Genomic DNA, 72,089 nt, shown 5'->3' with positions numbered 1-72,089 from the left:
TGAGGCCTGACTCATGATATGACTTGGGACTGGAAAGCCTGGAAACTGCTATTCTTTTTTATTTTAGCCTCTCTGGGGACTGTACAGCCTACACTGCTCCACAGCCAAAATGCTTCTGAAATAAATGTAGTCAAACTTTACTAATTCTGGGTCACTGAGAACGAAAATGATGCTTACAATTGTTGATTGGCTCTAGTTTTCAAGATATGCTATTGGGTCAGTATATACGACCCTTGACTTGGGAATGGCGGAGGTTAGGTGAGTTATAAAGGGAAGGGATCTCAATTTAAACCAGAAATGACTAAAAGACATCTTTGACTGGATCTATGAATAAATCTATGACTGGGTTTGGACAGTACTTGCTTTTTAGGCAAAACAATGAATGATGCAATCTGAAGCTGGTATTGCGTCATACATGATAGGAATTGCATCATGTTATTCCTAGAAGTCATGGATGATGCAATCATAACGAAGTTACATCACTCTGCTGAACAAATTGCCCTATATCAGCTCTAGAAATCATACAGTGTCGTGCTCTCTTATTTGTCAGTGTTTGATTTTGCAAAGGGACTCATTTCTGTTTAGCCAAAGTGAGCAGAGATGCCTCGTACTTGTGTGAACAGTACAGATAACTTCTGCTGTTTGTGGTGAAGTGACTTTTGCATCACAAAAGGGCAGTATAACCACTATGGTTAAGAAAGCCTATCACCTTTACTTTGGCTGCAAAATTGGAGATCAGGACAAGAGGTGGGCCCCACACATGCTGCAACACTTGTACAACAAATCTTCACCAGTGGTTGAACAGGAAAAGAAAATCTATGCCTTTTGCAGTGCCAATGGTTTGGAGAGAGCCAACAGATCATACCAGCAATTGTTACTTCTGCATGGTGCCTCCAGTTGGGAAAGGTGTGTCAAAGAAGAAAAAGTGGACTGTGCATTATCCAAACATTCCATCAGCTATACGCCCAGTACCCCACGGAGAAGGACTGCCGGTTCCTGATGCACCAGAATCATTCTCACTTGAGTCAGACGAGGAAGAGGAAGAGGATGAAACTTCTGGTCCTGAACCATCAATGTCACAGGACCCACATTTTCTCCCATCCTCCTCCTCTGAACCACACCTCATAACACAAGGTGAGCTGAATGACCTTGTCAGGGATTTTGAACTACTGAAGAGTAAGGCAGAGCTGTTGGGCTCCAGACTACAGCAGTGGAATCTCCTGGCAGGTGATGTTAGGGTTTCCATGTTCCGTGACCGTCAAAAGGATCTTGTCCCATTCTTCTTCATGGAAGGTGATCTTGTTGCCTGCAACAACATCGATGGTGTGATGGCAGCCCTCAACATCGTTCACGATCCAGATGAGTGGAGACTGTTCATTGATTCATCGAAGATGAGTCTTAAAGCTGTTTTATTGCAGAATGGCAAGTTTTGCCATCAATTCCAGTTGGTCATGCAGTCCATATGAAGGAAACTTATGACCACATGAAACAACTTTTGAGGTGCATAAACTATGACCAACATCAGCGGCAGCTTTGTGGTGATTTGAAGGTTGTTGCTCTCTTGCTTGGTCTGCAGACTGGATACACAAAGTACTGCTGTTTTCTCTGCGAATGGGATAGTCGTGCAAGAGATTCCCACTACATCAAGAAAGATTGGCCACTCCGACAGTCATTGGAGCCTGGGAGGAAAAGTGTTCAGCATCCACCACTTGTTGAATCAAGGACGATTTTGTTACCACCCTTACACATCAAGCGGGGTCTGATGAAGAACTTTGTCAAGGCCATTGACAAAACACAAGCAGCTTTCAAGTACCTCTGTGGAAAATTTCCAAGGTTAAGTGAAGCTAAGATAAAGGAAGGTGTCTTTGTTGGTCCTCAGATTCGTGAACTTCTTCGAGATGATGCATTTGACCATGCACTGCATGGCAAGGAAAAGACGGCATGGAAAGCCTTCCAGTTAGTGGCAATACATTTTCTCAGAAACAACAAGGCAGACAACTACAGGTTGTTGGTGGAAAACCTCCTCAAGGCATACAAAAGCCTTGGTTGCAACATGTCACTAAAGATACATTTTTTGCACTCTCATCTAGATTTTTTTCCACCGAACTGCGGAGCAGTGAGCGACGAGCACGGCGAGCGATTTCACCAGGACATTGCAACAATGGAGAAACGCTATCAGGGCAAATGGAGCCCATCAATGCTTGCAGACTATTGCTGGACAGTGACAAGAGATGCTCCATTTAATGAATACAAGAGACAATCCAAGAAGCGCCGAGTAGACACTGAATAGGACTAAACTATGTACATAATAGTTTTTTGCCTTTTGTTTCATAATAAATTTTATTTATATAACCCTTTTGCTGATTTTTAAAGTGTTACAGGACAGGTGAAATATTATCATGTAAAGCAACCATAAACACATGAAAAGACCTAGGTTTACAATTTATGGTTAAAACTCTACTATCTACACAATATACATAGACATAAAATGTAAAAACTTAAATATCTTAGAAACAGTAGCCAATCAGTTGTTTTAATTGTCATATTTGAATTCAGCACATCAAAATATATAATAAATAGCACATTTTATCTCTGAAGCAAATGACTTCTCAAAAATTGTAGACCAGTGTTATCAAGGGAAGTGTAGCCACTGAGAAATCAGGCTGTTTGAAAAGAAGCACAGACAGTGCTTTTATAATCTGCACCAATCAGTTTGAGATGAATTAGTCTGGGTCTGCTCAGGCTTCTAGAATTAGCTATTCCATAGCGGACGTACTCAGAGGCCAATCACAGCCATAGCCACGCTAGTATTACATCATCTCATTAGCATGGCCACTCCCATATTTGTAACATAATAGCTCTCTTCACAAGGAGGAATGGTGGGGAAAGGGAGACCAGGCAGCCAGGAGAGGGTGGTCAACAGGAAAGTGGTATATTTACTAGCACAAAGGAAAGAAGGCCTGAAATGATATAGTACCCTCAGAACAGCTCCTGTTGGTATGATTTTTTAATATTAAAATATTTTAATCACCTGTAGAACTCTTTGTCAGAGGATGTTGTGAAGGCCAAGACTATAACAGAGTTCAAAAAAGAATTTGATAAATTCATGGAGGATAGATCCATCAATGGCTATTTGTCAAGATGGGCAGGGACGGTGTCCTTAGCCTACGTTTGCCAGAGGCTGGGAGTGGGCAGCAGGGGATTGATCACTTGGTGATTGCTGTTCTGTTCATGTCCTCTGGGGTACCTGGCATCGGCCGCTGTCGGAAGACAGGGTACTAGGCTAGATGGATCTTTGGTCTGACCCAGTATGGACGTTCTTATGTTCTTAGTCTCCCACTGACTGTAATGGGAGCAGAGAATGCCAGCAGTAATTCCCTCTGAAAATCCCATCCCTTAAATCCAGAGTCATTGGATATGTAATTTGTACCATAAAGCCTTATGTGATATATGACACTGTGATCTGGTTGAACCAAAAATACAACCTTCATAGAAATAATCATAAAAAGTCAGGTAAATTTAGCTCGGAGTAAAGTAGAAACTCTCTTTTAGAACAAACTTTGCAGGTTAATGTAATATGGATCATGGTTGGTTAACAAATAGTTTTATTCTCAAATGTAAAACTAATTAACCCTGATTTGTATGTGTTTTTCTTTTTCAAGTAGTAAGTAAGCTCATCTATTATAAATTACTAGGAAGAGTTCCTGAAGGTCAGAGGAATTTAATCCTAGCCTCTCTTAAATATTTAGCTTACCGTCTCTTTGTATTTAAAGTTTCAGAAGCTAAAACTTTAATGGTGTTATGAAATAGTACACAGATGATTTCACCTGATATGCTGGATGAGTGTTGGATAACATACATTTTGATTCATGTAAGACCAGTAATTTGCTGGCTGCTCTTTTAGAACATATCACTATGAATAAAATAGGAGTTGCTAATGAGCATTAATTTATCCCTTTTGTATTGTGTTTTACAGGTGGGTTGTTACATTGCCCCAAGAAATGGCTGTAGAGTGGAGCCTTGACTTCTGATTAGACCTCAAAAGGTATCTTAGTCCAGCCTGTCAAATTAGATTGCAGAAAGAATCACACCAATGATTCTTGTCTAGAGACAGGGTATATTGTATTTTATTAGTATTTACCCAATCTATGAATTTATTATAACATTGTCATATGGCATGCAATTAGGGATGTGACCACACCTTTCTATAGACTTGAGGTGAGTGTATCCCCTTCATATGTTCGTGTTATTAAATTGCAAGCCCTCCAGCACAGGGATTTTTTCCTTTCTGTGTTTGCACATGGTCCAGCACAATAGGTTCAGGCCTTGGGTTGCTATCATAATATAAATAATTACTACTGCTAATAATTATACTAAGAGTAAGAAATTTCCCAAACCTCAAACCAAACTCACATGCTTTTCTGTCTGTAAAAGTTAAGGTAAATATATCTCCCTCTCTCACCCTGCATCCCAAACAGGCCTGATATTTTTGCAGAAATCCATTGTAGCGTTTCAGCAGGTCTAGCAGATATTATTGAGCTGCTAGCTTCTCATTTGTCTCAGGAATTCTGGAATTTCCTCATGTTGGGGTTGGCCTACACGCACACACTCATGTATAGAATCAGGCTGAGATAAGCCCAGCTAGCAGGCTATACCAGCCTTTCTCTGCAGGGCAGGTTTACACAATGGGGCACAGTCAACCTAAGTTATGCAACTCCAGCTACCTGAATAACGTAGCTGGAGTCGAGGTAGCTTAGGTTGACCTTTTGGGGTGACTATACCACATTGGGTTGACGGGAGAAACTCTCCCGTCAATTTACCTTATGCTTCTCGTTCCGGTGGAGTACCGGAGTCGATGGGAGAGCGATCAGTGGTCTATTTATCAGGTCTTCACTAGACCTGCTACAGTGGTTCTCAAACTTTTGTATTTGTGACCCCTTTCACAAACCAAGCCTCTGAGTGAGACCTCCCCTTATAAATTAAAAACTCTTTTTTATAAATTTAACACCATTATAAATGCTGGAGGTAAAGCGGGGTTTCTGGTAGAGGTTGACAGCTCGCGACTCCCCATGTAATAACCTCACGACCCCCTGAGGGGTCCCAAGCATCGCCAAGCATCGATCCCTCAGTAAGTGGAGACAAGCCCCTGGTAGCCAGTGGGATCTCTGAGAGACATTGTGTCTCAACAAGTCACAATGTCTCTTAAACTTTGAGGTGTGCAGGAGAAGTGCAGCTGCTATACCACTCTTGGAGAGCGGGCAGCACTGCCTCTTCATCTGGCAAGCTCTGCTGGCCAGTACAGATGAGGGGGGATGCAGCAGGACACTACAGTACTAAAAATAGCCATGTAGACAGGGGAGGCACAGCTTCAGCATGTAGAGAACCAGGTAGGATATATTCCCTAAGGTTCTGGCATGTCTTTACTTACCTAAGCAGTGCCTCACCATCTACACTGCTATTTAAACTTGTGCTGGGGTGGGTGTAGTGTATGTACTCTACACACCACCGTAAGTGTAGACATAGCCCTAATAGGAAATTAATCTTTTTACCTGGTACAGCCAGTTCTTCTCTAACAGGTAAGATTAACCTACTATCAATGAACTAAGTAGTATGAGGGCTTCGCTGGCTAGCATGTGGTTTCTGTTCATCCTTGAGAGTTCAAGGCACTGAACCCATAATCAGTATAAGGACTGAGAATTAGAGGATATTACACATACTTTCAGGCAATTGGGTGACATCCAGTATTACCTAGTTAGGTCAAGTATTTAATTATGCTTCTAGTTCTACATTTGTTTTCAGTTTGATACTAATTTAATTATACCAAATTTGAATTCAGTATAAAATATCAAAATACTATTACTAATATATATATATATATATACACTATATGGACCATGGTCAAATAAGGAAAGCTAATGATGAGCAGAGAACTTAAGTGCAGAACTTGGAAAAAAGCAACTTTTATACCCTAAAGCATATTTTCATTTGTTTTTGAGATTGTTAAAATAATAGGCCAGAATCTCATCTCAGCCACTCTGAAGTACATCTGGAGTTACTCTGTTGGACAAAGTGGCCTCAGTGGAGTTATTCTGGATTTAGAGAAGCAAAACAAAGATGAGAATTTACCCCAAAACTGCTGCTGTCATTTTATTCTGTGAAGTCATATGCATTTATCTCCCCCCAAAACTGTAGCACTATTTTTGTGCATTTCCAAAAGCTTTGTCAGAATGTTTTTCTTATTTTTGACTAATATTACAGAAACTGATGTGCAAGTACAACCAGAATATACAGTATTTTGTATATTCTGGGAAGGGTTTTCCAAGGCACTATTAAAAAATAAAAAAATATTAAAAAATATATATGACTGATCAGAGTACAAAGTAACCAGTGTGTTCTTTTGAGGTGTTTTTATTATAAATTACCTTGGCAGTAATGCACACTCAGAAGCATACCTGACTGTTGGAAAAAGTCATTCCACTAGCACTGAAATGCCAATTCTAACCCCGGGGAAGGAGTCATTAGCTGAGGTAATGAAACCGAAAGAATGATAATAGATTTATTACTTAAATTGTTGATTATGCCAATTGACCTTTCAGTCAGTCTTTAAACCATCATAAAGTTCGCTTGCTCCTTGACAGGAAAAAAATCCTATCCCAGTGCTAGCAATTATCTGAGAACGGTGTTTGCAAAGCAGAAAATAGAGCTAGAGGAGCAAGCTGAGTTCAATGCACTATTACCTCTGAGCTCTGCAGCTCCAGCTGACTCTCTACTCTGGACTGCAGCTTATGCTACCATATATGCACAGAAGGGGAAAATACAGTAACTGCACTTCAGGACCTTTCATATAAATTGCTATAATTATAGCCACTTTAGCCATTGCTTTGGCTCATCACCGGCAGTAACCCACCAGCGTGTGAGACGCGTGCTGCAGAGCAAGAGAACTATGAGGATGGAAGTTTAAATGTATTACCTTTCCGATGCAGTTAGGCTAGCTACATTATAATAACTGTTCATTGTGTAAAACAAGAGTGGAAAAATATGTTTGGTGTCTGTTGAGCAATTCTTATCCAGTTGTAAAATTAACAAACACAAGCAGGTGCATATCTCAGTAATGTAACATTGGTAATTGTAGCTCCTGGGATCTTCTTACAGTTTCTGTTCTAGAGCACCCCTAACGACCTCAGAATGCATCTGCTGTTAATTCTATCTTCCCCCACCCCATGGAAAGGGATTAACTGATGAATTTAAGGAGTCTAAGGTTTATTAATTATGAAGTTGCTGAGTGTAGTGGTATAAGAGGGTGGAAAAAAACTGAGTTTGGTGGACAACCTATCAATACCCATTAGAAGTTCTTCATTAATTATTTCTGATTGAGTTCATTGTGATAAATGAACAGCCTCTGCGATGCAGGGCAAAACTTGTCAGCAGTCTGGTCAATGAGGGTCAAGTGATATAGATTTCATTACTTATGCTTATTATTTCTGTAGTTCCACATTGCTGTGTGCAGCACTTTACAGCCCAGTAGGAAGACCAGGCGCCTGCTCTGAGTGCTTATACTAATGAGAAGTGACAATAGACCAAGGATGGAGGCAGGGCCGGCTCTGGCTTTTTGGCTGCCCCAAGGAAAAAAAAACAACAACAAAAAAAAAACGGGGCGGCCAGAACAGTAAAGCAAAAAAAAAAAAACCTGTGGCGTGGCCAGAGCGCGGGTGCAGGGGGACCGGCTTGGGGGGGGAGCAGGCGGGAGAGAGAGAAAAGGGGGCTGCCAGGGCTACAGCAGGGATGCTGCCGCCTGCCGCGAGGGCTCCGCTCCGGTCTGCGGGGAGGGAAGGAAGAGGACTGCCCTGCAGAGCGCTCTGGTTCTCCGCGCCGCCGCCCCCTACAGGGCAGCTGGAGCGGAACAAACAAACAAACAAAAAGCGGCCGTGCCGCCCTAGGATTGGGCAGAATGCCGCCTCGAACAATCTGCCGCCCCAAGCACCAGCTTGTCAGCTGGTGCCTGGAGCCGGCCCTGGATGGAGGGAAAGAGGAGAAGCATCAGCAAACAAGGAATAAGGGAACACTGCTCTAGAAGGAGGCATTTTTACAATGACCCACATGCTTATGGATGCATAGTTCAGAGAAAGGCTCAAGGAGCCTGCTCAGCAGAAGGCCATAATTGCAGTCCCTGTCCTTCCTGGAGCACAGAGACTGCTTCCTGCAAGCAGCCCTCGGAAGCACACTATAGTAAGATGGGAACTAGTGGGGCCATGATTCTTCTACCCCTTCTGCATTGACCCAAAAGAGCTGGCCCAGTGCAGCAGAGGAGGCTTGTTGCAACCCAGAAGAGTATAGCACCAGGCCTGTGCTACCGCTGTGTTCTGGAGAGCTCTAGGAGGAAGTCTTGAGGCAGAATTGCACTAAGGTTATGCAGCGCCACACCACATCAGTTTGGCACTGTGCTTAAATAGCATGAAAAAGCCTAAATTAATTCAATTTCCATATGCTGATAGGAGCTCTTTGTAGATATATGCAACCATGGGGGAAACTTAAAACGATGTATCCAGATAATTAGTTTATGGGATTTCCAAAAAGCAAGCTTTAAACCTGTTACAAAAACTGACCTTTTAATTATCTTCCTGGGGGGGTGAAAAATCTATGCTCCCATTCTAGGGTTACCATTCGTCCGGATTCTCCCGGACATGTCCGGCTTTTCTGAGTTAAAAATAGCGTCCAGGGGGAATTTGTAAATGTCCGGATTTCCCCCCCATGCAGAGCGCGCGTGGCTGACAGGGCAGCTGGCCGGATCGTGCCACTTGCACGGGGCTCCGGCAGCCAGAGCCCCTCCTCTGCTTCCCCCTCCTCTCCCCTGCTGCTTGAGATCACTCCCCTCCTCTCACTCTCTCTCTCCCCATCCCTGCATTCGCAGATCGCCAGACGTTCACATCAGGCCTCCGGCAGTCTGGAGCTCCTCCAACTGCTCCCCCCCCCGCTGCCTAACGCGCCGCTCAGCAGCACTCTGCGAGGGCGGGGACCGGGCTATGCGCTCCATGGGGAGCGCGGCAGCATGTCGGGCTCCGCGTGGAGCCCGACACGCTGTTCTGAGCGACATGGTAAGGGGGCCAAGGGGTTGGAGAAGGGGCAGGGAGGTTCTGGAGGGGGCAGTCAAGAGACAGGGAGCAGGGCTGGATGGGTCGGGAGTTCTGCGGGGGGGGTCTGTCTGGGGGTGGCGGTGTGGATAAGGTTTTGGGCAGTCAGGGTACAGGTAGGGGGTAGGGTCTCAGGAGGGGGCAGTTAGGGGACGAGGAACAGGGAGCCTTAGGTAGGGGGTGTGGTTCTGGAGGGCAGTTAGGAGCAGGGGTCCCAGGAGGAGGCAGTCAGTGGACAAGGATCGGGGGAGTTGGGGGTTCTGAGGGGGGTTGTCAGGGGGCAGGGGTGGGGAGAGGGATCGGAGCAGTCAGGGGACATGGAGCAGAAGGGTTTAGATGGGTCGGGAGTTCTGGGGGGGCTGTCAGGGGGTGGGGAGTGGTTGGATGGGGCGTGGGAGTTCTGGGGGTCTGTCTGGGGGTGGGGGGGTGGATAAGGGTTGGGGCAGTCAGGGGACAGGTAGGAAGTAGAGTCATAGGGGGACAGTTAGGATGGGGGGGGTCTCAGGAGGGGGCAGTTAGGGGACAAGGAACAGGGAGGCTTAGGTAGGGGGTGGAGTCCTGGGGGGCAGTTAGGGGCAGGGGTCCCAGGAGGGGCAGTCAGGGGACAAGGAGCGGGGGGAGGGTTGCGGGTTGTGCCCGCAAGGGGGGCCGTGATACTGGCGAAAGAATGACACTCAGTGCCTGAGAGTAAAAAGCAAGGCTTTACTGAAGGAAGAACTTACACTCCAAGCGGCGCAGGGAGTCCCTGAGGCACGTGGAGGGGCTGCGGAGGATTCTGACCGTCCGGGAAAGCTGGCCAGGCAGGACTCCACTGAAGGGATTCCGCTGCAATGCTATATCCCCCCGCGCTTATCTCAAGGTTACATGGGGTCAACAGCTGGCTACATTCATTTCAGTCATAAATCGTACTCATTATATAAGCTAACTTGTTTACAGACAAAAACATGCTGAACTATACTAAAGTACATTTTGGCAGGGTCTGCCGAACAAAGTTCATTGCATGGCCTTCAACTGCTTCCGCCTGCATTCAGTCACATACTCGGTCTGCCACTTAGCTCCTCGCCAAGCTTCCGCAACCTGTCCCCTACAGGGGTTCTGAGGGGGGCGGGAAGTGGGAGGGAGTGGAAGGGACAGGGGCGGGGCTAGGGCAGGATGGGGGCGGGGCTAGGGCGGGGCTCCTCCCATCCTCTTTTTTGATTGTTGAAATATGGTAACCCTACCATTCACCAGTTGCTGTTTTATGAAGCAAATGCCAGTTATACTAGTCTAGTAGTTACTCAGAAAGAGCCGGAACCAAAGTCCGCTGAAGTAAATTGAAAGAAATTCTTTGATGTCAATGAGCTTTGAATCAAGCCCAAAATCTGGGTTCGCATTCATGAAAAAAAAATCATTCTGTGGTATCTCACCAACCCCCAGCTGAATCTACCATGTCTGAATTAAATGCAATGAAATTTTGTATTTCAGTTACTTCTTTCTTCCTCCACTCCCTCCTTCCATAACCTCCACTGCCTGTGGTATTGTTTTGAGTAATAAATGTAAATAATTTTTATACGTTTGAAAGCATTGAAAAATGTCAATCCTGGATGCAGTCTATTTTGGCCCGATCTTGTAATAGCTGTAAATTCAACCAGCTTATATCTATTTAAATTATTTTTCAGTCTGATCAGTTTTACTCAGTGTGGTAGATTTTCAAATGGCTCTTATGTATGTGCCTTTGAAAATCTACCTGATTTGACTAGATCTATACCAGCCTTTGAGCTATATCCTGCTGCTCTTGCTCACTCTAAGCTTCCACTGAAGTCAAAGGAACAAAAGGAGCAGGATCTGGCCCTTTGCTATGTCCCAAAATGAGCATGAGATTATACATTCTTCTCACATTAAGTTTACATAATTCAACATGGAGCATCATACACTTTTAAGGCTTCTAAGGCAAAATATATTCAGTGAACTCTGTGTTATGTTTAAATTACTGAGGTTGCTCAGTACATTATGTTCAGGTGTTATTTTTCCTATGGCTTTCACTCAAACATTTGCTGCCTTGGCAACTAAGTGCTGTGGTAAAGCACTATCTCACCCTTTCAACTCTCCTACAATTCAACTGTAGCCTCAATACCCTGAAGCTCTTCATCAGATGCAACTCTTACAAAGACAAGGTATATATTAAAAAAAGACTTTCACTAGCTGACTTCTATTTGATAACCAAGTACCATACACCCCATTTCATAAATGTTTGAGACTAAGTATAACTGAAAGCTCTATGCCATCTTATTGGGGGGAAATAAATATTTAGTCAATAAGGTGCAGGGCCAGCTCCAGGGTTTTGGCCGCCCCAAGCAGCCAAAAAAAAAAAAGCAGATCGTGATCTGCAGCGGCAGTTTGGCAGGAGGTCCTTCGCTTCGAGCAGGAGCGAGGGACTGTCCGCCAAATTGCCGCCGAATAGCTGGACGTGCCACCCCCCTCCGGAGTGGCCGCCCCAAGCACCTGCTTGCCAGGCTGGTGCCTGGAGACGGCCCTGATAAGGTGAATACCTTTTGTGGGCAATGCTGAGCGTTTGCATCTGTTACTTCTACCCAGCCCACTCAAATGTGAGATGCTTTCTTGTTGTAAAGAGAAACCGCTGCAAGAAGTCAAGGCTATTTTTAAATAGCTATGACTAGGTGGGTTCAGGTAGCTTATTCCTAATACCCTGTGAAATACAAAACTGAAGGAGACAACCTTAAGAAACCTTACTCTGGAATGAAATACTGTATGTCCATGAAGTACTTCTTTCCAGGCCCATGCGTAAAGAATTCAAATCAGAACACTTAATAATGGAACATGGAGTGGTTTTACCAAGTTGGCAACCCTAGCCAATGTCCTTGAGAATTTTCATTTTACCAGTTAATACTTTTAAAAGATATTGTTGGCATTAATGAACCTTACACTAATGCTATGTAAAAACCTACCATAGCTGCATGATTGAACTTCTGACAGCAAAGCAAATAGATGCAGTCTGTCAGCACATACAGTTTGTGGTTCCACTACACAATTCTGAAAAAAGTCAATTTTTTTAGTTTGTGACATTTACAATATCATGTAAACATCATGTTATGTAGGCATAATTCATATTGCTGTGTCCTGCCGTCTACTGCAGAATGAAAAGAAAACTGCAGAATCTGCTTCTGGGGATGGCTGTGTTTTTAGGGCTGGAGCTCAGCGAAATAAATGAAAGGATTCCTTTGTATTGCTCATTTGCTACAAATGGAGAGGCTCTTAGGATCATAGAATATCAGGGTTGGAAGGGACCTCAGGAGATCAGTTAGTCCAACTCCCTGCTCAAAGGAGGACCAATCCCCAGATTGATTTTTGCCCCAGATCCCTAACTGGCCCCCTCAAGGATTGAACTCACAACCCTGGGTTTAGCAGGCCAATGCTCAAACCACTTGACCTAGAGTTGACCAAAAAATGTAATTTCCAGCCTGCATGAAATCTGGAAATTTGGTTTTGTCCCAGACTGGGGTGAAAAGTCAAAATCTTGGAATTTTGTACAAAATGAAAACATTCCAAAAATATTTTATTTCAACCTCAAAATGTTTTTTTTTCAGCTTTTATGTTACATAATAATATAATATAATATTCAAAATGATAAAGATGAAACATTTTGATCTTATTGAAATGAAACATTTTGATAATTGCCCATTGAAACTGTCTACCATGCTGCTATTTTCGCATGAAACATTTCAGTTTTGTCATATCAACATTTTCTAGTGGAGAACCTGAACTGGTCTAATGTCATAATTTCTGTTCCACGGGAACTTGTGACATTTCAAAATATCCTTTCACTGGAACAAAAAATCAAAATTTCCCATGAACTGAAAATTCTGAACATATTTTGTTTCAGAAATATCAAAGTGTCCATATCGAAGTGCCTTTTGAGTGTTTTATATATTATATTAAGGTAATATAAAAGTCTAAACATTACAGTTGAAATGAGGTTCTTCTACCTTATCAAAACAAAATGTCTGATCATTTTTCATCAAATCAGCATTTTCTGTTCTGTTAGAAATTTTTCAACCAGTTCTAAATGTTAAATAAAATTTCTTCTCAGTACAATTTTCATATTTGTACCACAATACAATGATGCAGGAGAGCTTGTTACTCATTCACTTGTACTGGAAGCCTTACCAAAGCTATATTTTTCTATTCTGTGCTACAGTTCAGTTTGAATATTGGTGTAACTTTAGGCCTGATCATGGCATTAAATGGGAATTCCCCCTAGCAGAACTCTAGTAGATTTGGGCCCTACATGTTGTTGCAAATGGAGGTTTGTTACAGATTTACTTTAGCCTACACTAATATTAAAGGATATCAGATATAATAATACTAATACCAATACGATACTGATTTTTCTCAATTCATTGTTAATACAAAGGAAGGACACACAGACTCTTAGATATAAATTATTTATGTTATCTCTGTATAATGTCAATGTTTTGGGTCCCATTGAGGTCAATGACAGTTCATTTGAAAAATCCCATCCTAAATAGACAAGACAGACAAAAGGTGGGGGAGTATTCCAGAATTTGAAATATCTTTGTAGATAACTGGATGTGTCAAAATATGAATTGGCCTCAGCATTTGATCTGACTGACAGTAAAATGCTACTAATAATGCAGAATCTGGATTCAGTAGTCACAATTTAATGAAATTGAAAATGCTCAGAGTGCAAAACAAAATTTTCCCACAATTCAGGATCTGGATTTATTCTCTTTGTTGCATAGAATATCATTGTAGAGATAATTCTGGTGCCATCACTTCTTTCCAACATTCAAAAGTACTGATCCTTATGAAATATCAATATATAAATTACAGGATAACTTAGAAAGTTATGAGTATATAGCAGCTAGAGCAGGTTAGAAAATGGTTTTTTTCCATGGAAAATTTTAACTTTTTGGTGAAAAATCATAAACTAAAAATTTTCAGCTGAAAATTGAAAAAGTTTCAGCCCATAATTTTTGGCTGAAAACCAAAACTTTGTACTTGGTAATGCCACTTTAGTGCCTCATGTGAGTTGTAGTTCAGGTGCATCATGCCCCCATTCTCCTCTATAGGCCAAGCTCCCTGGTCAGACTACATCTCCCATGATGCACCAGAGTCTCCCATCTTGATGAGCCACTGTGATGCATCATGAGAGAATCTGGCCAGAGTAAGCCAAGAGAGATGTCTGGCTAGAGAACTCAGCATATAGAGAAGAACAGGGAAATGACACATCGAAACTTCAGCTCTCATGAGGCATTGCTACATGAATTCTGAATCAACATTTTTCATTTTTCAGCTGACATATTCTGTTTTTCAATCAAAAGCTGATTTTTTTTTGTTTTTATGTGTTCACTTTTTTGACAAACAGTTGAATTTTTCTTTAGAAAACAGACACTTTTTGCAAAAAAAAAATTTTGATTGAAAATCCTCAACCAGCCCTATTGGAAATCTTGGCTCATATTAGGAAATAAGAAATGGAAAAGTTTGTTGATGATGGAGCTTGGGATGATCAGAAAGTATAAATTAAGTAATATAAAAGCAATATTATACTATCCAGCAATAGATTTTGCTGTTCCGGACTAATAAATCTCCAGCTTATATAGTCTCTGATCTTTCAGTTGGATCTGGGTGAGCAAACCTTTGTGCCCATGTGGAGCCTTACTGACTTCCATAGGACTCCATTGCATGGCCCCTTGCCATTGGGAAGTCCCCTGGGAGTCAGTGGAGCTCTGCAAGGTGCACCTGCCTGGATCCTATTACAGGATCAGGTCCATCATTTGTATACAGAATTTTGTTGAAAATGTGTATGTTAAAGTCAAGATTGTTAGTTCTCCTTGGTAGAAATTGTTCATTATATGAAAAATAGATAAATCTATGGTCCTGTTTTCGAATATAAGTGAAATTATGGTGATCTTTCTGTGTTGCAGGAAGTCATCCAAAGGTGTAAATTTCAGTGATACAGGAACCTCAAAGAGCAGTAACTCCTATACAAGTGTCATGTTTCTGATTTTCCTTGGGTTGACTGGATAATCAGTAAGTCTTCGAGGTGATACTTTGTTCTGCTGCACCTTATAAGGTACCTATGGATAATTAACAAACAATTACGTATTAGATTATATCAGAATGAAATCCATCAAGTGTCCCACTCAAAACCCAAGTATAAAGAAAAACAGGATCAGGAAGAAAGAATACACTTATGTAAGTTTCACATGTGACACACTGATTGTAGGACTGACAATTCTGGCATTTGTTAATTAATAATTTGCAGTCTGAGAGCTGCTAGTACACCCTTGTAATCTGTACCCTTTTCAGCAAAAGATGGTTGAAATACCTCTTCTCTGATCTTTTTTACTGAAGCTATTCAACAAGCTGAAATAAAAGTAGGACTTCTGGCATTGTTCTCTTAATACTAAAATTAAAAATGTTAAACATGTCAACCAAAGGGAAGCAATATTTTAGAGGTAGGTCACCTGACTTTGCATTGTTGATTTAGGGTGGGATTTTCAAAAGGCATTGGCCTACCTCTGCTCCCATCGTAGGCAATGGGAATTTTACAATTGATCGCAGTGGGGCCAGAGTTAGGTCTACGCTGAGCACTTTTGGAAATCCTCCCCTAGAAGATTTGTGGTTAGTATAACAGACTTCCATCCTTAATTACATATGAGTCTGTGCAAAATATCATATGAAAGAGAAAAGACAAGGTAGAATAAGACTCAAAATCCTCAGCTACTGCAACCAAGAAATATATACTTCAGATTGTTAAACCTCAAAAAAATACTGAGGTTTAAGAAAAATAGTTACTTATTAAGGAGCTCCAAAGACAAGAAATTACTGCAAAATTATAATTGTGCAACTTCACAAATGTAGTTTCACAATTGTAAACCATCAGGGAATTATAGCCAATAACCCAGGTCCTCGACTATGGCTGAGGAGCATACAGTGCAAATTAGGACGTATGGAACAAAAAAAAGTTGGCTTTGGGCTCCCCAAACCCTGGACAATCTGTGTGCTAGTATAGTCCCCAGTGTGACTAACAATGATTGACTCATAATAGGCCTGACCATAAGTCCACTGAAGTCAATGGGAGTCTCTCCATTCACTTCAGTGGGACTTTGGATCATACCCAAGATGAGAAAACTGGATCTCAGCTACTGAATAGTCTTCCTGTTGTTTGCTTGAGTCTAAAGCGTAAGTGCATGAAATCTATGTTCTCTTGGTATTCTGCCTGTATTTAACATCTTAAATAATGCATCTGGTACATATGAATTATTTAATAGGTCATAGAAGAAAATGTTAGATAACAAATGTGGACAATATTGCTCCATTTTTGCTTTGGATTTAATGGCTCCCGGCACCTCAAAGAAAACCACAGGATAAATATAATTATTCCAGGAACATGTCATAAGACAGCTGTCTTCTGTTTCAAACATAAGTCTGTTTCTTTTTCCTTCTGCACCACTGAAACATATGTTAGCTGCCAAATTTACCCACGTTTATTAACTATTTATTTCAACGGAGAGTGAGTAGTGCTTTCAGAAGTGATCAGGTGGCCCATCTCTGCTTAAGAGACCCTTTCAGGGACCTTTCTGCTGGTCCCTGCTGAACTTAGCCTCTTGCAATTTAGCAGCAGTCTGAGGACTTTGCCTATCTCCCTCAGCAGAGTCATTGCTCACTTGTAATTTCCAGAGCACAGGTGATCTTTCCTTTGGTCTGTGGCACCTATGGGAAGAATAGCTGACAGCAATTGTTCAGGTTATGGCCAAACAATATTGGGCATTTCTTGATACTTCAGTTATCGGTATGGTCATTATGTCAGACCATCTGAGACAAGTCACATAAATAAAAGTGCAGGATCGCTACTTGCAGAAAAATTTACAGATTTATAAAAGAAATGGTGCAGATATCAGCTGAAAAAATCGGAAGGCAAATGTTATGTTTGCGGAAGGCAACCACCTGCTTCTCAGATTAGACTCATAGACTCATAGACTTTAAGGTCAGAAGGGACCATTATGATCATCTAGTCTGACCCCCCGCACGATGCAGGCCACAAAAATTGACCCAACCCCTATCCCTTGACTCTGTTGTTGAAGTCCCCAAATTCTGTGATTTAAAGACTTCAAGTCGCAGAGAATCCTCCAGCTAGCGACCCCCGCCCCATGCTGCGGAGGAAGGCGAAAAACCTCCAGGGCCTCTGCCAATCTACCCTGGAGGAAAATTCCTTCCCGACCCCATATATGGCGATCAGTAGAACCCCGAGCATGTAGGCAAGATTCTCCTGCCAGACCCTCATTGGCCATTGATACTATTTACCAGCGATGGCACACTGTTGATTTGACTGCCCCTCTAACATAAATCATATTGAAAAGATTAAACTAATAGTGGGGAGGTTCAATTTGTTTGTTGCACTTAATAACCATGAAGTCTCAAATAAAGACAGAGCAGAATTGCATAGTTTAGATCCGGCTCTGAACTTTCCCAACCTATGGAATTTTTTTAAATCTGATGTTTAGCAAAGTGTAGACCCATGCCATTTCCATAGTTTTGTTGCACCAAAATATTTCACTGTGTTTGACTTTATTAAAAAAGTCAATTGCACCAAACACTACTGTAGTGTTATTGTAAGATATAGGGTTTGGGACCATTATTAGACAATGCCATAATAGGGTCAATTTTTGCTGGTGGTCGTGGTGGTTGTTTTAATAAGGGTGAACTGATAGAGGCAGTCTTGAATAATGTTATGGCTCGTAGATAGGGAAGGGGAAGGGGAGTCTTCTATTGCCTTGGAAATCCCATCCAAAGGTATGGACAATTGCAGTTCCCCCCTCTCCACCCAGAAAGGGCTGAGGCAGTATGTGCACTCCCACTGCAGGCACTACAGAAAGGGATTATGCCCCTAAAAGCACAACAGGCATGCTTCACTATTGCCCTGCATCTTGTGTATATATTTACACCAGTTCCAAGTGAATGAAAAGTGCCTGTAAAAGGCTATCACCCTGCTCTGGCTGAGTTTTACACCCACACTGCACTGGTGTAAATGCCTACATACGGTGCAGTGAATTAGGCCTAGTGTCTGCGAGATCCCCCTGCAGCCATGCGGCTCTACTCAGTCTGTGGCTAACTGGTACCATCTAGCCCCTGGCAATTCAGCATTCCCTAATGAAGATTTAAAAAGATCGGATGCATTATACGGTTTCATACATGAAATTCAGATACTTAGGAGCACAATAGTAACTTCTTGATTTCTATCATTGTGTTATGGATGCCGTGCCCTCAGCTTGGTTTGATGCAAAGCTTTTTCTTCTTTGGAATAATTCAGCACATATGTGTTTCCAGTCTTCACCGGATCCCTCTCGGACCTCATGAAGATTAATGGTTTCATTGTCAATTATGTCTAACGTGCTGGGGGGAGAAGTAGCAACAATGAGGCTTGATTCGTTTAATGAAGTATCTGATGCTGTATTATCAATGTTCCTAGATGGTCACAATGATCCCCTCTGTCAAATATGAAGCAAAATGGTAGCATTCCTTCTTCACAGCTTTAAATCTCTCTGCAGTCATAGCATAAAATTCTTTATCCATTGACGATTGTCAGTAAAAAGCTTAAAACCCCACATGCTGATTTATCAACTGCCCTCAAGGTTATTGAAAGCATAAAGCCTTTCTTATCACATTGGCTTGGTTGGGAGGAACTGGATACCAAATCAATCTTTCTGTTTATTACAGCTCTTCAGCCACACAAAAGGAAGTAGTAGTCCATGGATGAAGCTGAGGATAAAACTGGTGCATGCAGTAGCTCACTTCAGGGTTGAATTCTTTAACTGTGTTTCTTTAATCAGTGAAAGAAAGATTTCAGCTAGTACAAGCACAGTGTAGTCATTTTAATTCTTATATGACATCAAGTGGATGAATGATGTGCACACACCTGCTATTAGGAAACAGAGGTTTGAACTTCAAATTGATTTGACAGATGGCAGTGCCTCAGACATGGATGCTATGGAAATGTGAGATGAATCATAGAATGTCAGGGTTGGAAGGGACCTCAGGAGGTCATCTAGTCCAACCCCCTGCTCAGAGCAGGACCAATCCCCAGACAGATTTTTGTCCCAGATTCCTAAATGGCCCCCTCAAGGATTGAATTCACAACCCTGGGTTTAGCAGGCCAATGCTCAAACCACTGAGCTATCCCTCCCTGCCAACATGAGCTGAAGGTCCTGCCTATTGTTACCCAGCCAAAGCTCCACCTCCAACGGCATTAGAACAAATTGCTGAAATTAATATAGTAGGCGTGTTTCCAAGCATGTCTGTTTGCTTGACGCATTCTACTGTACTCACAGCTGGAGTTACTGGGCAGCACACAGCTTAGAGGCCCGGTCCCTACTCAAGCAAAACTCTGCCTGAAATCAGTGGGAGTTTAACCTGCAGGTTCAGGCCTTTGTTATGGCTTGGCTTACGGTGAGAGGAGTCTCTGTGCTTGTATGCGTGGTGTGTCTTTAAAGAAAGACTGACTAGGGGACCTCTTTGGAAGCTCTGCCAATCAGGTGCATTCCAGAGGTGGGACTGAGTATCAGCCAGCTTGTAGGTCAGGGGACATCTCCTGTTTGTTTTAGGTTTCAAGGTTGCTTACCCACATTTGTTTCTTTTAATTCCAAATTTTATTTTAGTTATTTATTTCAATGGATAAATGAGCAAAAAAAGCACCCCTCCCAAAGCCTGGATACCCTAACAATAATTCAAATGCACCATATCACAACATCCACTGTGACAAAAATCATGTCACAGAACAGACTGCCTCCATATCCTCAGTTGTGTAACACCATCAGCCATACTCTCCTGCTCCCCCAAAGTCACTCCCCGCACATGCCCAAAACAAGATCATAACCTTGCTCCCCTGCCTGGGCATCTGGAAAAAATAATCGTCATTGTGTCTATTAACTGGAACTGCCTTTTCTTCAACTGTGTCATGTCCATTTCTTGTCCTATTAATCAAGATTCACTGGCCAATGAACATCATAACAGGACATACTCAATGGTACATTTCACCCTTAAATGTGAAGTTACTTGCAGTCATGGTTTGTATTTCTGTTTTATTTGCCTTTTAATTCAGTTTTGATAGTGCAGTTTTTCTTCTCAAACAATCCAAAGAGTCCCCATGTGGTTATAAGTAATGCAATAAATGTGGCCACTACCCCAGCCTCATTCCATCATAAAACCATAACCGCAACTAACTAATATTTCTAATTTATATGCTGTCATTTGTAGTAGTTAGAATGAAAACCAGATCCCTCCCCATTACTGGAACTATGACTCGCGTTAGATTAAAAAATAAGGACTGCAGATATTATGCCAAATCCAAGCTTGGTGTAGCTGTACTGAAGGCAATTGACTTACGCTGAGGATGGATTTGGTCCACGATACATATACAGATGATTTTACAAAATGATCATCTTGTCTATCAGAGGCATTTATGGTATATTAAGTGGGCCAGTTATGGAGCTTGCTTACTAGAGCACCCAGTCCTGCAAGGTTCTGAGTGCTTTCAATGCCTGTTGAAATCAAGGGGAATTGAAGGAGCTCAGTAGCTCCTGAGCTACTGGGGGGAGGGATAGCTCAGTGGTTTGAGCATTGGCCTGCTAAACCCAGAGTTGTGAGTTCAATCCTTGAGGGGCCACCTGGGGATCTGGGGCAAAAATCAGTACTTGGTCCTGCTAGTGAAGGCAGGGGGCTGGACTCAATGACCTTTCAAGGTCCCTTCCAGTTCTAGGAGATGGGATATCTCCATTTATTTATTTTTATTTAGTACCTCACCGAGGGTGCTCAGCACCTTTACAATTGGTTCTCATAGCTCTTACTGGGGCAAAAAAAACTGTGGTCCTGACCCAACGTGCACTGATGTCAATGTAAAAACTTCAATTCAGTGGACTTTGCATCATGCCATGTAGGACTGAAATCAGTGCTTCAAAGAAAGTGAAACAACCCTAAGGACCAAAGCTAAATGCATTGAGAGTATCTTACTCCCAGAGCATAAATTTAGTCCACAGCTTACCCCTGTGACTGGGAACAAGAAGCACACTTCATTATCATCACTGACAGTAACAAAATATGCAATTAAACAGAATTCTGCAACTCTCATCTTCCTGTGGCTTTTCCTTAGCTAATGCATTCACAGTGGAGACTTTCCAGCACCTCTGCACAGATGCCTTGGCCTCGTCTTCTGCTTGCTGGCAATTTTCTCCTTAGCTCAATATTTATATCATATCATTTTTAAACTGATAAATTCTACAGCATTAGTTTTCCCTATGATGATTTGCCAAATCTTTTGCTTATGGTATGAACTGATCAGTGCAGTTGCTGTGCAAAAGAACCAGTATTCATAGTCTATGAACGTTTTACATTAGTTTCTATTCTGATGAGATTAATTTATGACCGCTGTTGTCTGTGCTGTTCTATGTTGCCAGTTTATATAAAGAGACACTGTATGTTCCTGAGTGCTTTACTCCAAGGAGTAGGGAGCAAGGACTTCTATGTAAACAAAATCTTTGGAGCCAAATCCCATCTAGTAATTTAAAATAGCACCTTGTTAAGCATTGAAAAGTAAATGCCAAATTTGATGTCAACATGGTTTAAGATCCTAATCAGAAGCCTGATCCAAAGCCTATTGAAGTCAATAGGAGTTTTTCTACTGGCTGCATTGTGTGCTAGATTAGGCCCTAAATGCCTAACACTTTGCATCTAATTTTCATGTAGGCTGGAGAATGTACTGTACAGAAGAAATGTTTAAATCAATCAGTACAGAATGTTACAATATGCTAAACACATGGAATTTATTTTAAACAAGGGAAATAAGACACAAACATGGAACTCAATAATGGAGGAAATGAAAAAAAAAGAAGACCCAACCAAAACCTTCCTGATTATAATGGAGGAAAGGGGAGCCAAAACCAACAATTTCTAAATCTGAAAGGAGGAGCAAAACAAAAGGTAGAAGGTTTGTAAAAACAAAAGTAATGCTGCTGCACTTGATAGTATGGAAGATCAAAGGGGCAGCTCCTAGATTGATGGATCTAAGGTTCAGGTGAGGGGTTCAGGTTTGTTCAGTCTTGAGTTGCTGGTGCTGGCCTCTGGATTGATGATTCCTGGATTACATATGAGGATCCTTTGGTTTCTGCGTCACTAGTTGGGGGTTCTGGCCTGTGGATTTCTGGTTCCTTGACTGGGGTTGCTGACCCCCAAATTGTTTGGTCCTGGCAGGAGGGTTCTTGATTTGCTGCCCCTGGGGCTGGTGGATCCTGGGTTGTGGGTGCTGACTTCTGATTTGTTGTTTGTTTGTTTGTAGGTGCTGACTCTTTAGTTGCTGAGTTCTGGGATGCCAGGCCGTAGTGTGTGGGTGTTGATGTCTGTGTTGGTATTTGTGGCGGTACAGGGTCCTGGTATGTGGATGCTGGCTTCTGGATTGCAGGGTCCTGGGGTAAATGATCCTTAAGTGAGGGGTCCTTGTTTGCTGCCTCTTGTAGTTTTGTGTCTTAGGTTGCTGCCTATGATGATTAAGGTGATGCACAGGTGAAATGGAAGTGTGGTGTGGAAGAGAACGTGATGATCTGGGGACCTGAGATGACTGCCACCTTACATGTGTTGAGATCTGTATGAGAAAAGGAAGCAGGTTATGATCAGAATGCATGTTGAATAATCACATGATGATAGATACCCAACATGTTTGTGGCTAGATCAGTACATGTGAATCCACAAGGAGTTGAAGACAAACATAAAGGTCAGAGCAATCCTATTTGTGGCACTATAGGGCCTGAATGTACAAGACCTCCTCTCAGTCCTCCTAAGATGTCAGTACTATGGGTATGATATTTCTGATGTCTGCACACCACTTTATTTGCACTGCAGTGAGTACATTATGAACATAATAGTACTCACAATACTATCAGAGCACACATATAGTTTTGACTAGGAAAAATGCTAATATTTGGATTCAGATTCTATTCATTCTCAGTGACTGTGTTTGCATTATAGTCAATCTCTCCAGGCATGAATACCATTTGAAAATGAAGCCCTGTCATCAAACCCTGCCCATCTCCTGCTGCCACTGCTGCTTCTGTTCTTCTTCCTGCTGATTCCTCGAGGTGTCAAGGAAGCCAAGCACAGAGATCTAATCCCTTCCTCCGTCATCCAGGGATGGAGAGACAAGTGCTTGAGTCTTCACTTCCCATTCTCTTTCCTTCAATGGGGGGGAGCAAGTGTGTTCATTTCCTCTTCCTTCTCCTCCAGGGAGGAAGAGCTAGAAGCTAGGTTCTTCACTCCCCTCACCTGTCCTCCATGGAAGGACTGCCAAAAGCCCAGATGTTTACTCATCCTTCCTTATCATCCAGGGACCGTGAGCCGGGTGCTGGGATCTTCACTCCCATATCCTCCTGGAATGTGGAAACAATTCTTCACATAATTCCTCTCCCTCTCCTTTTTTCATTTCTATTAAAATACCCAGAAGAGCAATAGGGTAAGGAAGAAGAAGAGCCACTGGTAGTGTCTGCTGTACCTGGACAGAGAGAGACAAGCAAGAAACATAGATGCCTGTGCCAGGAATTGCAGTGGCAGGGGTGTAGATGGCTACTGAACATGCTGTTTGGTTGAACAATAATCACCAACCAAGAACAAATAACAGGCAGTTATATGGCTGTGGCCATCTGATTTTTTTCCTGGTTGACACGTCATTTAATATGTTGAATGAGCAGCCCAGTGTTTAACATGTGTGACATATTGGCAGCTGCCGTAATTGATCAGTCGGTGTTCATATGTGGCCAATCTTTTGGCAGGAAGCCTTGTTTCTGAATCTGTAGGGGAAGACTACAAGAAAGCAGTTTTTTGGGGGGGAATCTTTCACCATGTTTGAGAATAATGTCATAGATTCAGACCACAAATTGCAAAACCACCGTCTCTTCTGGAAAGGCTTCCTTATAGAATATTGAAACTGCTGTAATCAACCATGTGTGAGTTAGACACGCAGAGGTGTACTGAGGAGCCAAAGAGCTAACGGGGAAATCTGCTGTGTTCAGATTGAGAATCTATGGCCACCATGCTCGGAAGAAACAGTGGAAAGTGGAATTTCTGGAGTTTGTAAAGATACACAAAGTGTCTTGTTGGGACACTTATACATCATGTGAAACCATATTCTACTGTGGAGGACCAAAACGTTGGTTAGATTGCTAAAACATTCTCTCACCATATTGTAAAATACCATTGCAAAAAGTTTTCACCCTCAGAGTAATTCTTGACCTCTGTAAAAGAACGTGCCTGCAGTTACTGATATAGATGTAAACCACCATAACTTTGCCCTGTCTTCCTCTCTGATGTGAGAAATCAGAGATAGACAACACAGCCCTTCCATGGTGTGCCTGCACACTGGACTGACAGCTAGTTTAAGAGAAATGCTTCATCTTTATATTGCAAGACCATCCAGGGTTCCAAAAATTCCAAAGCTTATCAGACAATGGTGAGAAAATGGGAGATAATGAAAGACAGCTGTCAAACTGTTCATAATAATGTTGCAACAATTAAAAGAGCTAGTGATGATTTTGATGTTGCATCTTCAACTGCTTTGAACATATCTCACACCTTTGCATTAGTGATATTTTTGTTAGCTAGCAGTCCATCTGAAATATAATGGCTACCCAGAAAGATTTTTGATTATTTTAAGTAGTTATCCTGAGAAGTTTCTAAATTGAATAATATAGAGAAAGATCTAGGCTCACTCTTCAGTGAATTAATACAAGATATCATCAAAAGATACATCTCAGCTTTCTATATGTTGAAACATCTCATTCAGAATAAACAAGAGTTCCGTGTGTTGTATAAACTCATAAATGTTCATAGAATATCAGGGTTGGAAGGGACCTCAGGAGGTCATCTAGTCCAACCCCCTGCTCAAAGCAGGATCAATCCCCAGATGGCTCCCTCAAGGACTGAGCTCACAACCCTGGGTTTAGCAAGCCAATATGCAAACCACTGAGCTATCCCTCCCTCCAAAGCACTGTTCCCACAGCAGGAAATGAACCTGGGTGAAAACTAGGAATCCTGACCACTAGACCATATGGGACTGGTACAGAGACTGGTACATGTTCCTGTCCACAGAAATCTTTAGTAAAGATGAAAGATTTATACAATCTGAAGAGAAACCAGAGTATATAGGAACTGAATGCCACATCACTGACTCTTTCCTGACAGACTATTGGTGAGATGTTAGTTGGCATACTAAAGCTCTTTTACAAATTTACAAGATAAATTAATGTGGAGCAGACCAGCATTTCCTGCCTGTGTTACCAGCTGTGAGAGCTTGAAACTACACTTAAGCGAGGCGGTAGCAGAGAAGGGCACAAACAAGAAAATAAATACTGAACTCTGCTTCTTCATGCTTCAGCCATATTGAATGGCCACAAGGTTCTACATTCACTTGTGTGGCACATACATGCTTTAAGTTGTATCTTTCATTTTAGATGCCAAATATTACAAGGACTTGTAAAATTCATGAGAATGTCAGTATCTGTAATGGTGACATGAAATCTGAAAATAAAGAAAATGTTGTCACGTGGCCCAGCAAGAAATCATGCAGGGAAAATGCAAATCTGTGTTGTTACTGTGATTATGAAGGAGTCGCAATCCCCAGCTTCCACTACTACAGTGGCTAGAGAACTGATGTTTCATCTTAGGTTATGTCAACACTGCAACAAAAAGAGCCTCAACTGCAAGTCTCGGTGCCCAGGTCAAGTGTCTTGGTCTCGCAGGGCTCAGGCTCTGGGACTAAAAGTGCCAATGTAGGTGCTCAGGCTGGAGCACAGGCTCTGAAAACCGTTGTGGGGGGTGGGTCTCAGAGCCCATGTTCCAGCCTGAGTCCAAAGGGCTACACTACTATTTTTTAGCCCCATTGCACATGCCCTGCGAGCCTGAGTCAGACGACCTGAGCTCTGAGACTCGCTATTGCAGGTCTTTTTTTGCAGTGTTGACACATCCTCAGACAACCAGGCCTCTTGGCCCTTTAAGAATGGTGGACGCAAAAGACTATGAGGCCTCCAAGTTTTGATGGTATTGCAAGGCTTAGAGCTGTACCCAGTAATGCCCCTTCTCAGACAGTTCAGTACTGCTTAGCATATTTATGCTGATTATCAACATAGTCTTCCTGAGAATGCCCAGAGGTTTTGTTTTTTAATGTGTGAGCCTGGGCAGGTGGGGCTCAGCAATCCAGCTAGGAGAAGGAAAATTCTGATTTCAAACCAAGAACATCAGGCCTGGCTAGCTGGTTTATAAAAGCTGTGCAAATCACACATGCTCTATAAACCACCGATCCCAATTTACAGTACAAGGCAAAGGCCAAGCAAGCCATGTGTGAGGCTGTATCTGCTGCAAATGGAATAGCTTCAATTAATACAAAAATGGGAGAGTTTAAATAATAGACTAGCTAGCTGTACTGAAAGCTAACTTTTCTTAAACAAGTTTTTTTTTAAAATGAGTCTTGTACTACAACTATTCATTCAACTTCAATTAAAAGTAACTGTAAATAGTAATCCACATGAATCTACATGGAAACCATTATTTGGTCGTATTTCATTTCAGTTGTTTTGTAACACCACAGAAAAAACACTTGCATATGTGCAGCATTTTAGAGCATGTGCAGTGGAACCAGTATCAAGAAACCATCCAAGATAGCAAAGGAAGTGATGCTGTGTGTGTCTAAAGTCACAATCTCACCCTTAGACTGTAGTCAGCAATGCAAGGCCTCAGTACCTCATTCTGAGCATGTAACATCATTTGTGCCTATTTTAAACACATATTAGGCACCTAGTACTGGGCACTTAAACACATAAATACACCTATTCTTCTCATTGTGCATAGCTTCATGCAATAGCAAAATGTTCTAAAATAGTCCACAAAGAACTCACAGTGTAATGGCCTATCCTTGTGAGCAGGTATGTGTGTCTATGTACTGGTGTACTTGTAACTTCTAGCACCAAGAGTAGTTTCAGATGCCAAATCAGACATGCCTGAAAATCTAGAATAGCAAAGGGCTGACAAAATGGACAAAACTCCCTTTCACTTCAGTAGGGCCAGGATTTCACCCTTGGAGAGGAGGAAGATGCAGGCATAAAAGGGCTTTTCTGAGTTATTTTAGAAAAATAAATACATAAACTAGAAAAATTTTGTTGTATGGCTAAGTACTTACTAAATCCTGCAATATCAATATTCCAAAGTGAACAAGGAAACGCTAGGGGCATTTGTGAAATTATTGAGTTAGCACTCTGACAAAAACACTGCATCGTGAGTTTCACAGACCAGCTTGCTAGGCTCTGTCTACAAAAGAACCTTAGATGGAGAAAGGTGGTTGGTCAAGTAGTCAAAGCCTTCTCAGGAGAGAGTAACACAAGAGAGGCCAGGGAGACACCTGTGTATAGAAGTTAGCTTTTTAAGTCCCTATAGTGGCCGAGGGACTGCAGTTTTGCCATACTATTACTTTGTGGTAACCTATATCTTTCTTCTGTACTGTACAGGGGAGATCATTATGGAATTGAGCTACACCATTCTTCATGTCACTTTGTTGTTCCGACATTCACCTGAGTCTGTCACTTAGTGTCATCCTGGTGCTTTCTTGTAACAGCTATTGTTCTCAGCTCCAAATCAAATAGACCAAGAGACTTACATGTTGAGAAGAACAAAAATCATAGAAGAAATGAACTTCCATATTATCCTGATCATGAATTACAGAGGGCAGAGAAGCCAGCTCAGGTAAATGTGTGAGAAGATAGTCTTGTGAATGATACACTGCCATCTTTTATGCCACAAAGTATGCTCACATTTCTTTTCTAACCAATGGCACTTTGATAATGGTCCATCCCCTTCTTCCCACCTCCATTGAAATGAAACAGGGAAGTTTCCTGAGAGAAGTTCCGGTAAAATAGCCATCGCATTAAAGCATGTTCCAAGGGCATGCCCCGTAGTGTACTTTATACCTATATCACCATGTCATCTCAAAACATTTTACGAAGTATGGGCCTGATCCAAACCCTGCTGAAATGAATGGAAACTCACCCAATGAGTTCATGGTGGTTTGGATCAGGCCCTATGTACATATAATGCTACTGAATTGCAGCATCTTATGAGCTTGAAAACAGTAGCTTACAAAAGCAGGGAAATGTTGCACATTGAAAGCAGGGCAAAAACCTCCATAATCTAATGGGACTGGGTGGTTGGGAATAGAAAAGAGCATATGATAAGGAGCCTAGATCTTGCGTAGTTATAGCCCAGGCTGGTAAGAAGGTGCAACGTCATTGTAATAAAAACAAAAATCTTTTAAACCAAATTTTAGATTTTTAATTTTAGATGCAAATCTAAGAAACTAGCATTAGCATCCAGTGTATGTCCTGAAAAGTAGGCGTTTCATAGAAGCTAAAAGGAGATAATGTTGAAGGCCAGAATGGAGCCCGACTTGGCTTTTAAATTTCAGAGTCTTTTAGAAATCCATGATCTAAGTATAGTACATATTTGCTATATGAAAATGTCAAGATCTCAGTGGGTTATTTGCCAATTACCTCTGATGGGGAACTGACTTCTAAATCTTCTTCTGTGCGATGAAAGTTGGAGGCCATTGGGGGAAGAGGGGCAATTCCTGTAACAGAAGAATATATAAGATCATTGTTATTCACTGTCCAACATGGCATGAACCATAAATCATTCTGGTATAAAAATAAAATATGATTTGTTACTGTAGGTGTTTTGCAGAGTTACTTCTGCCAAATAAATTTTCAAGGAACTCATCTAGGAGACTGTTGAATCTTCTTGCTGAAGTTTATCTAAGCTTGTCTAAGTTTATACTTTATGAAATAGCAAAATATTGCTTCTGCGTACCCCTGCAATCTTCGTAGTAGATGCACTTCTTTATATTTAATTGTTTTTTAGGAAAAAGTGTGCATAGTGGGATTATATGCCGTGTACAATCATTTTACATCCTTTAAATGTTTGATACAGAAAAAGAATCTGATTATAAATACAAGTGGCAAGCAAGAATTTGAGGATTTGGTTGAGATTTACATTTACTATTTGTTTATATATGTTCAAAAACAGGCCTCCTGTCTGGGAGCTGGAATTTGCATTACATTAATCATTTATTGCTAAAATCTTAACTCTCTAGTATATTTTCATACATATATTCAGCAACATGGAGAAAAGGATTGCAAAGGACAATTGTTTTTCCCTGTATTTCTGTGAGGAAACCTAAGCTGTTCAAAGAATTGGGCTCTTTCCAACTTTTGTGTCTCCACCTATATCTTCCAGATGTGGTACAACAGTCAGTGGTCTACCAAGTCCCTAGCCACCACTCTGTGGTCACCATCAGTGAATGCAAACATTATAAAAACCACCAACAACAAATGTAATTGTTGGGTTTTTTAACCTCCCCCACCCTCAGGATTATATAGTATATACAGTTAAGAAGAGAGCTGAGTGAATAATTAATTTTTTGGTTCGGTGGCCAAACCGAAAAATCAGGAGGAAAAGTCAGTTATTTTAGAACTGAAATTGCATTTTGATATTTCTCACTGTGAAAAAATTATTTGGGTTTAACTAAAGGGTTCAAATGTCAGTTTGTAATGGCATTTTTTCAAGAAAATGTGCCTTTGGAACAAAAAGTCAAAACAGTTCATTTTGAAAATGTCAAAACTAAATATTTCAAAAAAATCAGCCTATTTTGGCTGAACTAGTCACCAAATTTGTCCTGAATTCTTGAATATTTTTAGTGTTCCCAAAAATGTATTTGTGGGGTAATTTACTATTCCCTCCCCCCCACCCGCACACACACAAATAAATTGCCCAGATCTAATTAAGAGTTCTACTACATGGTAACAGAATGTACTGTGGTGGGAAGCTGAACATGTCAGTGGGGTTCACCATTCCATAAGTATATCATCCGTAAATATATCATCCTCTAAGAATATCTCTGTGCTATTGTATAAGATAATAAACCAAAGAAATACCCACCCATGCCTGAAAAACTATGAAGATATTGAAATGTTACCCTGAGATATCATTCCTAGAGTAGTACTTTTGTGGGTCACACTGCATGAATGAACAATACAACATTTATTGCATGAATTAACTAAAAACATATGGTTGTACCAACTGCAATTATTAAGTAACATGGGTAGCAAAATAATAGTGATGGACGAGCCATAAAACAATCATAGGTGCGGTTGTATTCAGAAAAGCATCCAACATTGCTAGAGTTAGCTAAACTATTGGAATTTCTGCAAAACTGGATTGGAAATCTCATGCCCACAGGCTCTGTTGTGATGTTTCTTGCATTTTCTGCTTTCTGACAAACTGTAAATCACTGCAAGATCAGCCTTCCTTGTGGGATTCTGATACCTTCGTCTTTGGCCCTCGCAGGAATTTGGAAATGAAAAGGCACACAGAAGATTTTTTTTTTAATAACCAAAGTTTTTGCAACTTCACAAATGCTCAGTTCACACGTTCACTTAGACTTTTGGGCAAAGGTCTACCCAGGAGCAGCGCCAGGGTTTTTGCCGCCCTAGGCGGCATCTCTCCTCCTCTGAGCATCCAGGGGCCCTGGGGTCTTCGGCGGCGGGGGTCCTTCTGGTCCGCGTCTTTGGGGCACTTCGGCGGCGGTTCCCGGAGCAAATGAAGGACCCGCCGCCGAATTTCTGCCGAAGATCCGGAGCAGAAGGACCCCCCACCACTGAATTACCGCTGAGGGCAGCAAAATGTAGCCCCCCAAATCCTGCTGCCCTAGGCGACCACCTACGGTCGCCTAGTGGAAGCACTGGCCCTGTGTCCACCCCTACAACTACAACTGTGTTTGGAAGCCTCCAAACACCCTAGCATTCTGAGAGATCAGAACTTTCCTGAATAGGGTCAGGCACACATTGTGTTTTCCATAATGTATTGGGTATTCTAAGACTTTATTTAAGTAGCACAGAGTAAAAAATGCACATTTCTTGGAAATCGGTGAGCCAACTCTATTACGCTTGCTTCATTATCACTGACATATTTGACTCACTTGGCATTTGTTTTGTGTACACTGGGTCCTCTGGACTGTATCCAGAATTTTCATTACCACTGCTTCTCCTGGTCTTCACACTACCATCATTGGTTTTCTTAGTTGAAACTTTTCTGGAAATAAAAATTCCAATCATTAAAACCTACATTCTATGAGCATTCTTAGGCAGTATCCAACAGAGAGAGAGGCACAAATTCTCAAAGGTATTTCAGCACCTAACTCTCATTGATTTTCATGGAAGTTAGGTACCTAAATACCTTTGAGGATCTGGGTCAAAGGACTTGCAGATGTATCCAACTTCCAAAAAAGTAAAGAAAAATAATGTATAATCCTTGAAAGAATTTACCCACTGCATGCACGGTCTTGTATAAATCCTAACTAGGCTTTGCTTAAAAAGTTCTGATCAGCTGCTTAATAACATTTGGGAAATTAAGATGATTAACATCTTAAGACTTCAAGTCTGTGACCCATTTCAAAATTTTTGTAAAAACTAAAGCACAACCCCATATTCTGACCTCGATTGTGTGATTTAACCACAGCCCTGCATTGGGAGCAATAGAGAGAGTTCCCCTGTGCACAGGGGGACTATGCAGTCTGTCCCTCTGCCTCCCCACACCATAGAGGAGGGTGCAAGCAGCTTCCGGTGGTTCAGTCGGGCTATGACTCTGCCTCTGTCTCCCACCCTCCAAGCTCCCCTTTGGAGTGAGATGCACACCTGGAGTTAAATGGAGGGGGTACAACTGACAGGTCTTTTTGCAAGCTGTGCAAGGCAATGGGAGGCTTCTTGTGTGCACCCTCCCAAACACACCGTGTAAGGCTCCATCACAATCTGACCTATGGCCCTGATCCTGCAAACATTTACACACATGCTTAACCTCAAGTAGGTGTGTTGTCTCACTGAAGTCAATAGGACTACTCCTCCGTTAAGCACCTATATAAGCATTTGCAGGGTGGGGGCCTACATTTGTAGCCAGTGGGATACAGATAATACACCTCTATTTATCACTCTGTTGCGCTACAAGGGATTTTACTCATCATTTATTCCAAATAGCTCAAGTCTGGGGTCCTCCAGGGCACGCTGCAAGGCCCATCTCTTTGCCCAGGCTTTTGGGGAGAGACAAGCCAGCTAAGGGAAGGGTTATGCAGAAGAATGGCTGGGATTTGTAGCTGGAGTGGGATTTTTTTTCTTTGTTCCCATTATGTGGGGAAATTGCTGCATTTATTTCTATACTTTTAACATAATATACAAGGTGCCTAGACTGTCAGACAGGGGCATTTTCAATGCTTCTATAGATCTAAATAAATAGATGTTAGGATCAGATGAGTAGACTGCAATGAGTTTTTTAAAGCCCTATATGAAACCAGAGTCGTTCCAATGCAGTATTTGGGGATAGAGAGCACTCATTCATAGATATAATTAGAAAAAAAAGGCACCAGTCCTGCAAACACTTATGCTCGTGTGTAACTTTAAACACATGAGTAGCCCCTTTGTCTTTATTGGGACCATTCACATGAGTAAAGTTGCACATGTACTTAAAGTCTTTGCTTTGCTGAGTTCCTAAATTCAAGCTAAACCCTAAGGCCCTGAACCAGCAAAGTACTTAAGCATGTGATTAATTTTAATCATGTGAATAGTCCCACTGAAATCAACAGGACTTCTTGTGTTAGACTAGGGACTAAAAAGCATATACCATTTCATGAAGCTCCAACTTAATTTACCATGGGCCAAATTCAAGCTCCTTTTTATTTTAATAATATGTGTACACAGGAAAGAGGCAACTAGACGTAACTGTTATGCCCTGCCTTGCACTCCTTCAAAACCTGTGGAAAAAACACTCTGTGGGCCCTCCGTGAATAGAGACAAGCAGGTGTGTACCTGGATGAGGGCAAGAGATTCGAACATTGTGTTTTAGCATGTACACTCCCTGAACTACTAACTTCATCTGTTGTGTAGATTCCCTCTTCAGAGAATCATATGGTATGTCTACACTGCAATTAAAAATCCATGGCTGACCCATGCCAGGTGACTTGGGCTCATAGGGCTCAAGCTCAGGGGCTTTAGAATTGCAGGGTAGACATTCAAGATCAGGTTGGTGCTGGGCTCTAAGACCCTGTGGTGTGGGAGGATCCCAGAGCTTAAGCTGCAGCCTGAGCCCAAATATCTACCCGATGATTAAACAGCCCCTTCGTCCAAACCCTGTGTGCCCGAGTAAGCTGGCACGGGCCAGTGTCAAACTGCAGTGTAGACATACCAATAGGTTCAGCCCTAGCAGGATTAATCTATACAGTGAGTCTGGTCAGGACTCAGAACACGAGCCACAATGACAGATACTTTTGCAGCAGTTTTATTTGAATCAAAAATACAAATTGACTTGGACCTGCATTTGGCCTCAGATGCTTTGTTGATTTAGTCCAACCAATTTATACATCTGTACCTGATAAATTGGTTGAAACAATAATTATAAACAGAAAAACAAAACACCTGGAAGATTATGATATGATCGGGACTATTCAGCATGGTTTCTTCACAGGGAAACCTTGTTTCACTAATCTCTCAGAATTCTTTGAATGGATCAATAAAACAGTGGATAAAGGAGAACCAAATGACAAAATGTATTTATGTAGTGTTGTTGTAGTTGTGTTGATAGATTTTCAAGTGGCTGTTGACCAGGTTTCACACAAGATGTTACTAAAGAAGTTAAGTATCATGGGGTGAGAGGCAAAGTAATTCATCAAAAATAGCTAGGAGACAGAAAACAAAGTAGGGTTAACTATCCCAGAAGCATAGAATAACTATAGTTGGATACACAGTGCACACCTAAAAAATTACACAAAGTAACCCCACTGAAAAAGTTTTCTGTTCACATTAGTACTGACAAATAGGATCTTAATATTGATTAACAGGATCCTACATTTTAAGGTGTTTCAACCTAATGCAAAAACAATTTGTTTGCTTTGTATTCAGATGCAACTGATACTAAGTAGGAAGTGCTGACAGATATCACTGGCCGCTTTTTATATAGTATAACTTATGATCCTTAAAAAAGCAGGGGACATCATCTAATTTGTCTGCCAATCTGTCTCATTTAATTTGCATCAATCTGTCTCAGTTTCAACCTTTCTTCTGTATCACAGACATTCTAGTCGGGTTATACTCTGTGCAAGTTGTAAATCTACTGTTATCTTGACTGAAACTTGGAAGAGAGAGCTGTTTTGGTGCACAGTGACCTCCTGTGGAATTTGTTGCAAATGCTAAGTGTTGAGGCTGGAGGAAATCTGGTGCAAATAGGAATATCTAGAAGTATAGGATCAAATCTAAACCCATATTCAGTAAAGAACTTGAGCATATGCTTAATTTTTGGGTACCTGAGTATTCTCATTGGCTTTATTGGGACTGCTCACAGGCTTATAAGTTAAGCACATGCTTAGGTATATTGCTGAATGTGGAACTCAATAACTAGATAAAATTTTAAAAAATGGAGATATACCTATCTCATAGAACTGGAAGGGACCCCAAAAGGTCATTGACTCCAGCCCCCCTGCCTTCACTAGCAGGACCAAGTACTGATTTTGCCCCAGATCCCTAAGTGGCCCCCTCAAGGATTGATCTCACAACCCTCATTTTAACAGGCCAATGCTCAAACCACTGAGCTATCCCACCAGCATTTTTATTGTTTTCAAAAGTTTTATGGGAATATCAGTTACAGTTTTCAGTAATATGGTGTTGCTGATTCACTCCAATGAGTGTAATGGGCAATTTTCTGACGTGGGGGGGGTCTTTTTTTTTTAAGGTAGTGATTTACAGTATCTATTATAACTTCCAATTATGTAGCCTTGATTGTATAATCATTTTGTATAACCATAAAAGTGGAATGAGATTTTGGGCTGTACCTCTAAGGCTATGTCTGCACTGCAAACAAGGGGTATAATTCCCATATAGCTCACACTAACGTGATGAGAACGGGCACGAGCATAAATAATAGCATATCCCCAGCAGCACTGCGGTATGGCTTAGCCGTGCCGAGTACATACCCACGAGGATCGGGCAGGTTTGTACTCAACACAGCTAAGCTGCTGCTGCTGCCCATGCAACCCCGGTATGCTGCTATTTATACTCGCTAGAGCGAGCATGTGTACACAAGCAGGGAATCACACCCGTAGCTTGCAGTGTAGTCTAAGAGGCTCAGCATAAAACTTGCATCCCGGGGTGGGGGCGGGTGATGCTGGTGGCTTTGAGCCACTTTTGCTTCCTTAGGGTTCTGGGCTGCTGAGGGGAGCCAGTGAGGCCCCAGAATAATTTAGAAGGGCAGCCTGTGGGTGACAGCACTGCCCAGAATTCCCACAGTGCTATAGGCTGTGGCCCTCCCCCACCTCTCCTGGCACACCCCTTATGCCTAGGCTTGCGATGGGGGCCTTATAGGGCAGTGTAAAGCTGCCTTGCACAGTTCTCTCCTGGACAGATCTGGGGCTCTAATGGCTCTTTTATGGTGTCGCAGAAACATACAAGGGGCATAGCAGAGGGGGAATCCATGGTATTCAACTTACCTCAACTCCTTTTGATAGGTGGACTCTGAAAGAAAGGAAGAAATGGTTTTAAAATTCAGCAAAATAAAATAAGGCTTGCTACTGAGGTTCTCCCACTTTCTCACAGTTCAGACTGTATTTTAATACAGAAATTATCTCATAGCCCCCTTCCCCTCCCGTCTGCAGTCACATAACATCCTGGTGCACTTACTTACATGGAAAATTAATGTTAGGAAAGAAATTACTGAATGCATTTGTAGCTGGTGTACAATGACTTTCAATGAGATTTGTATTCTAAGTCATTTAGCCACTTTTGAAAATCTTACCCTTCCTTTTTACTATTGACAGAAATACTAACGAGCCACCAATTCCACTGGAAACAAGTTATATCGGAAGAAGTCAGCAGGCAACTATTTCGAGTATCTACAAGCCACTGGTTATCAGAATCACCTCTCTGCCCTGAACAATCCTTACCAAACTGTGCACTGTGCTTTAACTGAAATAGTAATAGATTAAATCTAATTTAAGGTTTAAAAAATGCAGATCCAGTAGCAAAAATCCATTTACCTTTGTTTTTTAGGCAGCAGTATATTATTATAAAAATAATAATGATCAGAAGAAGAAAACCAACTGACAATGTGACTGCAAGTATAATAGTCCGTGTCCGCGTGCTGTCTTCTTGGTTACCATTTTCTATTAAATGAAATGAAGAAGCATTACAGTAGCAGGGCTGCGACCTTTCTTTTTCTGAAGAGCATGACCAACTTTCTGGAAGCATTATTAAATTACTGGTTGATTATTTAAAACAAGAGATGGATTGTGTTCCTCATTTGTGTTCAAAATGACTTTACCCTATATTGATGATACCCAGTACCACAAAATGCCTTGATCATGATAATTCTTTGTTACAATTATTCTACTTTAGCTGCTAGTTATATTTCTGACAAACCTAGGCTGCTAATTTTCTTCATTCTTCCCACTTAAATGTATTTTGTAGACATTCTGAGCCCAATCTAAACCCCACTGAAAGCAAATGGGAGCCTTTCCATTGGCTTCAACAGGTATTAGATCACACTCATTGTGAAAAATTCAAAACAACCTCAGTTGTCCACTGTAAAGGACAAGCATGTTAACAACACATCTATTGAGTTTGAGATTGCTTAGCACATTCCTGCATCCTGGACTATAACATAGAATATTGCATAGTGATGTACAATATGCATTTATAGTGTTTTCACATAACTATGATTCGATTTTTTTTTTTTACCTGTAATGCTAAATCAGGTGATTTCAAAATCATTCAATGTATCGCTGTTTCTGGTTGCCACAAACAAAAGGTGCTCACCATATATCCCTCAAAATAATCAACATTAAATTGATAGCTTTTACCCTTTAACTAGTTGTCAACATACAATAGACCAGAGGTGGGCAAACTATGGCCCGCGGGCCACATCTGGCCCGTGGGACCTTCCTGCCCAGCCCCTGAGCTCCTGCCCTGGGAGGCTAGCCCCCAGCCCCTCCCCTGCTGTTCCCCCTCCCCTGAAGCCTCAGCTCACTCCACCGATGGTCTGAGCAACGGGGCTGTGAGCTCCTGGGGCAGCGCAGCTGCAGAGCCGGGGCCTGACCCAATGCTTTGTGATTGGCTCCAGCCGGGCAGCACGGCTGTAGCGCCACCAGCCACCGGTGCTCCAGGCAGCGCAGTAAGGGGGCAGGGAGCAGGGGGGTTGGATAGTGGGCAGAGGAGTACGGGGGGGGGGGGTCAGGGGCGGGGGTGTAGATAAGGGTGAGGGCAATCTGAGGGTGGGGAACAGGGGGGTTGAATGGGGGCAGGGGTTCCCGGGGGGCAGTCAGGAATGAGAGGAGGGGTTGGATGGGGTGGCGGGGGGCAGTCAGGGGCAGAGGTTCTGGGGGCGGTCAGGGGACAGGGAGTGGGGGGGTGGGGCAGGGATCCCAGAGGGGCCATCAGGGAACAGGGGGGGTTGGATGGGGCAGGAGTCCCGGGGGGTCAGATAGGGGGTGGGGGCCGGGCTACTACTCCCTCCCCTAAGCAGCCCTCCATACAATTTCCGAAACCCGATGCGGCCCTCAGGCCAAAAAGTTTGCCCGCCCCTGCAATAGCCACTTCTTCTGATGGTAATATGGCCCTGTCCATCAGGCTCATCCAATATCTGTGGTGCTCTTTACTAACTGGACCAATCTTTGATCTTCCTAACTGCAGTGAGCAGCCTCAGCCCAAAAGCTAAGGCCGGCTCCAAAAGCAGTCCAAAATATAGCCCTAGTAGCTATATTAAAAACAAACTTCAAATCCAACCCAAAAGCACAAGGTTTGTACGGACTTGACAATACTGCCTCTGTTGCACTGGATTTGTGTGTGTCATGTCCTTTTTAGTGTTCCTAATTAAAGATGGGCCTGAATGGCAAAATTTGGATACAGGTTTCAGACTCACCAAAGTTTGCAGATGTTCTTCTGGGGTTTTGGATTGGCCCCTTACAGCATAATAGCCCTGCTGCAAAATTTGGACTTGAATTTGGATTCTGAACACTCCAAAGATTGGATGGTTCACAAATTATTCAGTTTAGTCTCTTCTCTAATCCTTATGAACTATCAGCACATAAATTGATCATGCAAATTAACCAAATTAAGCATTGAGGGGCTGCTCCTGGATTTAATTGTAAACTACTACCCAAAATGTTCCTGGATTCCAACTTTAATACATATCCTTACCCATCTAGAGCACTTCAAGAATGTATTGTCTCCATTTCAATAGTCATTATTAATTCTCTCTCCTAAGAGGATATTTTGCCCTTATGTGTGTGAACATTAATTCCATGGAGAGTAATGGAAATCCTGTGTATGCATGCAGCCATCCTCCTCCTCCGGCCACACACAACACACCTAATTCCCCTCAATACTTTCTGTTCACTTCATTCTCTACACACCTCAAACAGCAGATTTTTTTCCCCCTTCATCCCAGTTTATTTGAACAATGAATCCTTCTCCCATTCTGTGCTCAACCTCTGACACACCTTCCTTCTCTGTGCATCTTTCTGAATCCTGTCCGCCTTCAAACCTCATCACAACAAGTTTCATCCCTCTTTCTGGTCTAGGGCTCTTAATGCACTCTCTGAGAAAACTAACCATCCAGATCCTGCTACCATTTAAATAAGTGGCAAACTCCCATTTTACATTAAGGGAAGCAGAATCAAGCCCTTAATTTTCCAGGTCTCTGTTTTCAATCATTCTTCCTAAGATTGGCCTTGTATAGCTTTTGTTCTGCCTCACCATAACTTCTGAGGTTACCAGTATATTATAATCTGCAGCCTCGTAGTTAATATATATAAATCAATTGTGAAGTGTTTTGTGATTTTTTTGCATGGAAGAAATAAATCTACAGCATAAATCTGCATTTTATTTTATTTTATTTTATTTTGTGCCATACAAAATGCTATGGGGATTTTAAGGTAGTTAAAATATTAAATTAATATTAATCTTGCCTGTATGTTTAATGATGTTTTTAATAAGTTATTGCTACCAAATATCAGTTATTTTGAGTATTCTTATTTTAAGATCTTGTTTTTATATTTAGCTTCTTGTAATACCTTTCTCAGTTAACTTTAATACAGATTTGTGATAAGACACATGCAGAAAATAATGTGTTGTGCTAAGTCATATCAAGGTTAGATACAAGCAGTATATAGATTAATAAAGGTATGTTAGTCAATATTTTTTTAGTGAGTCCTAGAAACAGATCTCCATATGTGATAGCCTAAGATTTCTGTTTATTAGCTGCAATGTTATACTTTGGCAAACACTACACTCTTATTAGTTTCACATTTCTTGGTAAATACAGCAACTGGGATGCTAAGATTTGAGGAATATTTCTTACAACAGCTTCATTTGTTCTTGTGATTTTCATTTAACCAGCCTTTGAGCCTTCATGGCCTATTCATTTGCCAGAGTAAGATGGCTGCTCAGGTCAAATTCAGGAATAGTCTGCTTTTCAGGCAGCACAGAGCAGAAAGAGGGAGCAAAGGAAGGTGTTTGTTCAGTGCCTGCCCTTGAGCTTTGACATAGATGGATCACTAAGACTTGCCAGCATTGGAATGTAGAAGCAGGAAGATGCCAATGGCACTGCTCCTGTGCTCTGTACCAGCTCTTCTCCAATGTACTTGTCACTCAAAATGATCACTCTGTTCAGGAGGAGTGTTTTTAACACTTTTGATTCCCAAGAACTATATTGATTTAAAAGCAGAAGACTCTAATTATCATTAGAAATTCAATATTAATTGATAGGAGAAGCTAAGCACAAGAAACCTGCACTGCATAATAATCATATACTTGGAGTTCTAAAAGTGTCCTTAATTCTTTCCCTTACTTTATCCATACTCTATAACCTCGGGTTAATATACGTCTAATAAGTCTCCTCTCAGCATATTCTCTAATAGCATCTTTCACATTAATTCTAAGTTATTTCCATACTGTGGGAACTCCTTCAGCATGCATACTTTAACCAGTCCCATTCACTGTCATTCTGTTGAGATCAAGGGCTACAAAAAGCCTGCACATTGATGTCAGGAAACTTTATATGCTTGAAACAAGTCTTACAAGTAAAGTGCCCAGGATAATTTCAGATATTTCAATAAACCTAAAAAAGTGCTTTGCTTAAGGAATCATCTTCCTTCATTTCTTTTTCACCTGACTCTTCTGTTTAAGATGAGATTTGTGTGGCATTTTCACTGCAGTGGAGCACAGCCATCTTTCAGGATTGATAGGGAACTAGCAGGAAAGGTACTTCCTACTGTGTATCACTAGAATCCATTACAAGAGATCTTCTGTATAATCTAGCAGAGGGGGAAAATGAGATTGTTGTGTGCAAAACACAGCAGATTTTCTTTTTATAACATGGATGAGAACAGACTGACTGTAGTATTCTTGAAGAAGCGGGGAGTCTTAGGTTTCAGTAAAAAGCTGTTACGTGACGGCAACAACGTAATGGATGAGACTGCATCCAGTGTCTGACTCAGAGAACTCTAAGGGTACATCTACCCAGCAGCGGCGTAAATCCCAGTGGGGGTAGATGTACATGCGCTAGCTCTGCTCGTGCTAAAAATAGCAATGTGGCCACAGTGACACACGCAGCTGCTTGGGCTAGCACCTGAGTACAATCCCGCCTGATCCCTTGGATACGTACTCAAGGGGCTAGCCCAAGCCACTGCCCGTGTTGCCTGGGCCACATTGCTATTTTTAGGTGTTAGCTTGAGCAAAACTAGTGTATGTTTGTCTACCCGTGCTGCAAATTAGACCTCCCTCCCAGCTACTGTGAAAATATACCCTCTGACTGTGTCTAGCCTAGCCTACTTCCTACTAGTTACCTGCGGTGTCTGCAAGATGGCATTGTACCACATTGTCACTCATAGTTCAGTATGTTATGGACACCATGAATGTGCCTGTAAGGAACTGGAGCAGCTGCTGCCGGTATGGTTTAACACTTCCATATAAATCAGTGTGAAAAATAAACACCCACAGACTTCCCAGTTTTCCTTTCCATCCCCCTCCCCATCTCAACTGCTGTCATCATTATCATCTGCTTTTCCCAGTTTGGCAGTTTAATTAATCTCTTCCCTGTTTGATCTTTCTGCTTGTCCCAGGGACTGCAGCCCCAGGGGAACTATAGTATTTTGCTAAATTGTGAGTGAGGAAGCCCTCACCTTAGTCTCTCTAATGTCTACACTACCACTTATACAACAAGGAGTCCAGTGGCACCTTAAAGACTAACAGATTTCAGATGCATCTGAAGAAGTGGGTTTTTTACCCATGAAAGCTTATGCCCAAATAAATCTATTAGTCTTTAAGGTGCCACCGGACTCCTTGTTGTTTTTGTGGATACAGACTAACGTGGCTACCCCTTGATACTTGACTACCACTTATGTTGGCAAAACTTATGTCACTCAGGGGTGTGAAAAAAGCACCACCCTGAACAACATAATTTTTGCCAGCATAAGTGGCAGTGTGCACAGAGCTATGTCAGTGGGAGAGCTTCTCCTGCTGACATAGCCACCACCGCTCGTTGGGGTGGTTTAATTATGTTGACAGAAGAGCTCTCTGCCATCAGCATAGAGCAGCTATACAAGAGATCTTACAGCACCACAGCTGCATTGGTATAGCTGTGCCAGTGTAAGGCCTCTAGTGTAGACATAGCCTGACAGATTAGTTAAATCCCTGTGGGCCAGGCCCAATGTAACATTATCTGATGCCTTGCCTCGGACATTAAATAAAACACTAGGAAATTCAACTAGCAATCCTTACTTTGGCCATCTCTCCTTTCAGATGTTACAAGTGAAATAAAGGATCAAATGACCTCATCTGGAATATCGTGTGCAATTCTGATCTCCCATGTTTCAGAAAGATGAAATCAAACTGGAACTGGTGCAGAGAAGAACTACTAGGATGATCTGAGGAATGGACTCAAAGAGCTTGGCTTGTTTAGTCTAACAAATAGAAGGCTGAGGGGAGATATGACTGCGCTCTATAAATACATCAAAGGGATAAATATCAGAGAGGGAGAGGAGTTATTTAAGATAAGCAGCAATGTGGACCCCAGAACAAATACATATAAACTGACCATCAACAAGTTTAGGCTCGAAATTAGGCAAAGGTTTCTAACCAGCAGAGGAGTGAAGTTCTGAAGCAGCCTCCCAAGGAGAGCAGTGGGGGCAAAAAACTTAACTGGCTTCAAGATTGAGCTTGATAAGTTTATGGAGGGGATGGTATGACAGGACTCCCCACAATGGCATGTGGCCCATCAGTGACTGCCTGTAGCAAAAATCCCCAATGGCTGGAGACGGGACACTAGATGGGTAGGGCTCTGAGTTACTACAGAGAATTCTTTCCCAGGTATCTGCCTGGTGGGTCAGATTGGCAGAGACCGTGGGGGTTTTCACCTTTTTCTACAGCATGGGGCATAGTAGTCACTTGCAGGTTTAAACTAGGGTAAATGGTGAATTCTCTGTAACTGGAAATCTTTAAACCATGATCTGAGGACTTCAGTAACTCAGCCAGAGGCTAGGGGTCTATTACAGGAGTGGGTGGGTAAGGTTCTGTGGCCTGCAATGTGCAGGAAGTCAAACTAGATGATCACGATGGTCCCTTCTGACTTTGGTAAGGGTATCTGAGTAGAAATATACATTACAATTTTAAACCTAACCAGTATCCCATAAGCGACTTGCCACAAGATGTCAGAACATGTTAGTATTAGAGCTGAATGGGTCTAATATTTATTTAATTTTCTTTCTTGATATAGGAATTCAATACAGTGCCCCTGTCAGATATTTCTAAATTATTATCTGCAAAAACATTAGCGTTTTCAGTTCCCTAAGTAGCCCCTGAAATCATGGTAAAAGTTGCGGACCCCCCAAATCAGAGTTTGCCCGCCCCCACCCCCACACGCGGTCCCATTGGCTTGACTGGAGCCACCCCTCCAAATGTAGACGTCAAACTATGCCTATGCTAAGAAATCTTTAGTGTGTTACTGCATAATCATTTTCCCAAAGAGGAATGCATGATGGTCCTATATGATCGCTAATTATGTACTAATTGTGTCTATGACATCTGTTTTTCTCCTCTTCTAATGTACAGCATGTAACTATGGAAACTGTGAGTGGATGCCTCAATAGTTCTAGAATGAGTAGGCCGGGAATGTAATCATTTTATTAAGTTCTCAGGACAGATCTCTTTTGTTTAGTCAGTAATTAGAAGCAATTTAACTTAGAGGAAGTCTTATTAAAACTAGTAAAATGGCCTTTTTCAATTGCATTACAAAGTAGTCCTGAGAAACTTGCTAACAATGTCTCACACTAAAGTAAAAGGCCCAGCCAATCTGCCTATCTATTTATCTAGGTTTTTATACCACACCCGTCATTGTAGTATCTGAATGCCTTTTATACATCATGCCAGCGCCACCCATTTCAGAACACGGTATGGGTCACATATCACATAACACTCCGAGGGGTGCCAACTCAGTCAAAGAGCTGTCAGTTTGATGTCAAAAGCTCAGCTCCTTTTTTCCACACTCACCCAATCAGTAAAAGAAACATGGATTTAAGGACCTCCTCTGCCTAGGGGAAACTCTGGGTGGCACAGAGTCACCATAAGGGCTTCTACACCACTCCTCCAGCTCCCACCATAGGAAGGGTGAAAAAAGTGTCCTTATGCCCCAGTAATCTCACCTTTTGTAACAGCCCCTAGAGACCATGAGCAGCTGGTGTTAATTCCAGCAGCCTTGAAACTCCTCTGCTTTACAGCACTGGGAACAAACGGCTAGATAATTCCCAAGATTGAAGGGCCAAAAAGGGCATTTTCATGCCTCCTCCCTCTGTTTCACCAAGCGCTGCTTAGCCCCAGTTGAGGATCTAGTCCTGTTTGTTCTTATTGTGCTAGCGCTTGGAAAAGAAAACCATCCATCACTACCTCAAAAACAGGTTTGCAGATCCTGGCCCCTAGCTCCGCTGGCTTTGTGCTACTCAGGCAGCACAATGCAGGTGGCAGCTCAGCTTATCCAGCTGGTTGGTGATTCCCCTGGCATCGTGGTCATATTAAGCTGTGGGATTAATTGCCACAGGTTGCTGGTGAGGCCAGGAACTTAGCAATATGTTTGGGTGCTGGCCACTATCTGGAACATGACACTGGACGAGATGGGCCACTGGTCTGATCAAGCATGGCAATTTCTGAGTTGGAGTGAAGCTTGGGAATGTGCATGCGGCTGGAATGCCACAGTTCTACAGTCATCCATGGCTGATGGAACAGCCAGCACCCCGCAGGAGGAAGCCCGGTGGGTACCACACACAGTATGGTTCCTAGCCCGTAACTGCAATGGCAGAACAGCTTCATGCCTGCTGTGTAACCTTGTGGGCGCATTCTGTTGTGCACAAGTGTTTACTTTGGGTTGAGTGTAGGGGTGAGATCCTACTTCTGTTGAAGTCAATGGCAAAACTTTCAGAGTTCAGTAGAGCCAGGATTTCACATTATGATTTAGTCCTGCGCAAACAAGACATAGCGAAAGATGTTTATGTGACTGACAGAAATCTATTGTTATTTCATCGCCTGAATCAATTTTTTTCAATGCCTAAATTCATGGGGTGAGATCATGCAAAAGGCAGAAAATCCAATTTTGTATGCAATGAAGCCCTTAATAAGCATTAGGGAGAGTTCTGCTTCCCTTGTGCTGCTCCAAATAAAGAAAATTTAGTGATGCTCAGGACTTGTGCTGGTGCTCGGCACAGGAGTCAACGGTGGCTCCAGGCACCAGCACCATGCTTGGGGTGGCAAAAAAGCTAGAGTCGCCCCTGACAGGAGTGAATTTAACACTATGTGATGTTTGTACTGTTTACTGGAGTTTGATTCTGTTACATTTGCAGGTGTCATGTTGCTTAAACTGGAATAAAAGATTTTCAAAATAAAACAAAAAGGCATAGTATAGAGAATGTTCACTTACCTGCAAGAGAATCCTGCACAATAAGAGTTACAGTTGCATTCTGGGGCTTAGGGAGTGCCTCTATATAAGCTAAACAAGTCAGCGTCTCATTGGCCATCGGAGTCAAAGTTAAGGTGCTCACTTCATTGTGAAGATCATTAGAGCCTTGACTGTGGTTAGTGACATACCTGGACTTATCTACAAAAGAGTTGTTTATCATCCAGGTCATGTCTGGAGCTGGAGCCCATCCTAAGGCTTCACAAACAATTTCAATTGTTTCGTTCTTTCTTACTGCCGAGTTGTGATCTTTGATGAACAAAGATCCATTAACTGTGGGGGAAAAGATGATTTGTTCCTTCAGAATATTTAACTGCAATGGTGTCTTATTGCCAGTTTTAAATAATCTTTTGCTACCAAAAATCAATCATATTTTGAAATTTGCAAGTTAAAAAAAAATAATTAAAATAAAATAGAAGACCTAAAACATAGGGATGTTGTTTACATGAGATAAATGTGGAGCCATTGCAGCTTCTTGGCCATGTTATAGTCCATTTTGGCTTTACAACTAGACTTAGTTTTCCACCATCTGTTCAATGAAAGCTTTGGAAGTGTCACTCTTTGGCCATACTGAAATATCTCCTGCACCAACTAAAGGACCATGTGTCATCAGGATTTTATTTCTCTGTTACCTCTTAGAGATGTTCTTCAGGTTTATCATGGAAAGTTTATAGAAAGGTAATGCTCTGGGCATCAGGCTTCTTCTTTTTTGGACAAATGAGTAGTAGATGGAGGGAAGATTCCATTTTATTGGATGCACTTTCTTAATAATGATGCTTGAGGAAACCTACAGAGAGGATGTCTGATATACATGAAAGGTTTACTGTATCCTGGAAGCTGTAGTGTACAGCAGCAGTCACATGAAGGCTATCACCTCGTGACTCAGAGGCTAAACCCCAACACAAACTGGGTGGAGACTGACTATTCCTAGGTCAGACAGTAGGAAGAAGCTCTACTTTAAATGCAAAAGAAGTTTTATGTACAAAAATGAGAAAAAAATCCATAAGACTTTGGCCAAAAGAGATTGTTTTTGACTGATGGCTGGCAGCACTGATACAGGCTTCTGGCACTTTCACACAACCCAAAACAGAGTAAGAGCTGCTACAGGAAAAAGTGAGCACAACTGAAGTCTTTTGCAGTGGCAGCCTCTGGAATGCCAATCTGTACATGAAATTACTGATCCATCTTTCAAGATGAGAAATATAGCAGGTGTAGGGCATTCATTGAAAGTCGATACACATACAGACTGGTAATTTTGGCATTGTGCCACAGGATTTCTGTTAAGTATAATTTAATAAAAATTCTGTGACAAAAATGAAAAGGCATACACACCTTGCACAGAAAGAAAGGCATAGCTGTTGGAGACACCAATTTGGATGCTGCATTCTATTTTACCAGAATCGTTCTGTTGGACGTTGTGGATGATCAGCTCTGAGGTAAAATTCTCACCACTGGTATAATTTTGCTGAGTGAAGCGAACCATTGTTACAACAGCTCCTCCAGCGTGAGTTGTTGTGAAAACAGCATTCCCGTTTAAAAGCCAAATGATAATTTGCCATCCTTGTGACACAGTACAGTTAAACCGGGCCTCTGAACCAGCTAGGACTGTTGCATTAACTGGGCCCTTTATAATAGAATAACCAAAGCCAAAACCTGGAAAGAAAAAAAACAAGAATTGTAAATATACCAGCACCAATGTCAATGAGGTGCCTTTGGCTTACCTTGAATATTCAGCAAGATAAGACTACAAAACAAAAATACTTGGCTCTGAGTGACAGCACTTTTTCACATGAATATTTTGCGTATTTGACATCTGAAGAACATATCAGAAAAAACCACTGAGTCCTCTAATCTGGCAACATATCTCTAACAATGAATGATAGCAGATGCTTTCGGAGAAAGCTTAAAATCCCCATTATCATTTAATAATTCCCAGTAAAAAAATTGATGTTAAAATGGAGTTAAGGATAAGGAAGGTTGACTTTATATCAGTAGTTTTAAGGTCGAATACATTGCAAGGATATTGTATTATCCCCAAACCAAGTGTTATAAACCCAGGAAATACACAATTAGAGTTAAACTTAAAAGAAACCTAAACAACTTACCATATGGAAATGCATAGTTAGGGCACTCAACAACCTGAACCCTGCTCTGTAGTGACAACGTGCAAAAACAATGTGATTATGACTGAGTCATTTTAAGTGTTTGTGATCCCAGATAAGATTAAACTGATTTTTAAAGACACATTAGATTTTTTTTCCTTTCATAGTGTCACTACAGAGCAGAGTTAAGGCTTTTGTTGGAGGAGAACTTTCAGTTATGAAGACTAATGGGTGGGGAATTAAATATATGTTCAAATGTGCCTATGCACAAGATTTCAGTTAATTTTAACTTATTTATCATTTGAAAAGTTACATTATACCTCAAATTCTTAAACTGTTATTTCCTTAGGGGGGGAAATACACTTTTCTTTCAACCCTCCAGGAGGAGGACAGTAGAAATAGTCATGGGAATAAAAGATTCAGTACAGACAGATTTGCTTTTATGTTCATGGAAGACTGTTATAGAGATTTGCTGCCTTCACAGGTTTCCATTAAAAACATTGTGCCTTTCCACTGCATTGCAGTCTCCTAAATATCTCTGTATATGAGTGACAGAATAGCCAATCAAATGCACACTTCACTTCTACTGTTAGTTATCAAAATCATAAAATACATTGTAAAGCACTCTCCTTTCAACAGAAATAGCCCATTTTTCCTTGTATAGTTGCAGCTATCCTTAGCATGCATCATTATCTTAAAGGTGAACTGGAGTCCTTTAAAACTTACAGTTGCTTCAAGTCCTGAAACACAATTATATGTAAACACTTAACATGTTTTATTAACAGTTGTTAAAACAAAATATGTGAAAGACAGTTCTTCCTCTTTCTACCTGCCAATTCCTAAACTGAGGGCATCCTAGCCTACAACCTCTGATGACATCACTAAAACAGCAGTGGCTTTTGTGATGTCGGTACAATAGCTAGGAATCAGGCTGAAACCACTAATCAGTTTTACATGCTCCATTTAAGCAAACGTCATCAGATTATCATGATTTCTGGTCATTACTGACCATTGCCAGTTGTGAACCACTAACTTAAGTGAAAAAGACTCTGTATCCTTAACAATTCTCTGAGCCACCAAACATTCTGACCCAGGGTTTTTCTTGTGGATTGCGACCTCACAAACATACGTGACAGAACTAGTCTGCTTATTAGTTAGCCTTTGAAATATGAAAAATCTTTACCTTTTTTTTTCTCTCTGTCCCGTGGGGCTATACAATTTCGATATATTGAATTCTGAGCGTTAAATTTTCAAGGCTTTGTGTGAACTTTAGATGATTGATTGCAACTGACTTTAATAGCTATCATGAGGTTCAAACTGTACACAACCATTTTTAGAATTCACTACAGAAATGTGATTTTTCCTGAACCCTGAGTTATATAACAGTCCAAAAAAACCTAATGGGTTTTCAACACAGTGCGCAGGAACTTAGCAACACAATTCCCATTAATGCAAATAGATCCCTGTACACCCATACTTTATTTCTTAGCCAGTGATCCTACTCCCTTGTTATAGCAGCTGTAGCAGGGGGGGAGGGTGCATTAAAATTTGGAAAGGGTACCTGGAAAATCGGCTTGTTGGATAAACTGGAGAAATAATAGAATAATACCCCATGGATCAAAACTTAGCACAGCTTTATTTAGCACATTCCTAGGTTACAGTGCCTCTGGCTTAAGTCCTGTACAATTACAGGTTCATTCAGATTTAACAGAAACTTCAGCTCTTCAACCCTCACCTACAGCTGGAGCTTATACAACAAAAAGTACATTTTAGAACTCACTGGACTCCATTCAGAATGACAAAAGTAGAGATCCAAGTCAATTATATGTGCTGGAGCAATGGAGTGTTGAATACTAATCTAATGTATCTGATTTTTGAATGTCCATTGTGCACATATTTGGGCATGAAACATTTCACAGAACTGATAGGACTTTCTATTGTTTTGGATCCTAAAATAATCAGTATTCCCTCCAATCTTAATTTACCTCACACTGGGAAGTATTTTTGTTTTGTAGTCTTATCTGCCTGAATAGGCATGTAAATTCCCTATTCAATGTATGGCAACAATTAGGTGCCTAAGGGCTGGTCCACACTAACCCCCCCACTTTGAACTAAGATACGCAACTTCAGCTACGTGAATAACGTAGCTGAAGTCGAAGTATCTTAGTTCGAACTTACCGCGGGTCCACACGCGGCAGGCAGGCTCCCCTGTCGACTCCGCGTACTCCTCTTGCGGAGCAGGAGTACCAGCATCGACGGCAAGCACTCCCGGGATCGATCCGGGATCGATTTATCGCGTCTAGACAAGATGCGATAAATCGATCCCAGAAGATCGACTGTTTACCGCCGGACCCGGAGGTAAGTATAGATGTACCCTAAGAATGGAATCCACAAAAGCCAGAAAGCTGAACAGGGAGCCACCTAAGGCAATCAATCATAGGCAGCGGCTTCCTCTGGGCCCGGGGGTGGTGCTCAACCCCCCGCTCCACCCCAGGCCCTGCCCCCACCTGACTCCTTCCCCCAGTTAAACCAGCAAATACAGAGCCATGCCATTAAAAAAACTGGAGGGAACTATGGTTTTTATGTGTGATTTTGTAATCTTGTACAGTAGTTTGTGTATCACTTACAAATGTATTATGTTTTAAATTTAAAAAATAAAATGGAAATAAATGCATTCATGCCATCACACCTATTAGATTCCACATTAGTCACTTAACTTCAGCATGCACAGCCTATGTTTTCTCTACTTTCTCCTCAATGCTTCAGCTTTGACATTTATAGACACTGTCTTTTTGCTGTCTAGGAAGATTCATAAAATCAGTCTTAATTCAGTAAATATTTTGTGTTATTAAAGAAGTTAATGGTTTACCATCCCTGTGAATAAATCACCTGGGTTTCTGTATCTCATCCATGGTTACGAGATCATGTTTATGAGTGCCACTGAATCATAGACTAAAAATTCATCCCTTGATTCTCTGGTCTATGGCAAGATTGTGCCCTTGTCTTACTCAGCCGAGCAGGGCAGTAAGAGGAAGTATGCATGATTTATTCCTCCCTTTAACTAACGCAATTACATTTTAACAGTCCATGAGCCAGACAAAGCCCAGGATCTACGCTGCCTTATGCACACAAGGCCTGATCCAGTGCCTATTGAAGTCAATAGAATGCTTCCTGTTCTAACCCAGAGAACCTGCTACAGGTGGAAAGTCCACTAAGGAGGGAGGATGCCACAAAAGTGAAAGTGGGAAGTGGTCACAACTGCCCCTCCACTGGGAGCCCATAAGACACCAACACAGCTCAGAAAGTGTCCAGTGCTACTCAGAGTGGAGATGTGGTCACATCCACTGGGGGAAGTGTTGATTTAACCTATCCCCACAGTAACTTAAAGCTGCCCTTCCTTGACAGAAAATCCCAAAACAGAGTGTAGATCAGGGTGAGCAAACTACTGCCCGGGGGCAGCATCCAGCCCTTCAGACATTTTAATCCGGCCCTCAAGCTCCAGACAGGGGGCGGGGGCGGGGCCTTGCCCCACTCCACACATGCCAGGGCTCTGTGCAGCTCCCGGAACCAGCAGCATGTCCCCCGTTTCCCTCCTACACCTAGGGGCAGCCAGGGGGCTCTGCACATTGCCCCTGCAGCTCCCATTGGCCAGTAACCGCAGCCAATGGGAGCTGCAGGGGCAGCGCCTGCAGGGCAGTGCACAGAGTCACCTGGCTGCGTCTCCACGTAGGAGCTGGAGGCAGGGCCGGCTCTGGCTTTTTTGCCGCCCCAGGCAAAAAAGCCACCGGCCGCCCCCCCCCCCCCCCCCCAGCGCGGCAGGGGAGGACGGCCGGAGCCCCGGGGGAAGGGCGGTGAGCCCCAGCTGGGGCTCCGCTCTCCCCGGCGGCCGGGGGGAGGGCGCCGGGGGGAGGGCGGCCGAAGCCCTGGGAGGAGGGCAGTGAGCCCCGGTCGGGGCTCCGCTCTCCCCGGCGGCCAGAGCGCTGGGGGGAGGGCAGCGAGCCCCGGTTGGGGCTCCGCTCTCCCCGGCGGCCAGAGCGCCGGGGGGAGGGCGGCGAGCCCGGGCCGGGGCTCCACTCTCCCCGGCAGCCAGAGCGCCGGGGGGAGGGTGGGTGAGCCCGGCCGCCCCCCTCCAGGTGCCGCCCCAAGCACAAGCTTGGTGGGCTGGTGCCTGGAGCTGGTCCTGGCCGGAGGGAGGACATGCCGCTGCTTCCACCCAGAGCTTGCACCCCTTACCCTCCGGTGCCCCAACCCCCTTCCCCAGCCCTGATTCCCCTCCTGCCCTCTGAACCCCTCATCCCCAGCCCCTCCCCAGAACCTGCACCCCTAGCCAAAGCCCTCACTCCTTCCAACACCCCAACACCCAATTTCATGAGCATTCATGGCCCATCATACAATTTCTGTACTCAGATGTGGCCCTCGGTCCCTGGTGTAGATGGTACCACTGCCTGCCCACCCACATTGTATTGCTTAGGGGAATCATTTCCCTACCCCTGGGCTCCTGAGTCTAGGGACTGGTTAGACAGTAAAATGCCTTCTCCTGTATCTTCTGCCAAAACATTTTCAGTCATTTACCTGTTGTTTCAAAGAGAAACTTCATCTCTTTGTTTTTTTAATTTTTATTATTTATTTTACAGAAGGACATAGGCCTAAATCAATATGAGCTCCCATTGTGCCAGGCAATGTAGAAACATCATAAGAAACAGCCCTGCCATGAACTCTGAACCTAAATAGAAAAGGAGGTATTCTTACCCCTATTTTTCCGATTGGGAACAAAGGATGTCTGTGGAAGAACCAGGAACTAAGCCCAGCTCTTCTGAGTTTAAGACTAATGCTTTAACCACAGGATTAGTATTCCTCTCTAAGGTACAGTGTTCCCTAATTCAGCAAATACACTTCAATATCAATTTCATCACCTTACTGTCTGAAAAATATCTTACATGTTCATTGAGAAAAACTGAGACCTCAAACTCTTATTAACACAAGTTCAACACCTAGCTTCTCCCATACACCTGATGAAAATTCTTGCCCTGACAACTAGCCCCACTTTATTACTCTCCACTGGAGAAAACTCTAAACCATGCACAATGCTCCATGAAATCATATTGTTCATTTGCTTTTGCGTGATAAGGTGTGGGTTAGTAAAGCTTTACATTGCCTTGGGCATATCAGTAGATGTTTGTTAAAGGATCAATCCTGATGAAAGTTCATAACAAGAATATTTCACTTAAGCCTAAGGGTGCAGTTCTGTACCTGGTGTTTCAGCCATCCAACCTTATCCAAAGATGTTCATAGTGCGCATCAATTGTTCTATGAATGGTTATTCCCCACTCTGTCACACTAACTTACTGGAACAGGTATTATGGTTCCTTCAGAAATAAATGCTTTTCTTGTTTGCAGTTACTCAGTGCCAGTGGCAAATGGTGCACAAGTTAATGAGACATTTGTCTGAAACCCATCCCTTCCTACTATCATTTTCCTGTCCTCACCTGCTCTTCCTGTCATAGAAGGGGATCAGATTTTCAAATGGGTGCTTTGGCATCTGGAAAGGATTGAGAAGAAAGTGCCCATTTCTCCTTCTGCTCCCTCCACCACCGACTACACTCCTTGTCCTTGATAAATAACACATCAGAACACATTACAGCAAGGGATGGGGTGGGAAAAATGTGTTTACTCTCAAGTCCTCCTCATTAATCATTTTTTCGATCTCTGTTATGGTATTTTTAAAGCATTCCCACAGAGCCACATCCTTTTTCTTTTTATCTCCCACTGCAGATTCTCCCACATGCTGAGTCTTCCTTTCATCTGTCATATAAGAGGTAAGAGATAGAAAGGAAGGGAAATACTCCCTCTTTTTAGCAGAGGAGGGGGAGCTATACTCTCTCTCCCACGCCCCCTGTACACACATTCTCTCTCTCTCTCTCTCTCACACACACACACACACACACACACACTCCTTAATTTATCTCCTGCTCAGCAACTCTTGCTTTCTGGACTGATGTCAAAGCATTGGTGGCCTCACTGGTGCGACCCCGCTAGTTGCTGGTTGGCTGGTAAGAGACAGGTCTCTGTGATGTCACTGGCTCAGCGCTTACAGCTTGCTGGGTGGATGCCAGGATACAGACCTTTGTGAGCTCATTAATTCAGCCCTTGTGACTGGCTAGAGGCCTCTGGCTCAACATCTCTAGCTTGCTATGCTGGTGTCAAGAGCTATGCCACTTTGACATTACTGACTCATCTCTAGCTTTCTGGAATGATTTCAAGGCAGATGTTGATTAAGCATCTCTTATCTGCTGGGCTGATGTGAAGGAACATATTTTTCTGAGATCAGTGGGTCAGCATCACTAGTTTAGTGGGATGATGCCCAGTTACTGGCCTTTGTGAATTACTGACTCAGCTAGGGTCACCAGATGTCCTGCTTTACTAAGATTGTCCCAGTTTGAAGGGATAGTCCCATCATTCTGTTAGCACCGCGGATTTGTTCCACCTTCACTAGAACACCGAGACATCAGGTCACCTCCTCCACCCCAATGAGAACAGGAGGTGGACACAGGGAGCATTCCTAGTGCTGTGTCTTGTATAAAGGTGAGAGAGGGGAAGAAGGGATCTGAGAGGGGTGGCTCAGGCACTGCTAGTGCTTTTTCAGGATAGGAAGCAAAATGAGAAACTGAGTAGATGGAGGTGTGGCTTTTTTCAGAGGAGAGGGAGAAGAGCAGGCTCTGAGCCCCTGCTTCTTTAAGAATAGAGGAGGGAGAAACAGAAGTAAAAGGACCAGATGCAGAAGGAGGATTGGCTGGGGGCTGAGGGTTTCTACAAACCCAGGAGAGGAGCAGAGATGGGTCACCCATAGCATAGGGGCCTGCAGACAGGTAGTGGGGCAGCAGACATAGATTTGGGGAAGGAGGGCAGCATTATTTGCTTTCCAGAATAATTGATGTGTGGGGATTCATTGCTTTATTGGGGCAGAGCTTATTTATTGGATGGGGAGGAAAGGAGAGGGGAATGAGCGCTGGAGCCAGCTGATTGAATGTGGCTGCTTGAGGTGGGGTTGAAAGAAGAGAGAGGGAGGGAGTAAGCTGAGAGAGGAAAAGGAGCATGTTGTTCTGCTGGCCCAGGCTGGAAGCTGATGATGACAAGTGAGGAGGAGCCAGACTCACCTGTTCTGGACCTGGACCTGTCATGGTGAGTGAGTGAGCAGGGGCAGTAGGAGGGAGTGGGAATGTCCAGGGCCCAGGAGTTGGGAGGACTGTGGATGTGGGGGTAAAAGTAAAGGAATCAAAGCAGCAGATGGGAGGAAGATCCTGGCAGAAGGAAGGCATCAGTTTTAGTGAGGTGAGGATGGTTTTTGTATTTTATCAACTGGTCACTTAGCAGGGGAAAGTGCCTTATTTTCTCCCCTACCTCCTTCCTGCTGCTGTGTAACTGTTCTTGGTTTTCACTTTGTAAGCCTGGTCATGCTAGCCCAGCACTCCTAGCTGGCTGGGCTGCTGGGGAAGCGCAAGTCTCTATGAGATAACTGAGTGAGGTAACCAGAGGTTAAAGCAGATCAAAGTGGAAGGGAGATGCTCCACAATTCTGGTGGCTTTATGTCATCACAGAGAGTGACATGTGGTGAAATGACACCATAGTGTCTTGTGTGAGAGACAGGACATAGAGATGATAAGGGAATAAATGAGTGTGAAAGGTGTCTATGTCCCCAAGCAGCTGTCAAACAAAATGAGTGTGAGCATGTAAATGTGGTGCTGTGGGTGAAACCCGTGGGCGCCTTATCTTCTCCCCACCGACACACACCCCACTATGGAAAGCTCGGAGGGCAGAGGGACCGGACAGGGCCATTCTCTTTCTCCTAGATTCAATCAAGGAGCGGGGAAGCGTTTCCCATTTCCCCTGGAGGGGAGGGAGAGTTTAAAGTAGCAAGGTCTGCCTCTTTCCCTCTCAGTCCCCTAGGGAGAACCAGCAGGGAGACATATCGTCCTGTAGAAAATAATCCAGTAGAGGTAGCTAGGAGATTCCCAGCTTGGACAATTCTTCTTCTCCCCTCAGGTATTGGTGCTGCTTTACCTGCTGATGGAAAGGCCTGGAGCCTCATAAATTCCCCAGACAGATACAGCTCCCCCTGTTGCTCCCAACTGAAATTCTGCTCCCTGATGTATCGTTTCCAGGGCCAGCCCACAACATTTTGGCACCTAAGGCAGGGAGCTCAAATGACGCCCACATGCCCCCTCGCTTGAGCCAAAACTTTCAAAGGTCTCAATTCTGCCTTCTTCCTGTTCTATTCCTCTCATGGTACTGCTCTGCTACCTACCCCAATAAAGGAGAACTAACAACTTAAAATGCCTTGTTCAAAAATTTTAAGTAACACTTAACTTTCAAATGCCTGAACAGCAAATGTAACTTTTCTTCTCTGCAGAGTAAACACTGGCATTTTTATCTGTTTCAATAATCAAAGTGGTGCTTTCCGTGCCTTCTTGGTTGCAAAGATTTGAACTGCTTCCTGCTGAAGGTCCACAGTCTGGGCCAGCTCATGCTCTATCTATTGAGATGGTTGCAAGGCCGACCAGCCTCTCCTGTGTCATTGAGGAGCGTAGATGTGTTTTTATTAACTTCAGCTTGGAGAAGCTGCGTTCTCTACTGGCAACTGTTACAGGAAGTGTTAGAAGTATGCACTGAGCAACAAAAGCATTTGGAAAGAGGGTGGTCAACTTATTTGTGCACATATATTCCAGAACAGCCTTTGGAGTTGATCCTGCTGAAATGTATCTTGAAAGGACTTTCAGTTCATCACCTAAATCACTTGCATCAATATCGCACATGTCATCATGTGTCAACACTGTCTCTAGTGCCCTGCATTGCTGGCGTAGGTCTTCTTCAGGTAGAGTGAGGAGTTTTGGAATATCATACAACATCCCAAATATACTGCTGTGTTCCTTGAGCTGCATGAAATGTTCTTCAACTGACTGTATTGCACAATCTAGCACCTGGTTAAAGAATTCAACTTTGAATTGTTGTTTGGGGTCTCTTTTCATTGTCTTTGGGGAACATGAAGTTTTTCACTTGCTGTGGCCCATGCAGTACAAGGAAGTCCCTCAGGCTACTGCTCAAGTGGGTCCACAGTCCTGGATCATCTAGACTTAAAGAACTAAACTGAGCAGCAGCTGTTTCTTGTGCCTCCACCACACTCTTCTCTGATCTACACTTTTCTTCAGGAATGTGCATGGTTACATCTATTTGAGATGGAGAGATGGATGCTGCAGTAGCTTCCAGGTCACCTGCACTCTGACTGACTGGAAGATCAGGCATTTCCTCGCCACTCACATCCTCACTGGGGCCGGAAGGCTCACCGTGAACATTTGTGTCTGTATCTCAGGAGAGCTCCTTCCTGCTTAGATAGAAAAGCTTCCTTTGCCTTCTTTCTTTTTCTGAATGCTGCCCCGGGGGGCGTTTTCTTCTTTCACTCATGACTGCTGTTCTGTGCCAGCTATAGTGGCTCTCAGCACTCAATTGAAGGGGACAAATAAGCAGGCTGGTAGCAGGGCCTGCGTGAGAGAAGATATCAGCATCTTAAGGGCCTAACTGGCTCCTACTACTTCAGTTGACTGCCTGTTCTCCTCAAGTGGGTTCAGGGAAGCAGCAGGAAACAGGAAGCTCCCTGAGAAGCTGGTGTTCAGGGGCAGCTCTAGCTTTTTTGCCACCCCAAGCACGGCAGGCAGGCTGCCTTCGGCGGCATGCCTGCGGGAGGTCCCCGATCCCGCGGATTCAGCGTACCCGCCGCCGAATTGCCGCCGAATCCGCGGGATCGGCGGATCTCCCGCAGGCGTGCTGCCGAAGGCAGCCTGGCTGCCGCCCTTGCAGGAACCGGCAGGGCGCCCCCCGTGGCTTGCCGCCCCAGGCACACACTTGGAGCGCTGGTGCCTGGAGCCACCGCTGCTGGTGTTAACCAGTTCAGGCTCCTGCGGGTGCTAGAAAGGTACATAAGAGGCTCCTCCTCCTCTCTCTCCCTGCAGCTCCTGCAGCTTTCTGTTATTCCCTCTCACCTTTTCTCCTGCCTGCCTGTTATGTCTCTTGTGCCCTCCTTCCTCCAGCACAGCACTCCACCACCTCTGTGCATCTAGAGCAGAGAGAATACATATGCACCAGCAGCAGACACAATTTTCTACACTCTGGGTCCTAGTGGCGCCCTCTCTCCCCCCCCCCCGTGTCTGGCACCTGAGACGGCTGACTCAGTTCATCTCATGGTAAGGCCAGCCCTGGATTTCCCCAGGCAGTGCAGACACAGGAGGAGGGGGAAGTCTCTGAGGAGCTGAGCATCCTCAACCTCTGGAGAGGGCATGGAGGGGGAACATTCTGCTTTCTGAGGAACTAATGCCTTCCCTCTGCCACGAGCTTCCTTGCATCTGCTTCCCTGACTCCTCTACACCTTCTCCCTCTTCCCTCTCCCCACTGTATCCCTTTCTAACACCTTCATACTGTGGTCCAGCCAAATTCATGATGCATTTTCGGGCTTGAAAGGTAAAGCAATCCCTTCTAAGAAGATTTAATAAATTTATTCACTATTTGAAACATACATTTGATGCTGCCTGTAATAGATATTTACAGTGCTTTGAAATTAGTTTATAAATGGTGTCCATTATGAGTCATTTCATGAATTAGAAGTGTCCTACCTGTTAGTGAGGCAAATAGGATAAAAGTGACTGGGATAAATTTCTGGAAGTTATCCATTGGAGCATTTTCTCCTGAAACCTAGGACAAAAAGGCATGCAATTATTATTGGATAGTTATAAGGAAGCTACACGACATAGAATTGTTGAGGAAATCAGTAATGTATTGCTGCTGGTTTTTATAACGCTCTAGCATTTAAACATTTGTCCCTGTTGAGAAGATTAAAGGTGTCAGGGAGACCCTTTAATATAATGAAAATGGATCATGGGCAGCTGGGAGAAATAATTCTGAGTTGTCTGCAATCAAATGTGTACTCAGAGTACATCGTCCTTGCTGCTACTAGTGTTCTGGCAGACTAAAGAACTCTATGGTCACTCATGTAACTGTCCTCTCTAAAGTAATTGGATGGGGTTTGATTCATGCCTGAGGCTACCCATGGGATGTGTTTAATCAGTACAGCTCCAGGCTCCCTCAGTACATTTCCGCTCTGGCCAGCACCACACACTTTTAAAGCTATTCTGGCTGGCTCTGGGACCCCCAGCATAGTGGGTTTTGTGGGAATAGTGCTCCTCTGAAACCCCTTCTGTGTGGGCTTTGTGCCATTGCGTGTCCTCTGCTAGAATCCACACTGGTTTCAAGCCCATTTTATTTCCTCACAACAAGGCTTGGCAGAATTTGAGTTTTGGGTTTGGTTTTGTAATTTTCATGGCTAATATCAATGTTTATTTTTAAGCATTTTTATTTGTATCAATTTAAATTTTCACAGTTGCACAAATTTAAATGTAAATTTTCAGAGTTCTGGGAAATTATGGGGGGGGTAACAACAGGAAGGGGCAGACAATAACTATTTAATGACAGTAGACATTGAGATTCAAAAAGTTAAAGCTTTATAACCGTTACTACACAGATTGTCAGTATCAGCTGTCAAAATATACAAAGTAAAGATCCTGAAACCAAACTCTAATAAGTTCTCAAGCAGCATTTTTCTTACTTGCCTATTGGTAAATTTTGCTTATGACCAATGGAAATATTGTTTTTCTTTGGTTTGTGTGTAATCAACATTTATTGACATTTACCAAATAAAAATCTGCGGCTTCCTAATCTATGCATATTGGTTCTGTTTCCAGAGAATTACTGACCATGCAAAATACAATGAATATTGGTTAAAACATGATTTTCGAAAGCACTGATATTAGTCTTATTACTGCCCAATACAGCTGCACACAAATCCCATTCACCTGTCAGTTATATATTAATAGTTTTATTTCCCTGCAGTTACAATATCATCTACATTTCTTATATTCCCAGCTGTGACAGGGCTACAATATAGCTGATATTTGCATCTGTGCAGATAAGGTGACACTTGGCACACAAGGCAGCTACACAACCCTATCTCTATCCCTGCAGAGAACCAAGAGGAACTGGGAATACATCACGGTACTTTACTTCCCCCTACAAAAAATTGCTATTTTCTCTGTGCGCAATACAGCTCCTACTCAGAATCTTTATTCACACAGTTCAACAAGACTCTCAGTACGCTCTGTGTGGTACCATTGATCCTGAGACTACTAGCTGCTGACTGACAGAGACAACAGGACACATTGAGCTGCGTTTCCTGGTTTCCATTTGTGCAGTCACAATAAAAGAGGCTATCCGTACATTAGGGTATGTCCTAATTTAATTTTTCTGCACTTTACTCTGGTCAGAAAAGACAAATAGCCCCACTCCCAAAAGCAAACTTCTGCTGGCATCCCAAAGAGGGCAGAGTTAAGGTTGTATGGATTGTCCTGTGTGAGAGTACAACCTTAGCACTGCATTTCCCGGGTCACATCTCCATGTGAGTCTGTGAGGCTCAACTCACAGAGACATACTTATGCTAGCTCTCATCAAGCTAACCTACTAAAATAGTAGCGTAGGTGCAGTGGCACAGGCTATCCACCTGAGCATAAACCTGTCCAGACCCCGTGAGTATGTACGCAGGGCAGCTAGCCCATGCCACTACTTGCTGTTGCCCACGTTACCACGGCTACACTACTATTTTTAGTGCACTAGTTCAATGAGAGCTAGTGCAAGTATATCTACTTAAGCTGGGAATCACACCCCAGCTCCAAGTAGAGATGCTGCGCAATCCCAGTTTCCTAATAGTTGTAGTTTGTTTTATTGTAACCCTAACATTTATAAGGTGTACAGTAACTCCTCACTTTAAGTCGTCCTGGTTAACGTTATTTCATTGTTACGTTGCTGATCAATTAGGGAATATGCTCATTTAAAGTTGTGCAATGCTCCACTCTTTTGTTGTTTGGCTGCCAGCTTTCTCCACAGCTGGCAGCCTCCCTACGCCCCGCCCCACAACGCCTCCCGCCCACCAGCAGACCCCATGGATCAGCGCCTTCCCTCTCCTCCCCCACCTCTTGCCCGCGGCAATCAGCAGGCTTGCGGCGTTTTGGAGGCAGGAGGGAGGGGAGAGGAACAAGGACTTGGCACGCAGGCTCCCCCTCCCTCCCGTCTCCCAAACGCCGCAAGCCAGCTGATTGCCCCAGGCAGGAAGTGGGGGGAGGGAGAGGAAGCCTGCGTGCCGAATCCTCGCTCCTCTCCCCTCCCTCCTGCCCCCCTAAACGCAGCTGATTTCCCTGGCAGGAGGGAGAGGGAAGGAGCGAGGACTTGGCGTGCAGGTTTCCCCCTCCCTCCCCTGCCTCCTGCCCAGGGCCGGCCCCAGGCACCAGCAAACCAAGCACCTGCTTGGGGCGGTACATTTTCAGGGGCGGCATTCCAGACAGCCTTTTTTTTTTTTTTTTCTCTCCTTTCTTTCTGCGCTTGGGGCCGCAAAAGCCTAGAGCCGGCCCTGGCAGCAGCAGCGCATCCTGCATGGGGAGCGCCGTGGGGCCGCTGCGGTTCACATCGGGGAGCAGCGCCCGCACCTTATGGCCGGGCAGGCTCCGAGCGCGGGACACTCGGGCGCACGGAGCCGCCTGCGGGTGCCACAGGGCGGCCGCCCCCCAGCACTGCAGCTGGGGCTGGGTGAAGTGGGCCGAGCCACCCAAGGACTGCGGCAGGGCGGCCAGCAGCAGCAGCAGGGCCATAGTGGGGACCGGTGCCCGGGGCGCTGCCGTGCAGGACCCGCGTCCGGCTCTCCGGGGCTCCGCTTCCTCTGGGGCTGCCCTGCCCTGGCTCCTCAGCCCCCTGCCGGGTAGTCCCCTGGCTCTGCCCTTCCGGGTCCCGGCCGGTCCTGGAGGTGGGAGCCCTGGCTGGAGGGACCCTGAGCTGAGGCGCGGCCCTGGAGCCTCACTGCTTACCCTCACCCTGCCAGCGCCGGACCAGCTGGAGGTGAGGGGGGAGTGGGCAGAGTCAGCACTGGGAGGGGGGGAGCCCAGGGCTGGGGCAGCAGGGAGTGCGGGTGGGGGGGAGAGTCCAGCTCTGGGGCGACAGGGGGTGCAGATGGGGGAGGATCCCAGTGCTGGGGCGGCAGGGGGATGCGGGGAGAGCCCAGGGCTGGGGTGGGGGGGGCAGCCAAAAAATTTTTTGCTTGGGGTGGCAAAAAACCTAGAGCCAGCCCCAGGCAATCAGCTGGCTTGCGGCATTTAGAAGGGAGGGAGGGGGGAGGAGGGAGGATGCAGTGTGGGAAGTAAAGGGGGAGGAGGTGGGGGGGAAGAAGGGGTGGGTTAAGGATGGGGGCTTGGGGGAAGAGGAGGAGTGGGTGGGCTGAGGGTTGAGCCCTCGCCCCAGGTGCTTGCAGAGTAGGGGAAGCTGCCACTGTTGTGCAACGTGCTTCTCCTAGCTTCCAGCACCTTCAGCCTCCTTGCCTGCCTCATCTCCAGTGCCAGTGGGCTGTGCCTGTGTGGGGTAAGGCAGGGGCACCTCCTAACTATAGTACAGTACCTCTATTAAATTACTTGTTTAAAATGTATATAATGCTTTTTGTCTGGCAAAAAAAATTTTCCCTGGAACCTAATCCCCCCTATTTACATTAATTCTTATGGGGAAATTGGATTCGCTTAACATCATTTCACTTAAAGTCGCATTTTTCAGGAACATAACTACAACGTTAAGCGAGGAGTTACTGTATGCGGGAGGGACCCAGATTGCCTGTCGTGGCTTGCACACTTTTCACTTTAGGGAATTAAACTCATGCATTCAGGAAGAGGATGAGAATGAAAGGACACTATTTTGTGGCCACAACCTTTACTCCCTGGAACAAACTTCTGTTGCCTTTAAATAGACCTTGCTTTGTGACACCCAGGCCTTGTCTACACTACGAGAGTAGTTCGATTTTACTTAAATCGAATTTTTGGAATCGATATTGCAAAGTCGAACGTGTGTGTCCACACTAAGGACAGTAATTCGACTTTGTGAGTCCACACTAACGGGGAAAGCGTCGACATTGGAAGTGGTGCACTGTGGTCAGCTATCCCACAGTTCCCGGAGTCCCCGCTGCCCATTGGAATTCTGGGTGGAGCCGCAAATGCCTTCTGGGTAAAAAAAAGGTGTCCAGGGTGCTTTTGGGTAACTGTCGTCATCCGTCCATCACTCCCGCCCTCCCTCCCTGAAAGCGCCGGCGGGAAATCAGTTCGCGCACTTTTCTAGTCAGTGACAGCGCGGACGCCACAGCACTGCGAGCATGGAGCCTGCTGCAACCATCACTGCAGTTGTGGCCGCTCTCAACGCCTCGCAACTTATCATACACCTTTCCCTGAGGCAGATGCAGAAAAGTCAGGCGAGGAGGCTACGTCAACGCGGTGATGGCCTGAAGTCTGAGAGTAGCACAGACCTCTCAGAAAGCAGGGGACCCAGCGCCGAGAACATCACGGTGGCAATGGGTCATGTTGATGCCGTCGAAAGGAGATTCTGGGCACGGGAAACAAGCACTGAGTGGTGGGACCGCATAGTGCTGCAGGTCTGGGATGAATCCCAGTGGCTGCGAAACTTTCGCATGCGGAAGGGAACTTTCCTGGAACTTTGTGAGTTGCTGTCCCCTGCCCTGAAGCGCAATGACACCCGGATGCGAGCAGCCCTGACTGTCCAGAAGCGAGTGGCCATAGCCCTGTGGAAGCTTGCAACGCCAGACAGCTACCGGTCAGTCGCGAACCAGTTTGGGGTGGGCAAATCTACCGTGGGGGTTGTTGTGATGCAAGTAGCCAAGGCAATCGTTGATGTACTGCTGCCAAAGGTAGTCACCCTGGGAAACGTGGAGGCGATCATAGATGGCTTCGCAGCGATGGGATTCCCAAACTGCGGTGGGGCCATAGATGGAACTCACATCCCTATCCTGGCACCGGAACACCAGGCCAGCCAGTACATTAACAGAAAGGGCTACTTTTCCATGGTGCTGCAAGCACTGGTGGACCACAGGGGACGTTTTACCAACATCTACGTGGGATGGCCGGGCAAGGTTCATGACGCTCGTGTTTTCAGGAACTCTGGTCTGTTTAGACGGCTGCAGCAAGGTATTTACTTCCCGGACCACAAAATAACTCTTGGGGATGTGGAGATGCCTATAGTCATCCTCGGGGACCCAGCCTACCCGCTAATGCCCTGGCTCATGAAGCCCTATACTGGCGCCCTGGACACTGAAAAAGAACTCTTCAACTACCGGCTGAGCAAGTGCAGAATGGTGGTGGAGTGTGCTTTTGGCCGTCTCAAGGGGAGATGGAGAAGCTTACTGACTCGCTGTGATCTCAGCGAAACCAATATCCCCATTGTTATTGCAGCTTGCTGTGTGCTCCACAATCTCTGTGAGAGCAAGGGGGAGACCTTTATGGCGGGGTGGGAGGTTGAGGAAAATAGCCTGGCTGCTGATTACTCACAGCCAGACAGCCGGGCGATTAGAAGAGACCAGCGGGAAGCGCTGTGCATCCGGGAGGCTTTGAAAGCAAAGTTCCTGAGTGAGCAGGGTAACCTGTGACTTTAAAGTTTGTGTATTGAGAAGCTAAACCTGCCCCCATTTCTTTGCCCAGTTAATGTTGACTATCCTATCCAGTTACATACCCCCTTCACCCCACTTCCAACACACGTTTCAAAATAAAAATAGTTCTACTTTGTTAAAGCACACCGTTTTCTTTAATACTGTATTCGCGGGAATTTTTTAAAACTGGGACGCAGACTGTGGTGCGGAGCGGGTGTACTGTAGTGGCGCGAATGCAGCTTCTAAACTCAAGGATTGACAGGCTCCGCTGCGGTGGGATGGTTGTTTCAACGGAGCCTGTCACCCCTCCTGATAGGGACTGTGTGTATGGGGGGGTCTATGTGACTTTGTGGCAGGGGGAGGACGGTTACAGATCCCCTGCTGTGTGGCTCTGTGATCCTGCCTAAGGACCGCCGCTTAAGATCTGTAACTGCCCTCCCCTGCCACAAAGTCACAGAGCAACCCACCCCCCACCACATAACATGAAAACAACCTCCCAGACTAACCAGGGTAACTAGTCACTGCATCACTGCACTATGTATGTGCCCTGCTGCTGTGCCTGCCCCCGACTATATACCCTGCCAAAGGTGACTGTCCTGTCGAATTACCAACCCCCTATCCCCCCCTCCTGCAAAAGAACATGATGGAAACAGTAGTTAACAGAAACGTATTTTTTATTATCAACCAAACATGGAACTGGGAAAGTGAAACTTGGACGGGGGCTTGTGTCAGGCGGGAAGGAAAGAACTTGTCAAATTTTGGGGAATGAGAGCCTTCTGCTGCTCGAGCTCTCTGCAGGGGTGGAGTGAGAGTTAGCAGGGACTCTGCCGCCTCTCCTTCTGTGCACTTTGGGTGAGGGGAGTATGGGACTTGGTGGCGGGGGAGGGCGGTTAGAGATGGACTGCAGCGGGGCTCTGTCCTCCTGCCTCCGTTCCTGCAGAACATCCACAAGGCGCCGGAGCGTGTCCGTTTGCTCCCTCATTAGTCCAAGCAGGGTTTGAGTCGCCTGCTGGTCTTCCTGACGCCACCTCTCCTCCCGATCCATGTTGGCTTGGTGCATTCGGGTCAAGTTCTCCCGCCACTGGGTCTGCTGTGCTGCCTGGGCTCTGGAGCAGGCTATAAGCTCCGAGAACATGTCCTCCCGTGTCCTCTTCTTCTTATGCCTAATCCGCGCTAGCCTCTGGGAGTGTGATGACAGGCTAGGTTGTGAGACAGTCGCAGATGGGGCTGTGGGAATGGGAAAAAGGGAGTGAATTCCTCAGAAAGATAAATGTAGTTGTGAACAAAGAACATAGTCTTTCTCTGTTAACAAGACCATGCACAGCACCTCTCACATGCGCACTCAGCACAAGGTCGAATTCTCGGCCTTCGCATTCAGTGCCTGGGGTCTTCTACAGCACATTTGAGAAGCCTCTCAGGAGAACGGAATTTCTGTTGCAGGCAGACATGGTAAGCCGTAGACTTGTGGCAGCTTAAAACTTTAATATTAGCAATGGCCTCATTTCACATTGAAATCAATGTCGGTCCCTGCTGCCAGCAATTCGGCAAGCAGGAAGTCTGCTCCTGTCCCACACCCTCGCGGCTGTCCCCGGGAACGATCCCTTTCGGCTGCCCCTCTCCCGCCTCTACCGCGTGGCTGCAAACCAGCGGTTACAGTTCTGTAAAGGAACGGCAAAGCAGTCCCAACACTAACATTCCCCTACCTCATTCAAAGCAGGTCATCATGAGCGACATCACCCTCATGAGGATCTCTGACAGCGAGAAAGAGAGAATGCTCCGGGAAAGCCTGCAAAGACCAGGGCCGTATGCCGCCATGCTGTGCAGAGCAATGATTCCAGAGTACTTGATAGTCTCGTGGCGTGGCAACGTGTCCTACTACGGAGGACCCAATAAGGCCGCTCTCCCCAAGAACCTAATGCAGCGGATTTCCAATTACCTCCAGGAGAGCTTCCTCGAGATGTCACAGGAGGATTTCTGCTCCATCCCCGGACATATAGACCGCATTTTACTGTAGCTGCTGTAGCAGTGACTAACCAGTAGAGCGGCTTGGGCAGGACAATCATGCAAAACCGGACATTGCTAGATTTTTTTTCAATAGTTGCACTGCCCATGACTGAACCGTTAAGCTAATCAAACTAATCATGAGAAACCCATTTTTTAAATTGTTAATATTCCTGTTCTGTTACAAATAAATGTTTAGATTTTTACAACACTTACTGGCTGATCCTTCCCCAGATTCTGTGTCCGGGGTACCGGCTGGGGAGGGTTGGTAGGGGATCTCTGTAAGGGTGATGAAGAGATCCTGGCTGTCGGGGAAATCAGCGTTGTGAGCGCTGTCGACTGCCTCGTCCTCCTCATCTCCTTCCTCATCTTCCCCGTCCGCTAACATGTCCGAGGATCCAGCCGTGGACACTATCCCATCCTCAGAGTCCACGGTCACTGGTGGGGTAGTGGTGGCGGCCGCACCGAGGATGGAATGCAGTGCCTCGTAGAAACGGGATGTCTGGGGATGGGATCCGGAGCGTCCGTTTGCCTCTTTGGTCTTCTGGTAGCCTTGTCTCAGCTCCTTGATTTTCACGCGGCACTGCGTTACATCCCGGCTGTATCCTCTCTCTGCCATGTCTTTAGAGATCTTCTCGTAGATCTTTGCATTCCGTCTTTTGGATCGCAGCTCGGAAAGCACGGACTCATCGCCCCACACAGCGATGAGATCCAAGACTTCCCGATCAGTCCATGCTGGGGCCCTCTTTCTATTCTGAGATTGCACGGCCATCACTGCTGGAGAGCTCTGCATCGTTGCCAGTGCTGCTGAGCTCGCCACGATGTCCAGACAGGAAATGAGATTCAAACTGGCCAGACAGGAAAAGGAATTCAAATTCAAATTTTCCCGGGGCTTTTCCTGTGTGGCAGTTCAGAGCATCCGAGCTCGTACTGCTGTCCAGAGCGTCAACAGAGTGGTGCACTGTGGGATAGCTCCCGGAGCTATTAGCGTCGATTTCCATCCACACCTAGCGTAATTCGACATGGCCATGTCGAATTTAGCGCTACTCCCCTCGTCGGGGAGGAGTACAGAAGTCGAATTAAAGAGACCTCTATGTCGAACTAAATACCTTTGCGGTGTGGACGGGTGCAGGGTTAATTCGATGTAACGGCGCTAACTTCGACATAAATGCCTAGTGTAGACCAGGCCCTAGATCCTTACTCTGGAACCTGTACAAATTAATAGCACAGCAGTGACATTGTGGGTTCCCTATAAAAATGGTTTATTTCTCCTTGCTTTTAAAAGCAATACTACATGGGGAAAAAAGCTGGCATGACATTTTATTTCTCTTGAACAAATCCAGTACCTTGCTATGTTACAGTAAGAGCCTGTATTTAAGGGACTGTATTAATAACAAATAGGGATTTAGTGATTATAGCTGTGTGGAAAAGGCAAATTTCTGCCTCAGTTGAATTTGTAGCACTTCCTAGGATCAAGACCCTTAAAGGAATCTGCAGGATGTATGTGGCTCCCTCCCCCACTGGAACTATTTGTGCTGTGATTAACTCTTGCAAAATAGCTAGAACCCTGAAATCAGGTCCTGGCAGGTGAAATAAACAAACAAACGAAATGCCTTTTCAGTTCATTTAATTGTAATTTAAAGGCTAGCTCGTTCTCACATTTTGTGTGGTGAAAAGTCCGTTATTAAGCAGCTGAAAAAGACAGGATCCAATTCCTAATAAAATGGAACTTCTCTTTCTTTTGCAGCATTTAGTCTCACCACACAAAATCTGGCAATGTTTGCATGTAATTAGCTCCAGTATTAATAGAAATAATAGAGGTAACTCTCCAGGCCAGGAAGCAAATCCAAAGTTATTAACTTGCACTTTCTGTTGTACCCGTGCAACTAGAAAAAATTCCATGATTTCAGATTTTGTTTTCCTTCTGAATTGGAATAGAAACAAAATTATAATTTCCTGATTAATTAAATTTTCAAAAATGAAAATTCATTTCTGGTCAATCAAAATATTTTGTTTCAATAAAATCAAAGTGTTTCATTACAGTTTTGACTTTTTAAAAATTTTCTATTCTATTGCCATTTATAATAGAATATAAAATATAAAATATTGAAATGAAAAATCATTTTGAAATTGAAAATCAAGATGTTCTGTTCTGATAAGGGTGAACAAAATGTTGTGCCATTATTCAAATGCTTCATTTCATTTTTTTTCTATATGAAATGTCGATGAAATTAATACATTCCCACAGAAAGTCTCAATTTTGATAAAACAGCATTTTCAGCCAGCATACCAAATAGCTGGAAAACTATCAACCAGCTACTTGTATAACCTTAATATTGCATAGTCGTTAAGACTAAATTTTGCTTTAAATCTCTTGTACTGGCAGATCCTGGGCCTGCTCCTGCACCTATTAAACTCAATGTCAAAGATGAACACTTTTAAATAAATAGGAGCAGGATCTGGCCCCCTACATTCATGTGGGGCCTGAGTCTCTAATGCTGTGAAATTTGTGTTTACACCAGTGCTGACTGGGTGTAAAATGTGCCTATTCCATTCTGGCAGCATTTTACACCCACTTTGCACCCACCATGTACTGAGGTAAATGACCCCATGTGGTGCAGAACAATGGAGAATCAAGGCTGACACACACAAATGAGTATGAATTGAAAATAAACATGGAGTTGCCACAAGTACTCCTGTTCTTCTTTTTATGGAGTTTAAAGCTTAGCTCAAGCTCCATACTAGCAACTGAGTGTAACATAAGGTTAGCTTTTGGTATTCTAGGAGCTTCTTAGTTGCTCCATGAATAAAGACTGAACACATGTAAAGAGAGGTTACGCAATGAACACTAAGGCTCTGATCCTGCACTGAGCCCTATATGGGAGGACCCATGTGCTCACAAGAGCCTTACTGAAGTCAGTGGGGCTCTGCGTGTTCTGTTCTGTTTTATTCTATAAAGGTTGTTGTGCCATACTCATCACCATAGTATTTGAGTGCCTTCCGGTAGTGCATTAAGTGGCGTTACTAACTTCTGTGGACATGACGACACACCCAAGCAGCACTCATTGCAGGCTCAGGGCCTAAGTTACAGCTGAAAAGTGAATACAAGAGCAACATGTTACCACACTCACTGTTCCCAGTGTTAGTGTTTTTTTAAAGCTGTATTTCAGACCCAATTCCTTATGCCAGAATATTTAGCAGTTAACTGGTAACACAGTTGGAAAATCGAAAGCCTTTTTCAAATGCCATTTCTAACCCCAGGAAATATTTTTAAAACTAACTCCAATTTAGATTGATTCTGATTAAATTATTTGATTTGTTTATAAAAATACATTATAAAATCATTAATCCATTTTAAACTAATACATACAGATTATGTTTTCTTACCTTCGCTGTGAAGATTGTCTTTTAAAAGTCTTGGATAAATTCTCAGATATTCTCACATGAACAAAAATCTACTATCAGTGGCACCTGGATGCACATAACTCCTCATACACACATACACACTGAATGACTCTCAAAAGTGTTGATTTCTCTTTGCCAATCTGCTGGACGATCTTAAAGAAACTGTTTCAGTGTAGTTTCTGTTCCCTGCTTTTCATGGCTGTGCTTTGCAGTGACAATGTAGTTGTGATAAGATAAGGTTAGATTCCAAAACCAATGTGCATATTCCTTTATTAATCATTAACAAGCACTGCGAAGAGAATTAAGTAAACGCCTATGATGTGGATCGAGGAACAAACTGCACATAAATCTGACCTGAGGGTGATGATACTGACTGCCATTACTAAGGCCTGCTCAGCGATATTGCCTAGGATGAACTATCAGATCATTCCAGTGTGAGCACTAGCACTTATGTGATTATTAGTAACTCCAGAGTTACCCCCAGGGATTTGTTGAGGTTTATTGCATTTACATCAGAGTAAAGTAGAGCAGAAATTAGCCTTTACTTTGAAGTATATTTTTCAAAAAAGATAGTCAGAAAATTTCTCCTTTAAAATGTTTCTGATAGAAAATACAGTTTCTGCAAAATCAAAATTTTCCCTGGGAAAAATTTCAATTTTCCTGATTTTACATTGGGAAAACCTAAACAAAATCTAAATAGTAGGTCAGGGTGACCTAAATCAAAATATTTCTCACAAACTTTAAGGCCAGAAGGGACCATCATGATCATCTAGTCTGACCTCCTGCACATTGCAGGACACAGAACCTCACCCACCCACTCCTGTAATAGACCCCTAACCTCTGGCTGAGTTACTGAAGTCCTCAAATCATGGTTTAAAGACTTCCAGTTACAGAAAATCCATCATCTACACTAGTTTAAACCAGCAAGTGACTCGTGCCCCATGCTGTAGAGGAAGGTGAAAAACCCTAGAGTCTCTGCCAATCTGACCTGAGGGAAAATTCCTTCCTGACCACTAATATGAGGATCAGTTGGACCCTGAGCATGTGGGCAAGACCCACTTGCCAGACACCTGGGAAAGAATTCTCTGTAGTAACTCAGAGCCCTCCCCATCTAGTGTCCCATCACCAGCCATTGGAGATATTTGCTGCTCGTAGTTGCAGATCAGCTACATGCCATTGGAGGCAGTCCTGTCATACCATCCCCTCCATAAACTTATCGAGCTCAGTCTTGAAGCCAGTTAGGTTTTTTACCCCCACTGCTCCCCTTTCAGTTTGTTAAATCAAAACCTTTCTGGTCAGTTTGACATTAATCTGTTTTCTGAGCTATCATGGTGCCTCCTGGGAGTTGTAGTTTGGGTGCATCATGCTCCCATTTTCTGCTATGGGCTGGGCTCCCTGGCTTTTCCTACATTTCCTATGCTCACCATGATCTCCTATCTGGTTGAATCAATGCAGTGCATCACGGGAGTCATGTGATCACAGGAGATATAATCCAGGAGGAGACGCTGTCCATAAGAAAGAATGGATGTTTGAGGCACCTGAACTACAACTCCCATAAGGCACGGCAGTAGCTCAGATAAACACAGATTAATGTCAAATTTACCTGAAATGAACTGAAACATTTTGATTCAGGAATGTTAAAACATTGCATTTCAATATTTCCACAAAGTTTTTTGGAACTTCCATGAAAAAAAAATCAATATTTCAATATTTAATGAAATATTTGTTCGAAATATCATAATTGCACATGGTACACAAATTCAGATTTTTTACTAGCTCTCATTTTTTACTTTTCTTCACTTTTCCAAACACCTCTGTTGCTCTGCCTCTGATATCATAGTAGAAAAGTTGAGGTTTAAAAAAAAAAAAGTCTTATCCTCTCAGCCAATAAGCCTAATTAACTGCATAAAAGTATCAAACGTGTACGTTTATGAACAAGTATGTTTCTAACTGTCTGAAGCCAGAGGAGGAGTGCAGAAGTCACAGAGACCAGCTACCATCCTGGATTGCCTCAGTAGAGAAGGACACCTGGACAACTTAATTGATTTATTTAGCTGTTGGTTGGAAGGAAATTCCATTCCAAAGGGAGTCTGTCCAAAGCTCTCAGAGCCCTTGACAAACACTTAAAAACACAATGTAGCAGCTGCAAAGCATAAATTAGCCCCAACGGCAGCGCTGCTTCTTTCCACTCTACCATACCTCGAGTAATCACCACTTGTGTGATTAGTGCAGCTTCACACCTCCACCATACTGTCCCATGAGACAAATACCCCACCTCAGCCAATGCCACAGAGCCGTAATTAGCTATATTTGCGCCCGAGGCAAGAATATAAAATTGCGCGCCCCCCCCCCAGCGCTGCCCAGCCTCCCCCCCACCCCGAAACACACACCCACACCCAGCGTCGCCCGGCCCCGCGGAAACAATCCCCCCCAGAGCCTCCCGCCCCGCGGAAACAAACCCATCTTCCACTATCCTTGCCTTCCCAAAGACTAGATAAACCCATCAGCTCACAAGGCTGCCTAGGCTCGTCCAGACTTTCCTTACCAGGCACATTGCCACTCCCAACAGATAAACGGCTGCTCTTCTCACTGCCCTGAGCTACTTCCAGCAAATCAGTTACCCTTTTCAGGTCCACTTTTACAAGCTGCACTAGCCAACAATCCATCGCCCATCCAAAATCTACCCTTTCCTTCCTCAGTTAGGGCTTTCACCTGACCATCCACTTTAATCTGCTCCCGAGAAACATTTTCCTGACCAATGAGATCTTT

General features: G+C 43.8%; 1 protein-coding gene across 7 annotated transcripts; it reads right to left on the bottom strand.

Annotated features, from left to right (window-relative positions):
• Window positions 1–13,554: 13,554 nt before the first annotated feature.
• On the bottom strand, window positions 13,555–69,526 carry IGSF5 (immunoglobulin superfamily member 5). Of its 7 annotated transcripts, none has more exons than XM_054049402.1 (9): window positions 69,303–69,526; window positions 58,018–58,096; window positions 46,590–46,910; window positions 45,222–45,530; window positions 36,298–36,423; window positions 35,752–35,776; window positions 31,207–31,319; window positions 28,724–28,800; window positions 13,555–15,226 (listed from the first exon to the last, which is right to left on the bottom strand). In XM_054049402.1, the coding sequence occupies exons 2-9, from the start codon at window positions 58,073–58,075 to the stop codon at window positions 15,131–15,133; spliced, it is 1,125 nt and encodes a 374-aa protein (XP_053905377.1). In that variant the 5' UTR covers window positions 58,076–58,096; window positions 69,303–69,526; the 3' UTR covers window positions 13,555–15,130. The 7 variants fall into 7 exon arrangements, with proteins under 7 accessions (XP_053905377.1, XP_053905343.1, XP_053905349.1 ...); XM_054049368.1 differs by lacking the exon at window positions 13,555–15,226 and adding an exon at window positions 21,949–22,782; XM_054049374.1 differs by lacking the exons at window positions 13,555–15,226; window positions 69,303–69,526 and adding exons at window positions 21,949–22,782; window positions 52,846–52,968 and having other exon boundaries at window positions 58,018–58,098.
• Between the last annotated feature and the right edge of the window lie 2,563 nt (window positions 69,527–72,089).

The sequence above is a fragment of the Malaclemys terrapin genome, chromosome 1, assembly GCF_027887155.1.
Source record: "Malaclemys terrapin pileata isolate rMalTer1 chromosome 1, rMalTer1.hap1, whole genome shotgun sequence".
Classification (NCBI taxonomy): domain Eukaryota; kingdom Metazoa; phylum Chordata; order Testudines; family Emydidae; genus Malaclemys; species Malaclemys terrapin.
Note: the sequence above shows the minus strand (reverse complement) of the source record. Positions and strands in the feature narration are given on the sequence as shown.

Bases quoted from the DNA above. Each gene is read 5' to 3' on its own strand.
- IGSF5 (XM_054049368.1), bottom strand. From the start codon at position 58,075: ATGGATAACTTCCAGAAATTTATCCCAGTCACTTTTATCCTATTTGCC. The intron at 46,911-58,017 runs GTAGGACACTTC...TTTTCTTTCCAG, and splicing joins CCTATTTGCCTCACTAACAG to GTTTTGGCTTTGGTTATTCT. The intron at 28,801-31,206 runs GTGAGTCAAATA...CTTCTGTTACAG, and splicing joins GTACACAAAACAAATGCCAA to GAATTGCCCCTCTTCCCCCA.